This window comes from Cibotium barometz, chromosome 5, assembly GCF_041138505.1.
Source record: "Cibotium barometz isolate CiBa-2024 chromosome 5, ASM4113850v1, whole genome shotgun sequence".
Taxonomy (NCBI): domain Eukaryota; kingdom Viridiplantae; phylum Streptophyta; class Polypodiopsida; order Cyatheales; family Cibotiaceae; genus Cibotium; species Cibotium barometz.
In genome coordinates, this window is record NC_141050.1 from 37,091,399 (window position 1) to 37,163,487 (window position 72,089).

The window sequence follows — 72,089 nt, forward strand, 5'->3', positions numbered from 1 at the left end:
GACACGGGCATACACTTGTAGAAGATGAAGACATGGTACGGGCTTGTCTTGAAGAAGACATAGGCGTTCGCTAAGAAGGGCACGGGTGTGGCGGGGTAGAAGGAATGAGCATGTCAAAGGAAGACACGGGTGTACGCTTGGGATGGTACGAGTGTACTCTTCTTGGGTCAGTTAATTATGCAAGGTAGACATGTCATCTGATAGTAGCCACCCTCTAATATTCCCCCAACAGTACAACAATACCCAATTTGTACCCCTTTTTAATACCCTTTACACCTACTAAATGCAATTTATTCCCCTTAATTACCCTCAGCCCATTTTAATGCAATTGATTCTGGAAGATTTGCTCTAGAGGAAGACACGGGTGTGGCAAAGAAAGTCGGTTGTGGCAGTGAGAAGGGTGTGGCCATACACTTCTCAAAAGGTAGACAGAATGGAAAATTTTCCTCTTCTCCTCCCGTGATTTCTAATGTTTTGGGTCCTTCCCTGATGTTTTTTTGTGTTTTTCTTTTTGTGGGTGGCTAGAGCTAGTCTCCAGCTACCCAATGATGCCTAGAATGCTTAAGAAAACCTAATTACCTAAGACTAATTAGAGGATTAAGATTATTGTGCAAAGTTTGTTGACAAATGTTGAAAAAAACCAAAATTTATGAACTTTAAGAGCAAAGTTTAAGCGCTTACTTGTGTCTCCCGCATCCGATGAAGAATCCCAAGCTCCTCTTGCTCCATTACTCCATTGAACCTATGGAGTAGACAAAATCAAACCACAAACAAACATACCAAGCAAACAACCACCAATGGATTTGCACTCCAACTGGGCTAAGCAATGACTCTAGCAATGGATTGTGGAGGACCCTCAGCTAAATGCCCATCCTCGGCAGTGGCGCCAAAGATGTTAGCCAAAAACATGCTACCTTGCATAAGAGAGGGAGAAAAGAAGAGAAAGATGATATGCAAGGGTCGATTCGGAGACTAGCATTTAGCCAACCCTAATGAGGGTTAACTCCCCGATGATGTGAGGCCGCTATGGGCTCACTTCACCTTCACTTGTGTCACTCCACCTCAACTCAATGCCAATGTGTATGCAAGAGGGATCTTGAGAAGGAGATAAGAAGAGGGAGAAGATAAGACAAGACAAGAATCATCCACTCCATGCACACACTACAATCAAGCAAGCAAGCATTCACCAATACAATCAACAAGTATTCACCAATACAAGATTACCACCATAGCCACAAAAGAGTGAGTGAGAGAGAAGGCAAGACTCAATTGTGATAATGGAATTGTCCCTTTTCATTTTTCGTAAATCACTTATATACATGAGCTCACTTTTTACAATGGTCGGCCGCCCATTTGCGATTGGGGGGCCCAAAACTAACTTCCTAGCTCTATGTACATCTAGGCTCATTCCTATGGCCAGCATTATAGAAGTTGTAAGCTCGGTCATCCCATATATCTTTTTCTTTAAGCGCTTAGCATGGTACATAACAATGGATTACAAGAAGCGTAACCACGCTTGAAAAATGTTAACCAATGCAGTTAACAGGCATTCCTTGAGATGATTGCTCATCAAAAAAAGATCCAAGGAGGTTGTAGGCCCCCAAGTGTATAGATCTTTGTACATGTACCTTCAAGATGCGATTTAAACAACACTTGAACCTACTTGCCTTGAGAAAGAGTTCCCACAGAAACACCACCTAGTTGTGTGACCATCCTTGATTGAGACCAAGGCTAGTCTCACAAAATAATGTCTTAGGAGACATGGACCTCATCCACCCCTCACGCCATCTACAACTACCCTCAATGTGGTCAACAACTCCCAATCTATACCCATCACTTATTTTTAAGTAGAGATTTACATTGAAACTAAACCTACCTTTCTAAGTTTTATGTGACCCCCATACATACAATGTAAGAGAGTATCATCCTTCGGAATTCACCAATGGCCACAATCCATCCCCTTCCGAAGGACGATACTCTCTTACATTGTATGGAATTCACCAATGGCCACAATCCATCCCCTTCCGAAGGAGATACTCTCTTACATTGAAACTAAACCTACCTTTCTAATTTTTATGTGACCCCCATACATACAATGTAAGAGAGTATCGTCCTTCGGAAGGGGATGGATTGTGGCCATTGGTGATGGATTACGGCCAACTGATTGTGTAGTCCACGCCACTCAAACTTTCCCACCATGAACCGGTTATTGTACCCCAAGCCTCGTCTTCTATTTATAAACCATCATCTCAAGTAACCCCTAACACACAACACTCATCTCACCTTGACACGTTGTCGAGAGGCTGGGAAAAGAAGAAATGCCTCTACAGCTACCTACCCAGCAGTCTTGGAAGACACAACAAACACAAGGGGCACCACCAGCACGATGCTGGAAACAGAAATCACTCTCTCACTCTTCACCACCCACCCACGCCAGAGAGAATAGCACAAAACAGGGTACCATAAACCAAGTAAACACCCAACAACACCTACACTTCCACCGTGTGCGTGACGGGGTAATCAAAGGCTGGCACAAAGTGCGCTGTGAGAGTGTAACCTGTGGACTACACCACCAAACACGTCAATCACGCCTTCTCCTGCAAATCAACACACACAGGATACCAACACAACAATATAACCAGACACATCACCAGTGTCTTTCATCTTTGATTCCCAATCAACACTTCATACAGCTTCTTCCCACACAGAAGCTTCACTCACACAACCTTACAAACACGACCCTCACATCATCACAAGGATGTATACTCACCAAGTTGTCCCCATTAATCTTGGCCAATCCCTGTCACCTTTCCTCAGAAACACATCACATTTGCCCATGCAGCAGTCTCCCCGTAATCACCTGCTCTGTATCCTTCTCTTCAGCAGCATTCGGTTGCAAGACGGCCACACCACCTCAAAAGCGGCAGCTCCTCTCTTTGGTGGCTTCCCTGTCCAGCTGAAACCAATCAGTCACCACAGCAGCCCACCAAATCCAAGGCAACTCCTTCCTCTCTGGTCCCTGCATGACTCCCAGCAAGCGGTCTCTTTACATAGGGCCGCCCCTCACTGTCTTCTCTCTCTATGTCCAGGGCTTCTTCCACGCCAACCTGTAATGCCAGCCGCCGTCGGCCCACTGTCAGCTCCAAAGGCGGCTCCGGATCAGCCTTGCACTCTACACACAGAAACTCCTGGCTAGCTCTCCCCTCCAAGTCCTTTTTGGCTCCAGGCAGCCACAACTTGCTCTCCAAAGAGGTCTCTCCCTCTACAGTATCACTGGCCACGCCTTCTAGCTACCCCCTCAGAGCAGACGGCCATCACCTCAAGAGCCGCCAGCTACTGCTGCATCACCAGCTACCACCGTCGTTGAAGCGGCCCTTTCTCTATGTCCAGCACCACACTCTGCTGAAGACGACCCTCCTCTCTGTAGAGCCGCCCACGTCTGTCTCCTCGTTGCTCTGCAGGCCTACTATCACCAACCCCCCCGTCACTACCTTTCCTGCGATTGGTGTGCTAAAAGAGTCCCTCTGTTTGTCCTCACCAGGAGCTGTGCAACCCAGTCGACCGTCAGCAGCCAACAAGTCCTCACGTCTGCTACGGCTCTCCTCTCTGTCAGTAGTTCTGCACCCACACCCTCTGTCTGTCGCGACCAGCCACCAACTTCAGCAACCCTTTGTCACCAACCCCGAAACTGGTCGCCGGGCCTACTTCTTCTCTTTTTCGCTACCCGCCACCACGGGCCATGTCCAGGACAAAACAAGGCGACTCTCCAGCCAATTGGCAGTCCCCAGTCGTCGCTAGCAGCCAATTGGCAGTCCCCAGTCGTCGCTAGCAGCCAACACCTTCGCTCCAGTGGTTACCAACCATGCTCGCAGGCAGCAAAAAGAACCTGTTCTCTGCAGCTCTCTCCTCTCTCACAGCTGTGGCTGCTACACTCCCCGGCGTCTCCTTGCAGAACCTCTGCCAGGCCCGTCCCCAACGTCGAAGCCCTCTAACTCTTTTCACCTCCTCGCCAACCTTCTAGCGTGTTCTTTCACGCTGGCGAGGGAGGTGGCAGCAAGTAAAACCTCCACGTGGACCCTTATAAGGTGGCCACTTAATAGTGTATGTTTCTTTTTATTTTTTTTAAAAGACTCCAAGCCTCAATAATGGCCACCACCAATACTCCTTTTATTTTGCTTCATTTGATTCACGTGCGGCGCCCATACTTCCAAAAATGACAAGAGCTGCCTACGGCCATAATCATCAGCACCATTATTACCAAGACACGGCCATTTCCCAGTCGGTGCTATGCATTTAGCAACCACAATACCATATTGCTGCTATAAAACTTCCAGATCCCAGCATTTGCTCCCAAAAAAAGACACGTGCATATACCAGCTCACTACCAAATCACTCAGCCTGTACATTTGCCAGGGCATTCAGGGCAAAGTTTTATTGCACACCATGCATCCCATATGTACACGGACTCAAAACACCTTTACAGAAAAACGCCTGACAACGTCATGACCTCCCCCCTCAAACCAATATGGTGATCCCAAATCTCGTTGATAGAGACGAAGACCCCCCCTGCCCCAACATCCACCTTGACAACTCTTCAAGGAGGTAGCCAAGAAGGATCAAATACCCAAGAGTACACTGGCTAGCCAAGGAAAGAATGATTCCCAAGCAAAGACATGGCAGCCACCAGCCAAGCAAGATACTCAAGTAAAAGAGTTCTATCCACAATGAGCCCCATTGGATCCCCATTAAGATGTTCGAAGCTCAAAGATTTACTTCTATGAGGGAACCTCTTGTCTGGGTGCCAAAAACCCTACAGTCCGCACCACAACCCCCTAAGCTGAAGAGAGTCAAGCATCGCCCCAAACCCTAATTCTATTAATAGCCACCAAGATCCTTACAAGGCTACTAGAAGCTCAAGGCTTATATGGAGGGAACCCCTACATTTGGGTTCTGAGGTCACCGAAACCTGTATTACAAGCCTCTACAAACATGCCATCAAAGGTCAAACCAAAGGAGTGGTGACACCTGAAGCCATATGTCTCAAAGTTAGCAGGAATGGAGAGCAATGACTTCGACCTTGACTCACGTGGTGACAGTCTCTAAAGGAGTTGGAAGAGTCTTTAGACCAACTAACAAGAGTGTCAACAAGCTCATGTGCAGTGTCATCACCTCTCCATCAAAAAGCAAGAAACAAATAACAAAGCAAGCTGGAAGAAAAAAGCAAGCCGAAATAAGAAAAGCAAAAAGCAAGGAAAATGAGGAGGCACTAGGAGCAGGAAAGCAAGGAGCAAGTGTGAAAAAAAGCAAAAAGAAAGAAAGTAAAAGAAAGAGAAGTGATGTGTGTAATTGGATTTGTGAGTTTGATGTGTGTAATTGGATTCTCATAGTATGTTACATTTACTTGAGATCTAAGAGCACAGTTTGAGATGCATTTGAGCACTTACTTACTAGAGATCTAAGAGCATAGTTTGAGATGCATTTGAGCACTTAATGATATAAACCCTTTCACCAACCCCCTCATGTCAAGTTCCATATAGGCAATGTATCCATAGTGTCAAGTAAAGCATCCCCTTTCTCTATTGCTGATTTCACTTTTGCAACATTCTCAAGGAGCCATCAGCTTCAATGCTTAAATGCAACTTTTCGTTACATGAGTTCGCCCAGCTCTACCTCCAAGCGCTTGTAGATTTCACTTATTAGAGAGAGATGTATTTTTAGTAATACACGTGGCATCATTGAAAGCTCAACATTGGGTTTTTCCTCGCATAGCTGCATGCATAATGAGGGGGCCGCCTCATTTGTTGCTCATATGTGCTTAAGGTAAGATTTTGAGGAAAAGAAAAGAAGAAGTATCTCAAGACGAGATCAACTACATGAATGTCAGGGAAGTACTCTAGCCACCTCATCGTTTGCTCATATGTGCTTAAAGTAGAGATTTTGAAGAAGTATCTCAAGCACAGGAATGTGAATTCATATTTTTAATTATACATGTATCCTAATGCTATGAAGTAGTGTATCTTGGGCGGCTCCCCACGTTGATATTTGGTCGTGGAAGTATGAAGCCACAAGAGTCTCAAATCCTGCCCCAGCAGACAGAACACAAGGATCCGAGGGCCCAGGGGCCACAGACAGTTTTATTTATTTCTTTTCTTTCTTTATCTGAATGGGAAAAAAAAGCACGGTTGTATGTAAGTGGGCGCACCAAAAATTGCATTTTTTTTATAAGGTTAGGAGAAAGGCGTCTCGGACAGGAAGACTGAACAGTAGTAGCCTAGTAGTGTTGGGCGGGGCAGCGCATTGCTCGAGGCAAAAGAAGAATAAGAGAAAAGAAAGAAAGGCCACACTTGCCTGTAAGAGAACCAGAGTGCGCGTCCAGGCTGTGAGAATATCTACATAATATTACCTACATTTGGGCTCGACTTTCTGAGTCGAAGCAATGATTTATGCCAATGAATGGAGCATCTGCTGCTGAAGTGGGCGATGGTGGTGGGCTTCTCTAGTGTTGTGTTGAAGCGGCTCTGGGACCCAGTAGAACGCGGTGGAGCGAATTGGTAAAAATGATGGGTTTCTGGAAAGATTGGGGCAAAATACTATGTGGGCAGTGATTGCATCTGTGTGGGCGCTGAAGCAGGGGCCTTCGTGACAGTGTTTCTTATGTGGGTCATAGTGAATGGGGGTTCTGGTACAGTGTTTGCGATGTGGGGTATAGTATACTTTTATGTGGGCAGTGACTCGGATACATCGGACTTTGAAGCAGAAAGGGGGAAGCATAGCACAAGCCAAGAAGTGGGTTTTCGTTGAGCTACAAGCGTGCAGTTGAGCTTGGCAGTTAGCTTGTGGGCTTGCAAAGTAATGCGGGTTTCTAATCACACTAAAATCCTTGTCTCGCCAAGTGTTGCAACGTGTTTGCAAGCTCTGCAAGCAAGACAAAGTTCTTATTTTTTCAGGGTTTCAGCAAGTGGGGCAATGCAGAAGAGGCTCTGAAGAGCAACTATGTTTTGAGATCCACATGGCAATGGCTTCAACTTTTTCTTCACAGTAGTTGCTGCATTCCCCGCCCCTGCCCCTGACAACTTTCTTCACACAATGAAGAAATTCTATCACCGTTGCCTGCTTCATCAACAGTCACCATGTAAGGCCTCTACTTCTTGAATAGTGTTTGATGCACCTTGTTTATTATGTGAACTAGTCAAGCAATAAGGTTTTCAGGCATTCCTTGGATTGTGTTAATGAGGTCAACGACACCTCAGACTAAATTGGTCTGGTGGAATGCTTCTAGAAGGCGTGCACAATTTATGTATTATTATGGGGCCTAATTTATGATCTTTTGTCTTTCTTTTAAAATTTTTTTTTGGGTGGTGAGCATAGCAGGCTACCTTAATTTGAAAGTATGTATGATGGGGCCTAATTTATGCTTTTTTGTCGTTGTTTTTTTGTGAGCATGGCAGATTATCTATCTACATGCTTGCTCCTCGTGATAGTGTTGTCCCGAGGGACCTTTGCGCATAGAGGGACCACGAAAGGAATAAGTGTTTTGTCTCCTGCAGTCCCACCCTTAGAGAGTTACAGCGATTCACCTGCAAGCTTGCGTCTGATGGCTGCTCCAGGGCCCACTTCGTTCCTGCCAGCCTCGCCAATCTATCCGGTCTTGCCAAGTGGGCCCATCCCGCAGCCGGTGTCCGGTAATTATTGCTTGTATGCTTGTGTGTGGACTATTTCAAAATGCAGCTGTGTTATAGCAAACACAACTCAACGCTTCGATTATTGCACCCTTTCCAGGTCTATGTAATCTCAATATCTCATCTGTTGAAGAGATGCTCAGTCGAACAGCAGGAGATTGCACGGCACCTTTGGCCATGTATGTTGGAAACGCCATATGCTGCCCACAGTTTAAGAGCATGTTACATATATTTGCAGGAGAGCGTAGCCTCATTTCGGGCTCCTTGGTCTCAAATAGCATAGAGGCATTGCAGTGTCTTGCAGAGGTTATGAGTTTTCTTATTGCGAATGGTGCAAATACTACTGTCACTGAGCTCTGTAATGTGCAACCGGGAAATCTGACGGGGGGCTCGTGTCCTGTGACAAGCGTGAAGGATTTCGAGCAGGTGGTGGATACAAGGAAGCTGTTGAATGCATGCTCAGTGGTGGACCCATTAAAAGAGTGCTGCAATGCCGTCTGCCAGCCAGCCATTACGGATGCTGCTGTGCGGCTTGCATCTAATGATTCCAGCTCAGACCAGAGTTCTGGCATGTCGGGCCTGCAGCAAGTGATGAATGATTGCGAAGGTGTCGTATTTGCTTGGCTAGCTAGAGAGCTTGGTCCTGAGGTATCAAATTCTGCATTTCGGATCTTAACCAGCTGCAAAGTCAATCGAGGTTTGTCTCAAGCCATCACTACAATTGGTTTCTCTCAAGTCAGTTCTACACACTATTACATAATCAGTACATCGAAGCTCAGGGTCTTGACAGACACAACCCCAACCTGTAAAAAAGTGAGATCTCACCTGCCTGTCCCTCGTGGGCAGGGGATCTCCCCCATCCAACCCCAGCACATCTCTGTAAAGATCCTTAGAAGCATAGACTATAGCTTAAAAACCTTGGATATTTAGATATCAAAAAAAATTTAGAGGGTCATGCCACTGGAAAACCAACTCAAATTTTGGATAAGGATTGCCAAAGTAGGCTATTTTTGAAGCCGGCTGTCACCTGCATTAATGCGTACTACTTAGATGCATGCATTGTATTGGGATAAAAGGGACAGAAGAGGTTACATGAGAGTGACTGGGAATTCACAGGTTAGATATAGGATGCATTGGCCTATGAGAGTGTGGGGCAAGAAATGGAGAATCAAAGCGCAAGCATGCATCCAGCAAAGCAGGCAGTTTTGGCAGCCCTACTGCTAGTTTGGGGGAGCCAAACTAAAGCAAATTGGGTGCCCAATATTGATGAGGTCTAGGCTGTTGGAAGTCTGTTTGGGTTCATATATGTGTGAACCACTTGTGATGTTCCCCTTCTGGTAGATATGGATCAAGGTAGGCGAGGGTGTTAGAAATCAATGCTCCACCCTGAGTTGCTTGTGCTCAAGATCTTGCAAGCTCGGTGTAAGACTACTAGACGCAAGCGTTTAACAGAGAGAACATGACAGTGGAGGACTGAAATCATGCTAAAGCAAGCACATGTAGTAACCTATTGTTAATCTCTCTCTCACTTAGTGAGCAGATGCTCCAAATGACATTAGATTGTTCAATGCTAAAACTGCAAACCTAAGAAAAGGTGACCAATTACAGAAAAACGCCAAGTAAAAGGCAGATGCTCTCCCCAAACGTTGGCTGACTCTGCTGGTACCTGCCTTCTTAGGGATGCGTGAGAGGTCTTGTTAAATTGCTGGACTACTGCAGGTAGATCGATTGATGACCAAAGTAGGGAGAGGAGGGTCCTATTTATGGGGCCACATCTGCTGGTCAACTGGTTGGCTGTGGCTGTCTGACATACTGCCAACTTGCTCGACCCGCCACCAACTTGCCCAGCCTGCTCAACATGCCTGACTAAGCTGCCATGTTCACATTTGGGTGTCCGTCCATTGGCGGGTTGTCACATGCACCTATGCATTGAGGTGCAGTGACACACGGGATGATCATCAGTGCTATACTTGTAAAAAAGTAGTACCTTTTTAGGAACATTTGTTGTACGCCATGACCCATTGTGAGCCCTAGTCCAGGGTCATGTATGATGTCAGGCATTAGCCACGTAGTTCATTCCATTCTGTAGGTGTCAAGAGTCTGTCACTTAACCCACTTGGAGTACAGTCAAGCATATAAGTCAGCTTAGCATAGCATGCATTTAGAGGCATTTAGGTTTAAACTTTAGCAAAGGGATCAAGGCTCTAGGCCAGCCCTTGGGGGCCAGCCTATGAACCTTTGGCTTGTGGGCACCATAGGCCACACAAAGAAGGCATAGAAGGGCCTTAAGACCACCCAGTCAGCAGCTTTCTAGAAGCATAGGACAGCAGTCGGCCAGGCTCTGCAGCAATCGTAGGAAAACATGCGCACCACATGTGTGAAGCAAGGACTTGATTTTCAGCATTTAATGCTTACTATCAGCAGTTGTGAGCATTATTAGCTGGCTGACAGTAGTAGCATGAACCGACCAGCAGCCTGAATCCATATATAAGCAGCCCCTCATCCCTTGTCTAAAATCATCTCATTCTTCATCATATTTAGTCATAGAATAGTGCCGAAGTATGTGTGCTTGAGACTTCTGTCATTTGTTTGAATAAGGAGCTAAGACTCCTTTTCAACAAGTACATCAAAATGTTAGAAATGCAAGGGTGGCCACAATTGATAAGGAAGTAGTGATAAATCGTCTTTCTTCCTTTTGGAGATTGTTCATAAGTATTCAATAGCCCTTTTGGGAAGGCCTATGGCCAAGCATAAATGTAATCTTTTTCTTCCTTTTGGAGATTGTTAATAACTATTCAATAGCCCTTTTGGGAAGGCCTATGGCCAAGCATAAATGTAATCTTTTTCTATGTACATAATACATTATTTGGAAGACCTGTCTATCTCTCTCTCTTCACTCATGTGTTTTGCGTTAATGTTCCTATAGGGTGCCTAAGGGCTGTGATTAATAAGGCAGGAAGGCTTTCTCTATGTCACAGGTCAGGTGTGCAAGTACCACACATGAAGCAGTGCCAATCTCTACTGTGAGTCACCCTCTAGAATGATGACAAGTGTTCCGGGCATTCATAAGCTTGTAGCAAGACGCAAGTCACCTAGGAAGCATGTAGATGCATGCAGAATAATAGAATTGCATTGAGTGCAGGGCCATGGGTTTACCCATGTTGCCCTACACTTGGGCCATGTGGGGCAGCCCATGGGCCATAGTATTGGCCCACAAGAGCCCCATGCTTTGCTGGCCAGCCTCTAGGAGGCAATGGCCCACTCGATCAGCCCCTAGAAGGCATGGACTGGCTGTCGGCCAGCCCATGAGGCCTTCACAGCAAGGTGGCCAGCCATTAATAAAACAGGCCGACCCCTTTTTCAGCAAACCGACCTGCCCTTTTGGGAAGTATAAAAGCATAGGCTAGTCCAGGATTGGAATCATCTAATATTCTGTTGAAGGTATTCAAGGGTCAGGATAGCCAAGGGAAACCCAAGCAAAAGGTGAACTCGAAGGTCAAGAGTCAGGTACTACTGGTTGCAGATTTTTAGCCGAGGTGTGCCTACAAGAATCAGTCTTTTCTCACCATTCAATAAAGCAAATACACCAATCCTTGGTGGGGGACCCTTTACAGAGTATTTCTGACTCAATCGGGTGTGCCTTGTCTTTGTTGTTGTTCTTCTCTCTCTCTCTCTCTCTCTCTCTCTCCGCTACATTGTGCAATCGTAAGGAACCAAGGTGCTGAATTGTCACGTTCATGATGCCACGTGGACATATCTGAGCAGAAGGTGGAGGACTTGGAGCATAGTTACCACGGAACGTCGTTCCGCCTTCCTGGAACGTCGGAACGCCGTTCCGGGCGAAGGCACGTTCCCGGAACGTCCCGAAACGTTCCGAATTTTTTTTTAAAAATAGTTTTGCTTGCAGAAATGTATGTTCATGTCTTGGGGGAGCAAATATTATGAAGCATATTTTGCTATCCGTATACAAAAAGTTACATTTTTTTGTGTCATATGCTGACATGTCATATGACGTGGCGTTCCGCGACGTTCCCGATCCGCTCCCGTTCCCGTTCCCGTTCCCGTTCATGCTCCCGTTCTAGCATCCGACGTTCCCGGAACGTTCCCGTTCCGCGGTAACTATGACTTGGAGTGGAAATTGGTCCTATATGAGCCCAGTATGGGACGAGTCAGCCAGGGTTTCACTATAAGCGTCCAAGGTTAGGTGTGCATTGTCTTGACATGAAGCAGTGCCAGTCCATACTGTGAGTCTCCCTCTAGAATGATGTTAAATGTTCTGAGTGTTGGGTTTGCAACCGGACACCAGGCATTTGTGTAGAAGTATGTAGGTTGCATGTAGGACGAGGCCAGCCCTTAGGGCTACCCCAGAAAAGGGATGGTATCCCTTCATTGGGCAAGGGGTAGGCCTTGTGCCATCCCGAGGGGCAGAAGAAAGCCCATGGCTTTGCCCAGCAGCCCAATGAAGGGCTGGGCAGGCTGTTAGCTAGTTCTAGGGGCTTGGCCAAGTAGCCTGACAGGCTCTAGGGGCCTTTCCCAGCTAGTCGGCCAGTGCCTAGGGGCTACCCAGCAGCCTATGCATATTGGCATATATGCTATGAGTAGTGCCACATGTGAACATGGACTAATCAACGGCACTTTTCTTCCTTTGGGTTTTTCCCCTTGGATATCTAGTGTGAAAGGATACCACCACTTTTATTGTATTTTGATATTATGGAGTTGACTCTCTAGCTCCACACATTCCAATGCAAACCATTATGTGAGCATCAATCACTATCTTGCTTGTTGTTGGTGATTCTGTGTGTGTGTGTTCTTTGTGGAACCCTAACCCTAATCTGTGAGAGAGGCCCTAGGCTAACAGTGGTATCAAAGCCTTGTTGCTTTCCTTCCACACGCGCAGTTTCTGTCCAGCGGTTGTTTGTTTCGATTGTCGTAGATTCTGCCGCTTAGGCTCAACGGGTGCCGTAGGTTCCGGCGCACATGCTCCATGTGTCTCCCACCCTTGCTCTGGCGCCTCTTGTCTGCTGCCCAGCTTGCCAAGGTGTGCCTCTACAAGGGGTGGCACTAGTGCCCAGGGCACCACCTTTGCCCGACCAAGTAGCAACGCTAGCTTCACATTGTGTGCAGCTCGGTGGAGCTGAGCCACACTTGGGGCTTACCGTGGCAACCGTTGGATTTTCGAGAAAACCTGGCACCATTCCGTTGGCAGTTCTGTGTCTGTCGACGTCGCCGTCGCGAGTTCAAGTAGAATGTCGTCGTCACCGGTTCCAAGCAAAACGTCGCCGTTGCCAGTTCAAGCAAAATGTTGTCGCTGTCCTCGTCGCCGCCCGCTGGTTGCCCGACTTGTTGAGCCTCCCGTGCCTCTCGCCAGTGCAGCTGCGCCACACCCAGGCGGTCAGTCTCCTTCTGTCCCTCCCACCATCTTGCTATCTCCTGTTGACCGTCTTCTTTTGGTGCCTGCCTCCAACTGATCGTCAGAGATCTTACCTCGTGTGGCTGCTCAATCTAGCTCACTTCCAGCCTACACTAAAGAAGGCTATGCAAGAGTGTGGGGAGCTCCTACAAGCAAGAAGGTGAAAGAGACAAAAAAGGTATTTGAGCTTCCGATTATTTGTTACTTGTGCACTGTGTTTTGTTCCAAAATTTGAAAGTACATGTCATGCAAAATTTGGGGGTTTTGTGAGTTCCATGCTTCAATGCAAAATTCAAGTGGTAGGACATGGAGAAATTTGGGGCTTTCCTAAGATCAGTGCTTAATCGCACAATTAAAGCTCATTGGTACACAGATTTTTGGGGCTTTTGTGATTTATGTGGAATTGACACATAAAATAGCCCACTGGTGAACAGAAAGTTGGGGCTTTTTGCATTGCAAGCCTTGTTTGCAAATTCATACAGTGATTGTGCAATGATTTGCATTGCATGTGTCATTAGGACACTACAAACTTTATTTGCACCTGTGTATTTGGGGCAAAACATTTGCGCAAGACCATGTGGTTGCCTAGCATTGCACTCCGGTGCGTTGGGACTTTGCATGTAGGTGCTTTTTACAGTATATTTGGTTGCACGTGTTTGCATATCTCTTGGTAAAGAGATTTCAGCATTATGGCTGGGAATACAACCGATATATTTGGGGTTTTGTCCCAAGAGGACAAATTGGATGGCAATAACTACTCCCTTTCAGTTTCATGGTCCGGAACCTTCTCGTGGCCAAAGAATTATGGGGTTATGTGTCAGGTGAAGATGTACGCCCTATTGACATAGCACCTAAGACACCTGGTCGTGGTGCTCAACAAGCCGCAGTATCTATTCCTCCCTCACAGGGGCAGAAGAGATGGGATACTCATGATGCCCAAGCAATGGCTTTGATTGCTTTGTCAATAAAGCGATCAATCGTACCGCATATCCGGACTTGCATGACCTCACAGCGAGCTTGGGATGTACTTGAAACCACGTATTAGGCAAACAATGCGGCTAGGGTTGCATATCTCAAGAAAGAGCTTGAACATGAATGATGGTGATAGTATGGTTGATCATCTTACAAAGATGTAGGATCTTCGGGAGCAGTTGCTCAATATTGATGAGGTCATTTTTGAAAAGGAGCTCGTTTCCAGGACAATATTATCATTGCCAGAAACTTATTTGAACTTCCGCACATCGCTCACTCTATCTATGCTGGGAAACCCGGAACCAATCTTGTTTGAAGAGTTGGTTGGCTTGTTACTACAGGAGCAGAATCGGAAGAACAAATCTTTCGTCATGCATGGCAGTGATGGGGCTTTTATTGCCCAAGGCAAGGGCAAGGGAAAAGCCAAAAGCAATTTTCAGCCAAAGGCTGATTTGAGACAGCCTTCACAAAAGGCAAAAAATGATGCAGTCAAGCTTAAGAAAAGGGCAAATGTCGCTACTGCAAAAAGCTGGGTCACTATTTGAATGAGTGCAGAAAGCAGCTTGCCAAGGAGAAGAAAAAGGAAAGTGGCATGGCTGTAGATTCTTATTCATCACTTGCACAGCGAAAGATGATGCATCATTAAATCTTGTGCAAGATGAGTGGACTTTTCTTACTTGTAGTTATGATGCGTCATTAGAGCATATGTCTCTCAGTGTCAATGAAAGACACGACACATGGTACTTTGACAGTGGTGCTTCTAAACACATTACCTCACAGAGGAATTTGTTTAAGAAGCTTATGGATGTCCCTGAAGGCAAACGGGTAACATGTGCTAACAATTCTTCTTATCCAATTCAGGGTGTTGGTGAGGTTATTCTCACAACAGCAGATGGTGTAGACTTATGTCTTCCAGATGTATTGTATGTGCCTGGGATTAAGAAGAACTTACTGTCCGTCTCCTCTTTTGCTAAAAGAGGATATGCAGTGAACTTTGAGGACGACAGGTGCACAGTGAAAGACTGTGAAGGTAGCTATGCATTGGTCACTTCCGGCACATTGTACCATGGGTTATATCAGCTTGCAAGAGGCATAATTGTGGCATGCCAAGTTTGGGCATGTAAATTATGGCAGTTTGATGCTATTGCAAAGGCATAAAATGGTACAGGACATGCCTCATGTAGAATTGCCACCAAAACATGTATGTGAAGGGTGCATATTGGGTAAGATGCACAAAAATGCATTCCCAAAAGATGGATCAACAAGGGCTGTCCGGAAATTACAGCTTGTGCACACTGATGTGTGGTCCTATGCAGACACCATCTATTGGAAAGCATCTATAACCTTCATCGATGACTACTCCAGATTTGCTTGGGTGTATCCATTGAAAGCAAAATCTAATGTATTTGCATGTTTTCAGCATTTTGTGGCACAAGCTGAAAATCAAATAGGTTGCAAAGTGCAGACCGAGGGAGGGAATACATGTCCATTGCTTTCAAAGCTTTTATGGTAGAAAAGGGCATAAAGCATCAATACACAATGCCATATTCTCCTCAGCAAAATGATGTTGTTGAGAGAAAGAATAGGTCATTGATGGAAATGGCTAGATGCATGATTAAAGGCAAAGGCTTGTCTCACAAATTCTGGATGGAGGCAATCATGTGTGCTACGCTACGCATGTGTTGAATAGATGTCCTATCAAAGCATTGAAAACCATAATGCCATATCTGGCGTGGCGTGAAAGGAAACCTAAAGTTGATCACTTTAGACTTTTTGGATGTATAGCTTATGCACATGTACCTCAGCAATTGCGAGGTAAGCTTGATGACAAAGCAGCTAAGGGCATATTTGTGGATTACAGTAGTGGCAGTTAAGGCTCTCGTCTCTCTTATCCTTCCATACAAAGGATTTTGGACAGCAGAGATGTGTTTGCTGAAAATTCAGACCACAACCATTGGCTGATTTTTTTGGACAGCCACCTTCAGGCCCACTTAACATGTTTGAAGGACTTCTCCAGATCAAGCAGTGGTACCTGGTGACTCCCTGTCCTGGCATTGAAGTCCTCGAGCAGGAGGACTTCCTTAGTTGTGAGAACTCCATATATCTCCATATAATGGTAAGTATGGTGATTGGCTATGCTTCATGTGTGTGTGAGAGAGAGAGAGAGAGAGAGAGAGAGAGAGAGAGAGAGAGAGAGATTTACTGAGTTTTCTTTCATGTATGAAAGTGCAGTGTGTCCACTTACATTCAACGATACCTCATCAGTGGCAAAAGCTTGCAATGGCTCGTCTCCATCCAAATCAAAATGTTGTAGCTCTCTTTATGCATATATTTCAACCGTACAACAGCAGATGCTTATCACAAATGTTCAAGCTCTTGAGTGTGTGACATTATTTGGCTCAATTTTAAAGAAGAGAGGAGTTGTCGTAAATGTGTACAACATTTGTGAGGTTGACCTCAAAGATTTTAGTCTTCAAGGTAGGAGAGGTTTGAACCATTTTCTTATTCTGGCCGGTGTGATAAAAAATTTTCGGTATGTTTTTTTATTGCCATTTAAACTCTCATAGCCTAATATTGTTTCTATGTTTTGTGGCATGTATGATGAACATGTTCGGCTTTGTTATTTTGAATAGTCAATGGAGAGCAAGGTACGTGTTATTCTTGTGCAAGAGTTTCTTTATTAGACCATGTTAATGCTTCAAGTAAAATCATTTTAGCTTGTGAAGATAGTGTCATGCTGAGAGGATGATGTGTGTGTGTGTGTGAGTAGTACATATTGTTTACAAAAATTTTCGTTTCGTATTTGTTGAGAAGATTGCAAGATCTCATCAAGCTGGGACTGATGTCTATGTGTCGGCGAGGTCCAAGGAGTCTGGGACATTGGGCTCGCAGTAGTGCCGTGGATCTAGAGTCACACCAATGTGGGGTCTGGTGGGTGGTCGGGCACTCGAGAAGGTGTGGCTCGATGAGGTTGTGGGTATGTCATCCATGGTTGGTGTGGCATCTCTCGTGGTCGGAAGAGAGAGAGAGAGAGAGAGAGAGAGAGAGAGAGAGAGAGAGAGAGTGTGTTCTAACTTCTATTTAATGTCTTCAAACATAAAGGTCTATGAGACAAAAAGTTACAAAGTTGTGCGACAAAACCTGGTAACAGATGAAATGAAATGGATAAAAGGAAACTTGTCTACCTCAAGCCCAAGGCCCAAGGAGCTGGGCTGTATACATCCTGCAGGGAGGAGGTTGGAGGATTCTCCGCAACGGATACTCGGGAGTGGATTCTAGACAGTGGTGCTTCCAGGCACATGACTCCTTCCCGTTCAGATTTACAGGATCTCTGCAAGTATTCTGGTCACATTCTTATTGGGGATGCATCCACTATCCCAGTTCATAGTGAGGGCAGGATGGAGATAGTTCCTGATGGCAGAGGGGGGAAGCATTCCTCCCGGCCGTTGTATGTTCCGTCACTTGGTTTTCATTTGTTGTCAGTGCATCAGCAGGTTTGCAAGATTGGCGTACGGGTGGAGTTTGATGAGCATTTTGTTGCTCTCCGGGACAAAGCAACAGGCCAGGTAGTTTGGGAAGGCGGAGTGGAGAATGGAGTTTACAAGCTTTCAGCACTCTCTCTTCCAGGTCCTCAGGTTTGTGATGAGTGGCAGTCTGGTAATGGCCACTTAAATGTGGATACGCTGCAGGTGTAGGCTTTTCGGGACCAGATGGTGGATAGCTTGCCAGTAGATGGCAGTAGTTTGCAGGAACTTTCCAGTACTGATGTTGGTGGTTCTTGTGTTCGTCAGTTAGAGGAAACTGAACAGGTAACTTATGCTCTGATGTCTCGTAGTATTCGGGACAAAGAAACTCCTGTAGATGAGGATGTTCTTTCCACGGGGACCTTTTGGAAAGCGAGGCAGGTGGCAGTTGTTTACTTGCAGAAGGAGGTGGTTTCTCTAGGCTTTGTGGTTCCGGATTCAGAGGGGGTGGTTGACAGGTTTCAGAAGGCCTTGCGTGGTCTTCAGCAGGTTTCCAGGACTTGGTTTTGCACCGTAACAGGTGTTGATCCTTGTGAGCAATGTGATGCCTCTTTGACTCAGAAGCAGAATGGTTCATTGATCTGGTTGATGGACACCAGATTGGACGAGAGCAACCTGATGAGGCAGTTGAGCTCATGGTTGCAGATGACTCTTTGGGAGGCAGGATTGCGTTTCCTGTGGTTTCTGCGGCATGCGAAGGATCATGGACTCTTTTACACAGGAGGGGGATTGATTGATGGAGTCCGACTCCACGGTTGGAGTGACTCAGTTTGGGGAGGAGATTTGGACACGAGGAGATCTACTTCAGGCCCAGGAGCAGTTTTATGGAGCAGTAAGAGGCTATCATGTTTTGCCTTGTCAACGACAGAGGCAAAGTACCGGGCTGTTTGTGATGCTGCTTGTGAGGTGGTGAGGTTGCAGAGGTTGCATTGCAGGATTGGGCTTCCACTGGAAGAACCCATGGTCATCCAGAGGCACTTTGTTCGTGATGAACAGATCGTTGTTGATGACATCTTGCTAGAGTTCTGTTCGAGACGGAGGACAGTACAGTGGACCTCTTCAGGAAGTCGCTATCTCAGGATTTGCTCAGGCGGCACCCCAGCTCCCTGTGGTTGGTTTCACAGCCAGGAGCTGAGAGGGGGTGTTAGAAGTCATCTCCTGTCTATACATATACAACAGGGCCTTTGTTGTGGGTGTGCCCGCCCTTATTAGGTGTTTTCTCATTTTTTCCCACTCTCCGTATTTTTTTCCCCATTTTTTCCTATTTTTCTGTGGCTTGGGAGCAGCCCTGAGGTGGCAGGATGTCCTTGTCTGTGGCCGATTGCAGCTGCTTGCATTAGTCTACTTGCTGGAGGTGGCCGACTGTGTATGACTGGTCGTGGACCTCACAGCTGCTGGCCGACAATGCTCAGCTGGCCGACTGGTGCTGCTGCTGGTCGTGGAGTTCTTCAGGCCCTATCGGCTGCCCTACAGCGGGCCGACTGCTGTTGGGGGGCCATATAAAATGCCCCCCAGCCCCCTTGTCACTATTGTATTATTCCCAGGATTCTTCTTGTGTATATAGAGCAGAGTTACACGCCTCTATCTCTCTCTCTTGTGCTGTTATTTTCTGCATTGCGTTTTGCTCGTGTTCCCAGATCTGGTCATCATCTCCGCTGCGCATTCTGACATATGTTACTGTCTTCTCACACTGGAATTCAGGTGTAACAGTTGTCCATAAGTAATGCCAGCCTTTTTATGTTTCACATCTGACAACGAACTATATGGTATTTGACCTTCTCCCAACTGAAAATCTTCCATCCCAATCTTTCTTCTCCTAGCCTTGACCTTTCCTTGTTTACTAGACTCCCTGATCCATGGGAACTTTTCCTTTCTTTGATCTTTTCTTGGCTCTAACTTCCCTATCTGCCTCCTGAGATCCTGACCTTTGCAACCTTGCCCTTTTGTTAGCCATCACATCAGCCTCATCTATCTCCTCTGGAACATCTTCTAAGATGCTCACATTGCCCAAGGGACCCTGAGTTTGGACTCTGACCCTATACTAGCATTTGATTCCCATTTTCCCTATTTCTGTGGTCAAGAGGTCTATCCCCCTCCTGTCTCTGAATCACAGGGTTTTTTCTGTTAGCAGTCATCTCTTGTCTGTACATTACACACTAGGGCCTCTGTTGTTGGTGTGCCCCCCCATTAGGTGTTTCTCCAATTTTCCCTTGTTTTTCCATGTATTTTTCCCTATTTTTGTGTGGACATGGGGCTGCTGTGCTACTCGACTTGCTCCTTTCTGCCGGTTGATTGGTTATCTGCCTCCCGACCTATTGTACAGTGCTAGCTTACTGAGTTTCTCGGGCTGACTGTGGTATTTTTTGGTCGTGAGCAGATGGGGCTGTTGTCGGCCTGTTTTGGGCTAGCCAACCAGCAGCCTAGGGCCATATATATAGAGGACACTCCATTGTCATTGGGCATTGTACCGGATCTTGTATATATAGCAGAGTTCATACAGCTTCTCTCTCTTCTGCGTTTGCTCTTCTTCACACAGTCCTGCGTTTTCAGGTTGGTGGTTCTCCTGTGTTTGCTCATCTTCATCATGGTGTCTTGCTACGTTGTGCTCTTAGTTGTTTGTCTCATATCCACTGCGTATTCCGACATATTCCATGTGGCTCCCTTCTAGGCTGAAGACATTGAGGTGCTATATGACCTCTTTGTTGGCTAAGAATGCAAATGGCCAACTTCTGCAACTCCGGGTGTCAGCTCCATAATCCTCCCACCATAAAGCTGATCCAACTATAAACCTGTATGTCAAGGCATTTGCATATGAAAATAGGCCCATTTTGTTCTTGTAGATGTCACCAGCCTAGACATTTCCCAGTATGAAAGGGGTCTGGTGGACTCCAGGATGCCTAAATATTTGGAAAGTACAAGCTTTGGGAATGGGGGATTATCCTACAATACAAAGAATCACACTCCTAAAATTTAGGAGAGTTGCTATTTTTGGCAATCTCTGATGGAATTTCTGTTCGCGTCATTACGTCCGGAATTCGACAGAGATCATTGCCAAAGCGCCGATGTGAACTAAGCTATCTTCTGGAATATTTTTAGAGCTGAAGATTGTAAAATTTTTGGCCTTGAGATTTGGGACATGTGTCAGATAAGAGGATAAAAGTGAGACAAGTGTCCTCACACTTGTCAATTCAGCTCTACACATGGCATTGTAGCATTTTCTTGCTTATTTGAACGCGAGAGAGTTATCTCTAGGGCGAGTTTGATCTTCGAGCAGGTTTTTGGAGGCTGAAAACTCTGATTTATCAGCATTTCTCTTCATTTCTAAGCCCACCATAGCCGTATCCAGCTTGGGGAAGATGATTTTCACTACTTTACACCATCTTGCATACCCTCGATGGCTGTTTTTCAGCGAAACAGTCCTAAATCTTGCTGAAATTTCTGGTTGTATGTGATATACATGTTAATAGTAGTTTATGCACTCATGGATTAGCCACATGGGCTGGTTTACAGGTTTTGGCGCTCATGGATGCGACATACATGCTGTTATAGAGGTTTATGAGCTCATGAATGAGCCACGTGGGTTGGTTTACAGGTTTATGAGTTCATGGATGAGCCACATGGACTGGTTTATAGGTTTATGTGCTCGTGGAAGAGCCATATGGGCTGTCATACAAGTTTATGCGTGTATGGAAGAGCCATGTGAGCCGGTATACATGTTTGTGCGCCTATGGAAGGACATGTTGGATAGCCATATTGGATGAAGTACAGGTTTATGATTGTATATGGATAATTTGGCATTTCCCATGGGGAGAGTAAGGCCCTCGAAGCTTGTACATGTTATATTTCTCCTTGGATAATGAAATACTCCAGGGGGAGGCCTGCCCATTCCGGTCTCTATGTGGTGTTAGTTGTGCAACTTTTATTTTCAGCTTTGTGGATTGTTTAATGGTTGTGATTAAATGCCAAAATGTTTAATTGTGCTCATGGTCAAAGCGATGCACACCCACTCTCGCGCTTCTCGAGCGAGTTACAGTAGAAGGCCAACTGAGTTTTGATGGTTCTCCTTTGTGTCTGATCTGGCACCAATCTTTGGGGAGTTTTCTCCCATGCTTTGGCCACCTCTCCATTGGTCTCCTGCCCCTTGCCCTCAAAGTGTGGATCCAATACAAATGCTGCTTCTTGCAAATGTGAGTGGTTAACTGTCTCCTCGTGATTGGCATACCTCCCTCAAAGTCTTCAAACCTGTTAGCATCTGGCTCAATCTTCCTAATGTGCTCCATCCTATCTTGTCCCTCATATACCTTCCCAATGTAAGGGTCATCACGATTCACCATCAACAACTCTCATCATGCGAATGATAGGTGAGACAATAGCAAGCACATGATGAACCTGTTCCCAAAAGCTCTCATCGAGTGCAGTCTGAGAGTAACATGTACTTGCACTAGAGTGGGCATCCAATGAAGCTACGATTGCAGTAAGAGCAGCCTTCTTTGCATTTGAAATGAGAGGGCAAAAGTTGATGCCGTGGCCTTTCTCTCCAATGAGATGGGCACAGACTCTATTCGTTCCTCCATTCTCCTTGCTGCTCTACAATAGCGGCACTTCCACTTCCTTGCACCTCCTTTGCTGGAATATTTGCTGGTGCTATCAACCTCGTCCCACCACTTCGAAGCCCTACTGCCTGGAGAGTTGAGACGGATAGTGACAAGTGCTACTGGCTAGCCTTGCTGCCCTAGGTAGCTTGTGCCGTGAGCACTAAGTCTTGACTCTTGAGCGACAACTGGCTATCAAGAACCAACCGGCGTCAAGCGTGAGCAACTGGGGGCGATGAATCATGAGATGTTGGCACTGGGCAAGCGATGAATCATGAGATGCTTGCTATCCACTATGCAGGCTGCGATGAGATGTTGGAGCTTGTATTGAACCTTGTAATGCAAGAAGGTGCAGGCAAGCAATGAGATGCTTTCAGGCGATGAGATGTTGGCAAACGAAGAGCAGAAAGCAAGAAGCACTGGTGGATGGTGGGGCGAGCACTCAGAACCGTCACATGCATAGAAAATAGGGATAGGTGGCTCTTGACGCAAGTAGTTCGCGTTTCTTTTGAGTTCACTGTTTCAAACATTTTTGTCCACAACTTTCAGAATGGCCCATAAGTGGGTGAGGGAACGTTCCATCTGGCCGTTCCACATGAGGGAACGTTCCAGGGCGTTCCAGAGCATTCCAGGCTCCAGCATCCCCGGATGCAGGGAACACTGTTCCCACATTCTATGTGGGTGCAACGGCGTTTCATGGTAACTATGCATGAGACTCCGAATCGCAACACTATGTCCACACTTGGTTGCACATTGGGTGCCTGGACAATATTACAATGAACTGGCACAAGAGCCCTTACAAACACATGAATCCGGCCACGTACTTGACCTCTGAATTAGCCAATGGGTAGAAGCATGTCTAGGTAACACTCAGGAGAGTGCTCAGATCACACTTGGGAGAGTGTGTACGTGGCAATTTTAATTTGTTGGTATAATATTAGGTTCAACTACCCTAGGCTCACGTCTTGGCTCACATTTCGACTGGTTGGACTCGCGTCACATTTTTATAGGGTCACGTCACGTCCGTGCAGGCTCATGTTGCGTCCTCGTAGACTTACAAATGTTTATGTGAGGGCTTGCTAGTCTATTAATATTTTAAGAGACATGACTAAGATTGAATACAAGAACTAAAGACACAATTAGAGAGTGGAAATCTGAGTGTTGTTTGCATTGAGACGCAAGGCCTTGTTAAATAGGACCTGAAGAGGTACAAATGAAGAGGCACATCCTTGACGAAAGGGTGCGACTCTTGAATGAATAGTTATGTCCTTTGGACGTAGAGATGTGTCTTTTGAGCAATAGATGTGTCTCTTTTAAGAGATGTGTCCTTTGATGATGACCCATGTGAGAGGGTGTGACCCTTCACTGGTGTCCCTTCAATGATTAAGAGTAATTAGGGATATAATGAAGAGAGATTAAGTCACAATCGTGAGACAGTTTCTCTCTTTGTAAACAGTTTGGTGGATATACCATGGACCAAAACTCCTATCAAGGGTGGCCTTGTCATGTTTGCCAACTCGAGGTGTTTTGGTTTTTTCAAGATTTTTGGGACTAGTATAGGGTGTTTTAAGGCTATGTGCAATAAGTCGCTGGAAATCCAGCTTTGTAGGAAGCTTTGGGGTGTTATCCATGTGCGGCTAGTGTGCAATTGAATAAGATCCAAACCACATTCACCTGAAAACCCATTTTGTCTCGTACAAAACATGAAAACGAAATGGACGAAATGTTTTGAAACAAAACAAAAAACTCCCAACCAAAATACCATTTCTCCCAAATTTGAGATTTTTTTCCAAATTTGATTAAAAAAACCCTCTTATTCTTCTCTTCTTCTTCTTCTTCTTCTTCTCCTTCACTTTCTTCTCCTCTCCATCTCAATTGTCTTACAAAACGGGTAAAGACGAAGCGATGAGATAAACGAAATGTTTTTTTGGGACTATGTGTAACAGTCTCCAAATTCGACAACTTGGTCGATTTCACCTAATTTCTTTCAATTATTCCACTAGCTCTTCAATTTCTCACTTTCCCCCAATTTATAAATACTTTCAACCTCAATAGTTGAAACATCTTTTTGTCCAAATTTGACTTTTTGGTCAATTTCACCTAATTTCACACCCAATTGTTGAATATTTCCTCAAATACCTCTTCAATCTCTCATTTTCTTCCAAACTTATAAATCCAATTTCATACTTCAATCTCATTTGTGCCTAATTTCACACCTAATTTTCTACAATATCTAATTCGTCACTTTTCTCCAATTTATAAATTCCAATTTCATACTTTCAACCTCAAATGCATCTAATAGCACACACAATTGTTAAAATTTTCCACTTTTTTCTTAATTTTTGACTTTTTCCCAATTCGATTTGACAATTGTATCTTTGAAACTTCTTCGTTTTCCATAGAGAAATGAATGAAACGTGTTGAAACAACGAAACATTTCTTGTGACTATGATCCAAATGAATGATACAATTGATCTTCTGCCTCGAGAGATCCAAGCAAGGGGAGTCTAGGGAGTACACTAAGGGTGGCAGGTGGTCCATCTGTAGCCCTTTGCATTAAATCAACTGGTCACATGTGAGTACCAAGACTTGTGCTATCCCTCGTGTGCGAGCTACATGGACGACTCCAGTGGGAGTCTCGGAAGTCTATTTTCTCTATCCAGAGTATAAACGTGTGATATGTAAGTGATGTCTAGAAGAGAGCATCAAGAAGTAGAAATGGTGCTCCAACGGTAAGGAGAGAAAGAAAGAAAGATATACCAAGCATCTACTAAAGACCCAATGGGCCTATGAGACCAAAGTGATACAATAATGTCCATGGCATATCTCATCATGGAATGGAAAATAAAATAGAAACAAAAACATAGCTATTTCATTGGGGTGATACAAAACTATCCATGGAAACTCATCATGGAATACCAAGAACATAGAAACATGAGAGGAGCATCATCTCCTAGTAGATGGTATACCACTCTCCCAAATATCTAGCATGGTGCTAATGAGTATGGCTGAGAGGTCTCCCTCAACTACGTCACGTGGAAAGGTAGCTCGATGGCTGTGGAGCATGTCTTGGATCTGGAGTTGATGAGGGGATCGTAGCCGGCGTCTGGGGGCGGGGTGTCACGATTGTGACTAACTCTCTTAATCTCTCCTTCATTACTCCTTAATCCCTTATTAACTGAAAGGACACCTGTGAAGGGTCACACCCTTACACATGGGTCACTATCAAAGGACATGTCTATTCATTAAAAGACACACCCCTAAGTCCAAAGGACATAACCGTTGACTCAAGAGCCACACCCCTTCCCAGGGATGTGTCTCTTCACTTGTACCCTTTCGGCCTCTATTTAAGAAAGGCCCTTGTCTCAATGAAAACAACTCAATCTTTCTTGTAGCATTTGTCTTATGTTTATTAATTAAGTCTTAATCATGTTAATAAAGCTATAAAAGCTTTGGGAGGGAATGTCACGATTGTGACTAACTCTCTTAATCTCTCCTTAATTACTCCTTAATCATTTATTAACTGAAAGGACACCTGTGAGGGGTCACACCCTTACACATAGGTCACTATCAAAGGACATGTCTATTCATTAAAAGACACACCCCTAAGTCCAAAGGACAACCGTTGACTCAAGTGCCACACCCCTTCCCAGGGATGTGTCACCCTTTCAGCCTCTATTTAAGAAAGGTTCTTGTCTCAATGAAAACAACTCAATCTTTCTTGCAGCATTTGTCTTATGTTTATTAATTAAGTCTTAATCATGTTAATAAAGCTATAAAAGCTTTACACGGGGGGCATCGGGCACCTTGGAATGCGGAGGCTTGGTGCGAGGTAACTCCTCTTGGGTGAGATGGGCCTTTAGGAAAAAGAAAGAAAGTTATATTAAACCTCTCCTAAGGACCCAATGGGTGTATGAGACCAAAGTGATACGATGCTATCCGGTATGTCTCATTGTGGAAAAGAAAAACAAAACAAGTACAAATAACATAGCTCTCTAAAAGTAGAGGCTCATACAATGATCATCATGGGAAAGTACATGGGGTATAAGCACTAGTACAAGAGACTCTCATCATGGAGTACATGAGAAAATATGAAGCATGTGGGGCACATCATCCACCAGTAGAGGGTACACCTCTCTCAAGAATGTTGAGCATGGGGTTATTGAGTATGGCCCAAAGGTCTCCTTCTATCACGGGTATCTCGGAAGGTAGTGTGATGGGGAGAGGGAGAGAAAGAAAGAAAGTTATATTGAACATCTTCTAAAGACCCAAATAGGTCTATGAGACCAAAGGGATACAATGCTATCCATGGTATGCCTCATCATGGAAAAGGAACACGTACAACTAACATAGCACTCCATCATGTGGGAGTACATGGGATATATAAGCATTAGTACAAGAGAATCTCATCATGGAGTGCTTGAGAATATGAAGCACCAGGGGCACATCCTCCTCCAGTAAAGGGTACGTCTCTCTCAAGTAAGTCAAGCATGGGGTTACTGACTAAGGTCGAGAGTGTATGTGTGTGTAGCCTTATTCATATATATGTGTGTCTGAACACCAGCTTAGGTGTGAACACACTCTTATAACTGGATAAGATGAGTGTATGACATGTGTCATATGCTTATATTGGTTTGTGATTTATGTGAGTCAAAAGATAAGGTTTGCAACCTATAAAAGCATGCACTTGGTGTACTTTATTACACATATTAATCCAAAGTACTTTGAGTCGTGCAATACTGTAGTCTATTTTTTAATCATTGTTTTCTCTCTCTCTCTCTCTCTCTCTCACACACACACACACACACACACACACACACACACACACACACACACACAAACGGCAGTACTACATGGATACTTTCATGATGCTTATCTTGACATATTCATGTCACATGCCATGCGGATTGCAGTGGGTGTAAGCCCAAGGGAGCGTGCAGTGACAGATTCAACCACGTGTCCAAGAGATATAAATAGAGAGAGAGAGAGAGAGAGAGAGAAATGGGTTTAGGGGTTTCACACAGCACACACTGAGCGGGGGACGTGCGCCACTCCCTTTTTAGGAATTTATTTCAGCGGGTGTCATCGCACCGCCTAAGGATAGAGATAGGGAAAGCCATGTAGATATCTCGTGAGGAGAGGTTATGCACTATGTGCCAGTGGGAGGTCAAGTCAGAGGAGCACTTCATATGCAAGTGCACCATATATGAGATTCGAGGGAGGTTCCTGAAAGAGTGCATAGAAAAGCTAGGAAAAATCCCAGAAAAATACTAGAAAAAGGGGTGGCCAGCCTACAAGCAAGGGCCATGCAAAAGGGACTAAATGGGCACCATAAAAGAGCAGAATCTGGGGATGAATGTGCTAACACCCCCTCTCAGCACACCAGATGCTGAACAAACTCTGAGAATCCGAAGATGAGGAGCCAAGGAAGCCTGAGACCATAAAAGAGCAGAATCTAGGGTTGAATGTGCTAACAGTTCCACTGTCTCTTCACAGAGGGGTTTGGACCCTTATCCAAGGATCATGGATTACCCAGATAAGTGGTGCATGGGCATCTTCCTACTAGAGCTTCATCGCCACAGGGACTCGGTGATTAGGGAGTCGAGACCCCATGGGAGACATCCACCCCGGCCCCACGGGCCACGTGACCATCACTTAAATCTTTCGGCCACGAGATGATGCGGTGTGACTCTAGACCAAGCCATAGCACTATAGCGAGCCTAATGTCCCAGACTCCCTGGACTCACAAGTAACACAAACATCAGCCCCAGCTTGAGGAGATCTTGGAGAGGCACAGAGCCACCTTCCCACGCTTGGTGGATCTGCAGAGCCTTCTACAGGCTAACCCCATGCTCGATATCCTTGATGCCCCCCCCCCCCTCTACTGGGGGGTTAGCTCCATAGGTTGTATGATGATGGCCCCACTTTGTATCATATGGCTCGGATTTGATATTCCCAGCTCATAGGTCTAGTCTTTGTTTTCTTTTGTACCATGATGAGATTACATGAACATTATTGTATCACTTTTGGTCTCATAGACCCACTGGGTCTTTTGAAGATGTTTAATATAACTTTCTTTCTTTCTTTTTCTCTTACTTTCCACGATGGAACTGTATGAGCCTCCATAGCGCTGTGTAGCAACCTTTTCCCATTGCTGGCTCTAACTCCCTAGGTGCTGCCTTGGTAAGACCTCTTGGTGGCGGCAGAGCTCCAGCAGGTTCATGTCCATGCATCTTTGACCCTCATAATGCATAATTCGTGAGAGAGGGCCAAATCCATCTCGAAATCTCTCACGAATCTCATAGTATGGTGGGCATAAGAGAGAGAGCAAGAAAGAAAGAAAGAGAAACTTTTATTAATGTCTTCAAAAGACCGCTAGGGTCTATGAGACAAAAAAGGTGTTACAAAGTATCCAAGTGTTACACTGATCCTGGTAAAACATAAAAATAAAACATTGGAAAAAGACTACTAGCTACAAATACAAGTAGCATCCTCATCAGGAATACAATAGCAGGATGACCCAAGGTCCAAGTAACATCAAGCTAGGGTGTCTGGTGGAGAGATCTCATCATCATCCTCAGGAACTGTGTAAAGGGCATTAATGTCCACATGTCCTGTGTGGGCATCTCTGTATCGCCAGAGCATCTCCTGGACTTGGAGCTGACGGGCGGAGCGCCTATGCGGCCCAGTAGGTCTTGGGCGCCTAGCTCGCTGCATCTGAACCGCCTGGTCTACGGTAACCCTAGGAAAACAGAGAGGCTCGTGTGCAGTGTCTGACTTGTCTGAGAGGTGGGGGGTCCTGGTGACCCCTATGGGACCAAATAGATAACATAGAGACCATGCTGGTCTTGAGCTCATATGTGGTCGAGCAAAAGAATAACATTCAATAAGACATCTTATTAATCAGCTAGTATATCTGTATTGCCAAGCTCAAGTACACCTATACTAAAAGTCCTTTGGGTTGGGTAAGAGCTCTACTGTCAGGATAGAGTGCCCACGTGCCTTCTTTTTGAGAAAGAAAGAAAGAAAGTTGTATGAACGTCTTCAAAAGACCCCCTCTGCATATACGTGCATCTTGTGGGGGCCCTCAGCTCTGCCAGACTCAATCCTAAGACAATGAGAAGATACTCTCAATTGGCCAAGCATGGCATGTGACCTGTGCCTAGTAAATACTGTGGGCTCTCAATGAATCCCTCTTCTGAAAGTCTCAGAGAGTGCTCTCTGTAAAACTGAGGTTTGGTGGTGAGTGAGGGGGAGAGGGAGAGGGAGAGGAGGAGACGGAGACCAAAGGGTCTAAGAGACTAAAAGTGCTACAATGCATCCATGAAGTGATACTGTATCATAAGATAAGGCAAAACAATCTAGCTAGAAAAGAACAATGTAACACGCGGAAGCTTCGGGGTAGTCTTCTTTCAGCCCTAAACACTCTTGAAAACCTTCTGATGCAAAAACGCACCATCTGATGCAAAAACGCAGGTAGAGAGAGAGTAGAGAGAGAGAGAGAGAAGTGCTGGAAATTCAGTATAAACTATGGTACAAAAAGGTACATATCTTTCAGCCCCTTGGCTGCCTTCTTGAAAAGGTGGTTAACCCTAAAATCTGCCCCCTTTGGGACCTCTAATGATCCAATCCCCTAGTGGGAGAGAATGAATAAGACATTGAGCACTTGGTGCCTTTTATAGTGTTCTTGGACAATGTGGGAGCTGGCCGACTGCTGGTCGGCCAGTTCTAAAAGCATTTAATGCTTTTTCCTTTTAACGCAGCCGCCTGGTCTGCTTGTTCATGATACGCAGCCTGCTGCCCTTGTCCCCTGGTTCAGCCGACACCTCCTACAGCCAGCCGACTCACTTCTGCAGCCAGCCTTCTGATCCATGCTTTGCTCCAAGTCCTGCTCCATGTCCATCTTCTACCGGTTCATGGTCTTTATCTGTTTGCCCCTTCTGGATCTAGCCCTGAGAATGTCCATGGCATCTGTGATGCACATGACATCCCCCTCTGCTAAACTTGATGACGGGAATCCAACCTGCTCTTGGATGACTGTCATCATCCCAATCTTGTCCCGAAGTCCCTCTGACATCTTCCATCCCTGGCAATCCTTTTTCTCTGAAAATCCGGTCTGTTCTCCAAACCACTCTGTCTCTGATGAAGATCTATGCATCTGTCTTCCTCTAGTCCACAATCCATTACGGCCCTGACTCTGAACACCGTCTTGGTCTTCGTTCCTGGAACTGAGTCTGGCACTCTCACATCACCCTTGGAGGATCAACCTCCCTTGGGACCGTTACCTGAGAACCTATCTGGCTCACGGAACTGCCATCCCCATCTGGCACTGTGGAACACCACCAACAAACCTCCTGGGAGTTCTTCCCGATCTGTGTTCTTGCCGTGGGCTTCGAATCCGTGTACTTTCCTGTACCTTGGACCTGTACACCATCATCTGGGACTGAATCAGTGTTTAGCTTTGCTGAGCCTGATGCTCTGATACCAATGTAACACGCGGAAGCTTCGGGGTAGTCTTCTTTCAGCCCTAAACACTCTTGAAAACCTCTGATGCAAAAACGCACCATTTGATGCAAAAACGCAGGTAGAGAGAGAGTAGAGAGAGAGAGAGAGAGAAGTGCTGGAAATTCAGTATAAACTATGGTACAAAAAGGTACATATCTTTCAGCCCCTTGGCTGCCTTCTTGAAAAGGTGGTTAACCCTAAAATCTGCCCCCTTTGGGACCTCTAATGATCCAATCCCCTAGTGGGAGAGAATGAATAAGACATTGAGCACTTGGTGCCTTTTATAGTGTTCTTGGACAATGTGGGAGCTGGCCGACTGCTGGTCCGCCAGTTCTAAAAGCATTTAATGCTTTTTCCTTTTAACGCAGCCGCCTGGTCTGCTTGTTCATGATACGCAGCCTGCTGCCCTTGTCCCCTGGTTCAGCCGACACCTCCTACAGCCAGCCGACTCACTTCTGCAGCCAGCCTTCTGATCCATGCTTTGCTCCAAGTCCTGCTGCATGTCCATCTTCTACTGGTTCATGGTCTTTATCTGTTTGCCCCTTCTGGATCTAGCCCTGAGAATGTCCATGGCATCTGTGATGCACATGACAAACAAAACCTCGATTAATACGAGAATGTTACAATGTAGCCATGTAGTGAGAAGAAAAACTGCTCAGAAATGATGCAGGATCTCAGGCACAATCCCTTTATCTGCTGCCCGAGAAAGATAGTGTGTCTCCTCTGCATGTGTGACCTCACACAGACTCTCTACATCCACTGCTTGTGGTGAAGCACTCGTGTCTCATGTCTCTGGAGGATCTTTTAGATCTCTAGCTGTGGTGAGGAGGATTGTGTTGGTCCAGTAGGCCTTGGACATGTGGCATGCTGCAACTAGAGAGCTTTCTCAGAGTGACCCTTGGGAGATGTGGTGGTTGAGGTATCTTTGGCACTGTTAATGTGCACTTCTTGGTTTGACTGGTGAGGCCATCTGAATCTGAGGATCCTGTGGTCGAATTTCTCCATCCTGATTCATCTAGCAAGGCCATCTGAAGTCGGGGATCCTCATCGTTGAATTTTGCCATCCGGGATGAGCTGAAATAAACTAGTGATGTGTGTTTTGGGCCTGGGTCCGGACCTCCCATATAGGTGTCTCTATGTTGGGCAGCACCATCACGTACAATCCCATGTTGGGATCAAGGTCTTGTCTATGTATGTGTGTGTGAACACTCCCTGTGAGTGTTAGTGTGTGTGAACAACCTCTCAAGGCTAGATATTATGTGTGTATGTAGTAAGAAGTGATGTTAGCACATGGTACAGCCAGCAGTGTTGGATTAGGTGAGGCAACACAGCCAGCAGTGCTGGACTAGGTGGCAGGCGCAGCAACAGAGAAGACAACTATGGGTGGCTACAGCTGAGTAGGCAGAAGCGTGCAGACAGAGGTGGGCGAAGAAAGACGGCAGCTGGCAAAAACCCCAAAACTAGCTCTGATACCAAATGTTGCATTTTATAGTTAGGGTTTACAACACAGATGAGCTATGGTGGGTAAAAAACCTCCCTGGTGTGTGTAGAGAGAGAGAGAGAGAGAGAGAGAGAGAGAGAGAGAACAAAGCTCTAGAGAGAAAGTGATTTGCATGACTCTATGGATATTGTGTATCGTTAGAGCCTTATCTTACGACTCAACACACACACTAAAACAGTGACAAATGGCACAGCCGCCTATACTAGCTGCCTGCGCTGACCATCAGCACCACTCTCAGCACCACCACCATCGCCCAGGTGCTGCCTTCCTGGTGAGGACTATTCCACACATCAGCACCGCTGTCTCTCTCTGTGTCACCCTGAACACTTTGTCATCAACAGCCAACTCGACTGTAGGGCTTTTTCAGAATTTGGGCACAAATTGGCCATAAATTGAATGGGTAAGGTTTTCACACTCCGCAAATGAAAATCAAGTTTCATTTCATGAGTGAAAACTCATGGGGTTCAGTGAAAAACACTAATGGTAAAACTCATGGGGTTCAGTGAAAAACACTAATGGTAAGACCTCTTCTTCTGCCACTAACGAAGGAGAAGTAAGAACAAGCCAGGATCTTTCTAGAGAAGAAAGAGCATATGCCATTATTGCTCTTGGCGACTACAGGGGGGATTTGAAGGAGATTTACAGATTTTGTAGTGGACATGTATGTAGGAGTTATGAGTTTATTAGTGCTAGGCACTTAAGTTTTTTTTTTTTTTCCCCCCTTCCGAGAAAAGATCCTTTCATTAGTTATATAAAAACGCCCGTAGGGCTACAAAAGATCTCTCCTGCTCATAAGAGAAACAGAGCAGTGAATACAGCAAGGCAGCCCGGGAGACTCTCCCTAGGTGTTGCAAAATACAAGCATCAGTACAAAGGACTGAGGGGCTAAATCATACAATAGGGGGGGGGGGGGGAAGCCAAACAGGTGGCCTGTAATGCCAACGGGGGGATCCCGTGTGTAAGGTATAGAAGGGGCCGCTGCGTTAGGTGGTGTGAAAGGCGTGGCGCCGCAAGATCGCCTCATCCGAGTCGCCTCGGATGCGGTCATACTGTCCTCGCAGGGTGTGGATCAACTCCTGCCAAATCCCCCGTACAGTCTCTGCTGGTGGCTCCAGTCTCCCCTCAAAGGCCGTGAAACACCGGGCCCTCCAGGTGAACCAGATGGTGAGGCTGCTGAGGAGCTCCCATCGTAAATCCCTCTCCTGTGTCCAGCTGGCGGACGAGAAATCCGGTGCCGGAACCAGGCGAGGCTGGCCCCTAATGAATCTGATGGCCTGACTGTCTTGCTCCATCTCATAGCCCATAGCAGGCCCTGACGAAGTCGACCAAGCAGCGGCACCCCACGTAAACATACCCTCTGGAGAGAGGGGGGCCAGAATACGCAGCATCCGCAGCCAAATCTGCTGCGCCTGAGGGCAATCCCAAAGGCAATGTCTCTGTGTCTCCATAGGGTGGCCGCATCGGACGCAGGCCGTCGGAAGACCGCTGTAAACAAGCCAGGTGCCAACTGCTGAGCCCCTGTGGGCGACTAGCCCCACTGGAAAGTCGAGATCCTGCGGGCCTGTCGACTAGCCCAGAGCCGAGCCCAAAAATCCTCCAAGAACTCCTGTGAGAGTCCTTGTAGCCGCCAATGTCCTGCAGTAGCTGGAGAGACCATCCTCCTCGCCGTCAAAATATGCCGCCCCAGCCGAACAGTATACTGGAAAAAGGTGATCTCTGTGGCCTCAAGGGATGCATAAGGATCATGCCACTCGTACTCCCGAGGGTCCCACTGTAGCCGGGCCAAGGGGCGCGTTGCATATGCCCATATGCGCCAATCCGGGAGCACATCTGCAGGGTCGGGGTCAATATGCCACTTCCGAGAAGCGGCGGCCACTACCCGTATCCTCTGAAAGGTGCACTCTGCAACCAAAAGTGACTCCACCTCCACTCTCTGAAGTCTGCCCTCATCCTGAATCTCATAGTAGAGGCAGCTGCCATCCTCAGTGCAAGCTCTGACAGCAATCAGGATCTCAAACTGTGTAAAGGCTCCCATCCACCGTGGGGCCACTGGCTCGAGAGGCGTGAACCACTCCTCTGTGAGTGCCTCCTGAATATCATCCCTACCCTCCTCTGAAGTGACTCAGCCTCTCCACCTGGATCTCCTCTGGGAGACTGCATAAGGCTTGCCAGTCTCCAAAACTACGTGCTGGGCCCGCCGCTAAAGGTCCCTAGGCTAGGTGAGGCCGAGAACCCAGCATATGACCCTGCTCTGTGCGAACCGCTGGGCTCCAGATGAGCGGCTGTCTGGCCCGCTCCTCAACACAAGAAGGAGGTCGCTGAGAGAGCCCCGGTCTCAGTAGCTCCCAAGCTCTCAGGATGCTCAAAGCAAATCTGTCCTCCCATCCTCTACTGAGGCCTGTCCTCCTCATCTCTATGAAGATCCAGCGAATCTCTGGTGCCCAAGTGCCCCCTGCTGGGGGAGCCCGAGCCTGCAGCCGCTGCAAGAGAAGCTCTTTCCAAGGCTCAGTGCCTGGAAGCAGCCCCCGAACAATAAGCTTTCCCAATAAGGCTCTACTCTGATCGACTGGATCTATAATGCCCAAGCCTCCCTGAGCCAGCGGAAGAGTAATAACTGCCCATGCAACCTTTGCCCGGGCTGGCTGACCGTCCCGCCCAGACCAAAGAAAGTTCCCGATCAGCCTCTGTACCTGGCTGATGCAAGAGCTCGAGAAGATCCAGCAAGACGTAATGTACCACATGGTCACTAACAGCACCTGATTTGCCACCACCACCCTCCCAGCCAAGGATAGTCGAGCTGTACCCCAATACAAAAGCTTCTTCCGAATGCTTAGAAGAAGCGGGGCAATCTGCTGCTCAGGTGACAAATCTAGCCCAATCTGGCATCCCAAATACCGCACTGCTGTGCCAGGAGGAATCCATCTAAAACCGGGGTCCGGGCTCCATGTCGGAGTGGGAGCACTACTGATCCAAAAGGCCACTGTCTTGCGCCAATTGATCAATGCTCCCGAAGCTGCACTAAAAACCTGGAGCGACTGCTCTGCCCGAAGAAGATTGGCCTCTTGGCCATGCAAAAATAAGCTCGTGTCGTCTGCAAACTCAGCATCGAGCAGGTCCTCCCCCCGGACTGGGAGCTGGAGTCCTCTCAAACCAACCTCCTCTGCCGTCAAATACATGCTCATAGCCTCCGCAAAGAAGAGAAAAAGAAAAGGGGTGAGGGGACACCCCTGACGGACTGATCTGGTTAGCTCAAAACTCGGCCCCCGTCCTCCTGCAATCAACACCTGGCTACGAGCTGTGGAATACAGAGCCGCCACCCCTCTGATCCATCCTGGCTCAAAGCCTAGGCGAAGCATAGTGCCCTCTAAGAAACCCCAATCAACTCTATCGTATGCCTTCTCAAAATTGAGAAGCATCACGACCAAGTCCTCGCCAAGAAATCTAGCTCGGGCCGTCGCCTCCGAGAAAGTAAAGATGTTGTCAAGGATACTGCGCTCCTTGACGAATCCTGTCTGGGTAGCATGAATCAACTCCCCCAGGAAGGGCTGGATCCTCAAACTCAAGGCCTTTGCTAAGACCTTGTAGACAGTATTGAGGATCGTAATAGGCCTCCAATGCCGAATATCATCTGATACTCCCTCCCCCTTGGGGATAAGAAAGATCAAGCCCTCTGAAAAGCTCTGTGGCATCACCCCAGTGTCCAAAACATACTGAAAGCCCGTGTGGAGGCCTGGTCCCAAAAGGTCCCAACAGCGCATAAAAAAGGTCGGTGTCAGTCCGTCCTCCCCTGGGCAACTATGTCGCGGCAGGACCCTCAAGGCCTCGGCAAGCTCAATCTCTGAGAGAGGCGCACCAAGAACTGTACGCATACGATCTGTGACCCTCCTCTGCACATGGGCCCACACAGTCTGTCTGCAAGCATCTCGATCCTTAGTGGCTGGCTCCGCTGAAAGCAGGTCTCTATAGAATGCAGTGGCAATGGCTCTGATCTCCCCGGGCTCAGTAGCTACCGATCCATCCGGTCTACCAAGCTGACGGACTCCTGCTCGAGCATGGCGGGGTCCAGTGATCTCAAAAAACTCCCCAGTCACTCTATCACCAAGCTGCGTCCATTGAGAGGCCTGACGACGATAGTAAAACTCATGTCTCTGCTCCTCTGCCTCTCTAACCTCCTGGCGTGCCTGGCTCAGCTGTGACGCCACCCACTCACATGCAGACTGCTGCTCGTGAAGGCGCTGTAGCGAAGCAAGGTTGCGTCTCAGCCGATGCTCCCGCTCGCGAATCTCTCCCAGCCGTGTCAAAGCTGCAGCGTGCAAAAAAGAGCTAAGCTCGATGAGTTCCTGGGCACATTGGCCTGCTACATCCTGGTCAGAGCACTGACTATCATGCCAGATCCTCTCAATGTCCTCAGCGAGACTGGGATCTGTAAGTACCCTCTCTGGGATCCTCAACTGCAAGTTGGGTTCCCGTGTCCTCTCCTCCAATGTCAAGATAACTGGCGCATGATCTGAAAATGAGGTGCCAGCGAGAATGCCGACGGAGCCCCCTCGCTCCCCTAACCAGTCGCCCACATAAAAGCGATCAATCCGTGATAGATTAGTCCCTCCCTGCCGGCGATCCGACCGAGAGAAACTAAGACTGTCCTGAGAGCGGGAGAAGGCCCCATGCTGCCATGCATCAGTGATCCTCAGTGACATGCAAAACCGGTCCCAGGCTGCAAGCTCCGTGCCGTGCACTGTAACATGACTGCCTCCCACCCTATCGGCCGGGTCCTCAAGCATGTTGAAGTCCCTCCCGACACACCAATGTGCGGCCTTTGGCAATGCATCCGTAACCTAGGTCCAGAACTCTGCTCTGGCACTAGCATGATTGGGCGCATAGACGTTGAGCACGCCCAATAGCTCATCATGCATCCTCAGAATGACATACTGTGCTCTACCAGGCACAATGATCCCTCGATCCACAATGGCCTGCCGCCATACATCTGCAATGACCATGCATGTGTGGGAGAGAGAATTAGGGTTAGGTCATGTGGGAGACATACACAGAGAGAAGAACAGTGGAGAGAGAGAGAGAGAGAGAGAGTTGTGGGGATAAGTCAACTCATCAATAGCACGAGTGTGTGACTCCCCTATCACACATATATATTGCACTAGTACACATAGTGCACTTAGTACATTAAAAGTACTAAGTGTACTATGTACTATAACTTATGGGCTTGTACACACTATAAGGGTGGGCATAACGCCTTTACCCCAACAACCTCCCACTTAAAGGCAAAGTGCCCTTAAGTAAAGGAAAAGAAAAATCAGCATGTACATGATAATATACAAGGCCATATCAAGGCTGAAACTGGCCTCATCCAATGCCCATCAAGTGTCTGCACTGAGCAAATCGCTCCGGAGGCAAACTCTTTGTCAACAGATCAGCCGGGTTGTCATCCGTGTGAATCTTAACAAGCTGAATTTGCTTGTTCTCTATCACCTCTCTGATGAAGTGATACTTCACATCCACATGCTTCGTCTTTGCATGAAAGACAGGGTTCTTTGCCAACTGAATGGCACTCTGACTGTCACAATGCAACAATGGAATATCCCCTGTATAACCCAAATCAACCACTAACCGAGATAGCCATAATGCCTCCTTGCAAGCCTCTGTGGCTGCAATATACTCGGCCTCTGTAGTAGATAAGGCTGTGCACTTCTGCATCCTGGATATCCATGACACAGCACCTCCTGTGAATGTAAACACATAACCGGTAGTAGACTTCCGGTTATCTGGATGACCGGCATAATCCGAATCCGTGTAACCATGCACTAATGCATCCTGTTTGCCAAAGCAAATGCACATATCCTGTGTGCCCTTCAGGTATCTCATGACACCTTTCACTGCTTCCCAATGCTTCTTGCCAAGGTTGGCCATGTATCTAGAAACCACTCCCACTGCAAATGCAATGTCCGGCCTAGTAGCAACCATGGCATACATGAGACTGCCACAAGCTGAAGCATACGGAATCTTGGCCATATCAGCCCTGTCTCTATCTGACTGTGGGCTGTCCATAGCACTGAGTTTCACATATGGAGGCAAAGGAGTACTAGTCTTCTTCCCCCCGTCCATATTGAACCTCTGCAAAACTTTGCCAATGTATTCCTTCTGAGACAAATACAACACATGCTGATTTCTGTCCCGAAGTATCCGCATACCCAAAATGTGATTTGCATCACCCAAATCCTTCATATCAAAGGTTTCATGCAGCCTCTGCTTCAAGGTATCCATCTCCTTACGAGATTTCCCGGCAATCAACATACAAGATGAGGATCAATAGACTGCCATCCAAAGCTTTCTTGGTGTACAAGCAGTGATCTATGTCACTTCTCCTGAATTTCTGAGATTTCATGAATGTATCAAATTTATGATACCATTCTCTTGGTGCTTGTTTGAGCCCATAAAGACTCTTTTTCAGCTTGCATACAAGCTTCTCCTTTCCAGTCACTGCATAACCCTCTGGCTGCTGCATATATATCTCCTCATGGAGATCACCGTGAAGAAAAGCAGTCTTCACATCCATCTGAATCAAGTCCAGATCATCATGTGCAACCAAAGCCAACACAGCTCTAAGTGTGGTCATTTTGACCACTGGAGAGAAGATCTCCTCAAAGTCCACACCATATTCCTGCTTAAAGCCCTTAGCCACTAACCTGGCTTTGTACCTTGGCTTTGCATCAGGTGCAACTTTGAGCCTGTAAACCCACTTGCATGGCAAAACCTTCTTGCCTGTAGGCAAATGCACCAACTTCCAAGTTCCATTTTTATGCAGAGAATCCATCTCTGACTTCATGGCACGCTCCCAAAGAGCTTTGTCTGCCCTCTGTAAAGCCTCCTTATAACATGAGGGCTCCCCACAGTCAGTGAGCATCAAGTAGTCAACCCCTGGAACAAACCTGTCAGGGGCTCTGGAGGGTCTAGTGGACCTCCGTACCCAATGACCATCATTTGCAGGTTGCTGTCCAGCCTGCATATCACCTATTGGTGGCTCTTGTTCCATGCCATAAGGCTGAAAAATCATGCCCGGTATCTCCTCTAACTGTGGTATATCCATAGGGATATCTTCTGCCATATCTGGCTGTCCATTTGGACCATTTTCAGCACCATTTAAGGGCTGGTTTTCCTGCTGTAATTGCTGATTTACAGCCCTTTGTTGTTGTCCATGATGTCCATCATCATCAAAGATGACTCTGCCAGGCTTCTGTTGCCTTGCAGGCTCCTTATACATGCATGTTTCATCAAAAATGACATCATTGCTGCGTATGATCTTTCTATTCATGGGATCCCAAAGTCTATACCCCATTTCACCTCTGTCACCATATCCTAGGAATATGCATTTGTGAGACTTAGGATCAAGTTTGGTGCGCATTTCCCTGCGTATGTGCACGTACGCAACGCAACCAAACACTCTCAAGTGCTTGTATGATGGAGGCTTCCCTGTCCATACTTCTTCTGGCACTTTCCCACCAAGTCTCGTGTTAGGTGACCTGTTTATAAGGTGAACGGCTGTCATAACAGCTTCAGCCCAAAAACCATGAGGTAATGCAGCATGTGACAACATAGAATGGACCTTCTCCTGAATGGTCCTGTTCATCCTCTCTGCTGTCCCGTTTTGTGGAGGATCATAAGGAGTAGAGAGCTCCCTCTTGATGCCTTTAGCATCACAAAAGTCCTGAAACTGTTTGGACATATACTCTCCACCATTGTCGGAACGCAAAGCCTTCAGTGTTTTGCCAGTTTGATTCTCAACATGAGCAACAAACTTCTGAAACACTGAGAATGTATCACTCTTCAAACGAAGAGGATAAACCCACACCTTGCGTGTGGCATCATCTATAAAAGACACAAAATATTTTGCCCCTCCCAAAGAAAGCTGAGGCATCTCACATACATCTGTATGCACAAGCTCTAACTGAGCATCTTTCTGTCCAAGAGCTTTCTTGTGGGGGCACTGTAGTTGCCTACCATATATACAATGCTCACAAAACTGAAAACTTGAAAACTTTAGAGAAGGCAAGTAACCCAAACGAGACAATTGCTCCATTCCCTTGACACTCATGTGTCCCAACCGGCTATGCCACATAGAGATTTCCGGCAGCTCGGTTGCATTTACATTAGCATGGTGACAAACACCTGCATGCATGAAATAAAGAGTGTCCACCTTAGAGCCTCTGGCAACAACCAGTGAGCCCTTACTAATTTTCCACTTTCCACGACCAAATGTGGTAACATAATCAGCATCATCAAGCTGTCCAGTAGAAAGCAGGTTCTTTTTGATCTCAGGCACATGCCTGACATCATGGAGCATAAGCTGTGAGCCATCTGAAAATACAAGCCTCACATCACCTCTGCCAAGAATCTTGCATGCATGGTTATCACCCAAATAAACCACTCCTTCATTGCCAGCAGTATACCTGACAAACAAGTCTCTGCAACCTGTGACATGAAAGGAGGCACCTGAATCAATGATCCATGAGTGCATACCATGACCACCTGTAAGAAGTGAATGGGCATCAAGTGAAGACGTAAATAGGACCTCATCCTCACTGCCACCTGCATGTGACACATTGATTTCTTCAATCTTGACTCCACTTTTGCCCTTTGGCTTTACATCTTTGGCTTCATCCTTGTCTTTGTCTTTGCCTTTTCCCTTTTCTTTTTGATCATTTTTCCATTTGTAGCATTGCTTTTTAATGTGTCCCTTCTTGCCACAATAATGGCATTCCAAATCCTTTTTGGAGCGAGACTTGCTCCTTCCCCGTTCTTGGCTTTTTCCCCTTTGTTGGGATCTCCCACGTGCATTCATTGCATTGGACTTTCCAACAGAGTTGTTTTTCCTGTTCATCTCTTCTTGAAGAAGAGCACCCTCAACATCTGCATATGACAGCATAGCATGCGAATTGCTAGTGGCTGTCCTGAATGTGTCCCAACTCTCTGGCAAAGTGCATAACAGAAAAGTGGCTTTGAACTCATCGTCCATTGCCAACTTTTGATTAATGACCTGGCTGACAATACCATTAAACTCATTTAGATGGGCTGTCATAGATGCCCCTTCCTTCATCTGAAGACCTATGAGTTTCTTCAACCAATACACTTTGCTTGAGGCACTTTGTTGGGCATACAAGTCCTGCAATCTCTGCCACATTCCCCAAGCTGTCTTCTCTTCACGAATGCTGAAAAGTAATGAGTCTGACACAGACAACATGATAGTAGATCTTGCCAGCTCATCCATATCTTCCCACTCTTCAGCAGTAAGAGAAGCGGGCATCACACCCCTTTCTTTGATAGGCTTGTGCTGCTTTTTCTGGAGCAACACATTGTAGCACTGGGTTTGCCAAATATCATAATTATGCGAGCCTTCAAGCTTCTTGATGTGAAGCAATGAAGATCTCTCACCTGTGGTTGCCATAGCAAAATGCAACCTGTCAATGCCTGACTCCCTGCAAAATGTGCAAACAATGCACCAAAAGCACACAAAGTGCTCACAGTTATTCTCCCAAGCTTTATCTCCCACTGCGGAAGCACAAATGCAACTTTTCTCCCACTGTATGTGATGAAAACACCAAAATCTGGTTGCTGCAGATTTTGGACAGCACCTTAAATGTGCTCTGTTGCCCTTCCAAAGTACTGTACAGCAGTACCAAGTGCTCACCAATGATGTACCAAACCTGTACCGGCAAGTACAGCAGCTGAAATTGAACCTTTTGGTCACTCAAAACAGTGTACAGCCATGCCAAAACTTGCACAAAGCTGTGCCAAATCTGTACCAGCAGGTACAGTAGCAATAAATGCTCTCCTGGCTGTCCAAATGAGTAAAAATCAGACTTTTACAGTCCTGTACACTGCATAAAACAGTCCCGAACAAAAATTGGGCAAAAGCCCCTTGACTGCAAGCTGATTTTTGAGGATTCAAGGCATAAATGTCTTGCCTGCTGCTTTGCCAAGCTCAACAAGCATACGAACTTGAAAAGCCCCTTGATTTAAGATCAATTTCTGATCATACATGGTACATTGACGCACATGAAGGCATCCAGAGTGTTCACGATGCTTCCCCTTGGCCACATATACATCAAATACATGAAAGCCCCTTGATTTACAGGCACATTGAGTGCTTGTAAGGCATCAACACATTATCCACAGCATCAAACGCGATTGCCTGCATGCAAATCAACCAAATCGGCACAAAAGCCCCTTGATTTGCACTGCAATTTGCTGCGATTTGCTGCAATTTTGCCCAAATGTGCGATTTCTCACATCATACAGCATGTATGAGTGCTTAATTGCACAATTACATCAAAAGCCCCAAATTTTGACATTCAATTTCCTGCAAATTGATCCTGATTGTGACCAATTTCCTGCAAATTGATCCTGATCGTGACCAATGTCACCCAATTTTGCCAATTTTGCTCAAAAATTGAGCAATTCGACACCTGTATCTACTCAATTGTTGGTTGTACCTGCTCAATTGCAAATCCCAAAAAAAAATTGAAGCAAAATACCTTGTAATTTTCTAAATTTCTCTGATCTGCAGGCTGAATTTTAGTTGTTGCAGGAGAAAAGGGGGGGGCACTTCTTGTTGATGTTGATGCTGTTGCTCCTGCTTGTTGCTTCTTCTACAGCATTCCATTGAAGCACGAGGCTAACGAGTCCATAGGTTAAGATCACCCACTGCAGTCCAACACCTACAGTTACCACGGAGAAGAAGATGGAGTAGGAGAGGGCGAGGACCAACGTGAGCGAGAGAAGGTAGGTGAGGCGGCCACGCAGCTTGCTCCGCTTCTTCACGATCACGTGGTGCGTGTTGACAAGGCGGAAGCACCTCTCCTCCCCGTGCTCGCACAGGTACAAGTAACGCGAGTTGCTAGATGCTTGCTCACGATCCAGTTGCCGCCGCCTTCGCCTGCGTATCTTACGCCTTGTGGCCAGGTGCCTTTTGCAAGCCTACGACTGGCTGTTGGCTATGGCGCTCCTATCGCGTATCAGCCCGAGCTTCTTACTCGTCCCAGATATGCCACCACGACCTCTGCACCTGATAGCGCTACACGCTTCTTTGTGTATTCGCCTGTTTCGCCTAGCACCAAGCTGGCGTAGTATTCGATGGACGCCCGCTTATGCTGCTTTGGCTAATGCTACACGTAGCTCTGTCTCTCTCTGCAACTTACGCAGGCTGCAGCTGAATCGGGTCGACAGAGCTACACTTTCCTACGTGCAACACAGACAGTTGTAGGCGCCTAGCTCCACCATCATGTTGGAAGTATACTGCACATGCAGAGAGCTGCAGACTGGCTCTGATACCAGTTGTGTGGGAGAGAGAATTAGGGTTAGGTCATGTGGGAGACATACACAGAGAGAAGAACAGTGGAGAGAGAGAGAGAGAGAGTTGTGGGGATAAGTCAACTCATCAATAGCATGAGTGTGTGACTCCCCTATCACACATATATATTGCACTAGTACACATAGTGCACTTAGTACATTAAAAGTACTAAGTGTACTATGTACTATAACTTATGGGCTTGTACACACTATAAGGGTGGGCATAACGCCTTTACCCCAACAATGCATACTCCTCCCTGTCCACCCAAAGGACCAAACCTTGCAGACCAAAAGGTGTCCCATCTACGAGGCATCACCGAACCATATCTCCGGATCCTGCTCTCACCCAAGTGGTGCTCCTGCATCATCAAAATATCAATGCTGCCACCAACCAGGCATCTCTGAAGCTCCTGCCTCAAGCAACCACGATAGCGTATAAAATGTGCTCCGCCAAGGCCCTGTACATTCCATGAGATGATCCTCATGGATGACCTGCTGAGGTGGATGCTGTCTTAGCTGTACGGTGGGCCTTCGCAAGCGGCTTGGATGGAGAGTAGTCCCCATCCGAGCGGCTGCGAATCTGCCCACCCGGTGTACTGTAAGAATCACGGATCAGGTGCTAGTGGCTGTGGCCCATGGCGATTGCCTCCCGCTCTGACAGAGCAACCTCGTGTATACATACATATCCAGGGTCGCGTGCTAAGTCTGCCACTATGCGAACGACCAAATGTCGAATCCCCAAGGCATCCACACTCCCGGGATCCAAGAAAAAATGAGCCAACTCCCATAGTCGGCCTATCACATCTGTCACCTCCAGATCGCTCACATGATGAGAAAACTCAACTGCCGGAGTCTTCAAAGTGCTAAGAGCGAGCTCTAGAGTCCACTCCCGGTCGCAAGGGCCACATAGAGGGAACGAGAAGGCCACCGCTGAATCAAGTGCCTCCTCTTGGCGGGCCGGAGGTATCACTACATGAACTCGGATGGGTGCTGGCTCATGGGGGCCCTCTGCTCCAAAAAGCCGTGTGAAGGCGTAATCAAAAGCCTCCGAGCGCTGTCTAATGCCGAGGCGACTCAGCCGACTGCAGATAGATGATATCCGTGAAGCCCGAATTGGCATGGTAGGTCTCCTCTGTGGTGCTCGAGCGAGGTCGGTGCTCAGCGCCCTCCGGACTGCAGGTGAACGCCAGGGGACTGCCAGGGCCTCTTGGGAAGGTGAGGCGGGCGGGGGGGGGGGGGGGGAGGAGGGGGGGGCGAGGGGGGTGGAGAGGGAGCTGCTGCCGAAACCGGAGCGGGGACGGGAGGAGGCGAAGGTGGAAGCGGGGCGGTGGGAGGGGACGGGGGTGGGGGGGTGAAGGAGGGGGTGCTGGCATCTCCTGGTCCTCAGTCGTCACCGCAGGGGTCTCCTCCTGGAGGGGAGCAAAGTTGTTCCTCACGGGAACCCAGTGAGGCTGAGACTGTGGCTGCTGCTGCAGCGGTCTCTGAGCGTGCTGCTGCGGCTGTCTCCCTCGGCGGCGCCCCTGTCCAGGTTGCCACTCCGAGGTCTCTGTGGCCTGAACAGGTGTCCCGGAGGTAGCCTACCGAGCCGCATCTGTGGGCGGGCCATCAGGGACCTGCTGCTGTGGTGAGGGTCGGGGTCTCCTGCGAGGGCAGGCCTTGGCCAGATGACCGACCTGCCTGCAAATGAAGCACTGGTTCGGGAGCCCCGAGAACTCCACTCTCTGATCAATCCATCCCCCCCCCTATCCTAGGTAGCTGAATGACCTGAGGAAGGGAGGAGATGTCAGACACCAAAACTCTGACCGATGGTAGCCCAGCTGCTCTGGCCACCACTGAAGCTGCTGTGGGGCCAGTCTCTAGTACCGAGCCCACCAATGCTCCTATCCTAGAGAGGAGCGGAAGATACTCCCGGCGGAGTCCAGGGAAGCAAACTGTAACATGAAAAAGGCGCTCTCCCTGCTCAGCCGCTGCTGGGTCAAAGCCACGCTGCCAAGGTCTGAAGAAAGCCCGAGCACCCCTGATGTCAAGGGGACTCATGGTAAGGACCTTGGCCAGGCTCTGGCGGTCTCGAACTCGATCTGGTAGTGTCCACGGCCCAGTAGCTGTACGTCCAGGATCTTGCCCACATCTGCAAGAAGGCGGGCCTGGAGAAGATCCCGGATCTCCCCTCTGCTGGGGCGAGTGCCGACTATACGGCAGATGGTGGAATGAGCCTGGAGGCGTTCCACCTCTGCGGTGAGGCTCGCTTCCTCTTCTGGCGAAAGAGAGAGCCTGATGGGGGTGTCCTCGGGGGCGGGCGAGGGGGCTGCGGATGAGTCCCTCTGAGGCGGGGCGGGAGGAGCCTCCATCAGAGTCTGAAGCTATGGCGAAGGCGAGGCGAAAGCGGAGATCCTGCAAGAACCGAGCTGCACACAGAGAGGCGGAAGACGAAAGCCGGAGAAAAAGGGAAAAAAAAAAACCCTTGGGGGCGGAAGTCAGCAAGAAAAGGGGGGGGGGGGGGGGGGGGGGGGGGGGGGGGTGAAGCTGCGAAGGAGAAACCCCGCGGGGGGGGGGGGGGGGGGGGGTGGAGAAAGAGCTGGCGTGGGGGGGGGGGGGGGCGGGGCGCTGCAGAGTAGAGGTGGGCGCGAAAGAAGGGGGGGGGGGGCGCGAAGGCGAGGAGGGGCGGCGGGCAATGCAGCGAGGGAGGGGGGCGCAGCAGCGAAGGCAGGCGGGGGGGGGGGGGGGGGGGGGGGGGGGGGGGGGGGGGGGGGGCAAAAGGAAGGGCGGTGGGCAGTGCAGCGATGGAGGGGGCGCAGAAGTGAAGGCAGGTGGGGGGGACAAGGGGAGGCGCGAGGAAAGAGGGGGGGCGCGAGGAGAGAGCAAGCAGGTAGGCGGGGGGCGCAGGTATGCAGGCAGCGCGAGCAGGGAGGGGGGGCGGGAGCTTCAGCGAGCACGATTTTTTGTACACCACCATTCCTAGGCACTTAGTTGATTTACCTTAGTGTCACTTATATGCTTCATGGTGACACATGACACTTTGTACTCGGACCCCTTGGTCCTTAGATGTAGGGGGGGACAGTTTTGACATTAGTTGCAAAGGGATTCCCTCACACACTTACGTGTGAGTCTTCTTCCACCGCCAACTTGTGTGTGTATGCTGTCGACTGTGGTGTTCTTTCTGAGAGTACAAGCTTTCCATTACTTACCCTGCACCATCACAGCTTCCTACAAAGATGTTGTTTTACCAGGACCATTTTATGAGGCTTACAGAGGATGGCTTAATTCAGAAGCCTGGCTATCTTTATAGACACTTGTCAAATGCTATGAGGATTGCGATCGGCCAGATCAGAGTCTCATCACATCCTGTGAGGGTGGACACTGGGTGAGTACTGCCACAGAGAACAGGGTCTGCCGATTCCATTTGCTAGAGGTCGAGACAGAGGAGGACTATCTTTTCAGTTGCCCAATGTACTATGAGATACAAGGGACGTTTCATTGCCTCTTCAAGGAGAGATTTGGGCCACTGTCTTGGGTCGTTGATTTCTGAGACCGACGGTCCGTGGGGGGGCTGTACCTGATTGAAACACGCCGCCGTAGAGATGAGCTATGAGGGAGGCAGACCCCAGGTAACTCACATTCCACCATCATGAGTTTCTTTCACCTCACCAGGATGGAGACGCTCATTGACGACCACGAGATAGCCTTAACCTGGATACCCCTACTCCACGGACTAGTCAGTGCATCACTGACAACGCATGTGCCACAGGTGCCACCCTGCCTCCTGATCATCTTCCTAGACAGAGCAATCCTGGTGCAGCGAGCCAGACGCCTGAGACTGACTGGTCCGAGGAGATGCTCCACCCAACAGGTTCAGATAGGAGAGATCCTCCAGAGATAGAAGAGTTCCCCTCCACAGGCAGTGGATGTGGAGACCCCTCTATATATTCATAGATATTGAGGACCCACTTTGATCCCGACATTGTATCCTTGTAGCATTGTACCAGTGGCACTTACAGGGTGCTGTTTCTTCTCTCTACTCTAGTGGGGTTTTTATAATCATGTTTTTGTAACTTCATGGACACATTGTAACACTTTTGGTCTCATAGACACTTTGGTCTTTTGTAGATGTTAATGGAACTCTCTTTCTCTCTCTCTCTCTCGGGAGAGTTTATGCTCTATTTTGCATTTCTACCGACTTAACGTTAAGTTTTTACTGACAATGCATGATGATGTGAATGTCTTTCTTCAGGCTGTTTACTTCGGTCGATACCTAGTGATATTATCCGTGACAATGTTTCGGGTATCAGCTTCACCTGTGATTTGAATGACAACATTCCAGCGCCTTGGCCTGCCTCTTCTTCTCTGTCATCTTTCCCGTTATGTGCCAGTAGTAAGTGATCTCTTTTGCTCCAAATCTAAGAAGATACCAGAATTCCAAAAGAGAAGAACTCAAGAAGTAGGTTCTTTTACGTTGATGTCGTGCATATACTTAGATTAATTTAGTCAATGCAGGAGAGTCTCTACCTGCTTTGCCTGTACTTGATACGTCGGGAAACCCCAGTAAGTGTTTTCTCTACCTGAAAACTTTGCATTTGCATTCATGTGTAGTGTACAGAGCTCAAGCCACATGCTTGAGCAAGGCAACTGCTGAAATTTCAACTTTTAAGGTGGTGTGTGGGCTGCATAATGCAGGGAGACGAATGTTGGATCTTTGCACCATCTTTTTGATGGTCTTTAACATTTGGGTGATTTTGCGAAGCATGTAATTGGAAGTCACAATAGTTGATCTGTGACTTTTCAAGGAACTAACCTTCTGTAGCTCTGGTGCCCTGGTGGAAAGGAAGTAAAGAAAGGGGGTTGACCATGTGTGAATGAAATTATTTACCACTAACATGGCTGTATTGGTGTCTGCTGGCAACAACAGAAAAGCCAGGCTTTCAAGTGCTGATACTTGCCTAATCTTACTCGATGTATGGGATGCCCAAGCCCATGTGTACATGGCACATATCTTGTCTCAAGAAAAGATAATTAACATTTATATTTTTTTGGCAGCCAGCTTGTATATGATTACGCTTCTTTTGTGCATAGAAATTCACATCATGGATGCTTCCTTAATCAAGCTTTCTTATGTATCATTCTACAAGCTCAACTTAATTACAAGGTTTATGGATATAGTTAGTTAAATGACCAAGAGGACTTATATAACAGCTTGTTAAAGATTCACCAAAAGTTTGGGATTTTTAACATGGCATTCTTCACATTCTCTTTTTGTAAATGTCATCATTTTTCATCTATCAAAGGCCTTCAGTTTTGTATTAGTCTTACAAACAAGTCATTCACAAATGCTTGTTGTTTTGTATGAATAGTGACTGAAGTTCTCTGACTTGACAATGTACCCACCTTCACGAGCTGAATTAATCCACATTACATGAGTTGAATTAATGTACACTCATGAATTGAGTTAATTGACAAGGCTTATCAATATGTAAGTTTTCATGGACTATCCTGGAAGGTGATATGATGCTAGTCTCTCGTGCACATGTGCATAATTGAAAGCTGTGCTAGTCAAGGCTGCAAATTTGGAATGCTGCATTGGTTCTCTCATAATGAAGGAGTTGTTCTAATTCTGATTGCATCTACCTGTTACCAACTTTGAAAGCTGGATGCTAATGTAAAGAGCATGCTTCCAAGACCATAGGACTAAGAGCGCTTCACAAATGTTGAGGCACTTTCTTGAAGTGTTTTTTTCTATGTCAAGTTAAATCATGATGGCCAATCTTACATTGAGTTTCAGGTTTATAGCATACCTTGTGCTTGTTGTCATTTGAAAATATGTTTTTTCATGCTTTTAACACCAACAAAAAAGCTCAAGAAGTGCAGGAATGCTAGGAGTTGGGGCATGCTAAGAACTTGTATAATTATGGATAATTACATGTGGCATTCAAGGCATTTGGAAATTTCCATGATGATGGTAAGCACTTTGTTCAAGATTATTTTGTGAAATAAATAACAAGGAGTGCCAACAAGAAGGATGTGTCCCATGGTGGGTGGTTTAATGACTCAAAAGTCATTTTGTGCAAGAAAATGTGTCCATACATGAGAATGTGGTCTTGTCTATGGTATAGATATTTGGATTAGGTAGTGTGTTTGAATAGTGGGAAAAGGACCCAATATTGTGCATAACTAAACAAAAATGAAAGTGCAAACGATGTAGCTATTGACCAATTTTAAGACAAAATAATATTGAGAATCGAAAATGATCCGACAATTTAGTTATTAAATACTAGCACTTTGAACTTAATGTGCAATTTATGGGGTTGGAGAATTTTTGGTATAGCCAAGAGCACCATTGATCAAGTGATTTAACGAGAGGACAGAGGTACAATCGAACACACATGAAAAAATTATGTTATTTCAAGCATGCCTTTATGGGGGAAGTCTTTTTGTGAGCTTTCTATCGCTAGCAACGTGCACTGCTTTATTAAGGGTTGATCCTAGGAGGGTAGCGAAGGGGAAAAGGTTGGTTGGTGCATAAGCATACCTTGTTTTTAATACAATCCCAATACACAAATTAAAATGAAATACATATGCTTGCAAGCTAGGTGTGGTTTTCTTCCTTTTTGGAAATTGGATCAAAACAAGTGCACATTGGTTTCGTCTTGATGTGCACATCATAATTTCCTCCTCCCTCCATTCCCAAATGGAACACACAATGCCAGACAAGTTCAACTGTCGTCTCCCCAATCAAAATTGCATGCATTGCCTCAAGGACTTGTTATTCTTTTAGATGCCTCCTTCGATATCCCATGTTTCCATTTAGATGATCTTGTCACACTATGATGAGGTAGATGTTCTTTGGTGAACATTGAGCTCCTTCATTTGGATGTCTCCTTCTTCGATATTTTATTTCTCCACTTAGATGATCTTGTCACACTAGGATGATGTGGATCTTCTTCTAAGCATTGAGCTCCTTCATTACCCATCGATGACATGTTCCTTTGTTTTGCAAACATCCTCATTTATTGTCCTATAGGTGCCATGTGTTGGATCCACTATTTACTTGCTGAAACTTGCATTCATTAGGCTGCTTATCTCCAAAGACGTCATATTTGTTCCTACATATACCTTTCACACCTTTGGAATTTCAGGCTTGTACATGATACTAGGATCAATGTGCCATGTGTGGGTGACATCATTAGGGCAGGACCACTTCATTTGAGGCTTTGGAGCTCCCATCCCTTGATGCCTCCTCTTGGAGTAGAAACAGGGAGCCAACACCTCCCTTAAGCAGTTTGAATATATATTGGTAGTATTTGATCTTTCCATCTATCCACCCTAGACACTTCACTTTAGAGTTTATTGGAGTTCTTCATATTTTATCTTTCCATCTATCGACCACCTCTCTTAAGTAGTTCTCAATATATATGGGCTGTATTTTATCTTTCCATCTATCCACCCTAGACACTTCACTTTCGAGTTTATTGGAGTTCTTTGGATTTCCCACAAAGCATGATTTACAACCACCTCAGCACAACAAAGGGGTGCTAGGGATATTCCCTCTCCCCATTGCTCTTTGTTGACCCCCCCCCAACGAGCACCAACTCCTTGAGAAGTCGCAATGTCATTACCACAACTTTGTTCTCAAACCTGATCTTTTGGAGTCCTCCTCTCAGCTTATGATCTATAGTCTCCATCATGTACCCTAGTTTGTGCGAGTTGTTGGTCACATTGTTGCTCAAGCCTTACTGCTCTTCCTCTAAGTTTCCTTGTCTCCATGAAGAGTGCCTAGTTCTTTAAACATTGATGTTCTTGCCAATGCTTCATACACCATCCATGTAACCTACTACAGTGGTGTGGATGTACTTTGAGTGGCCGCCCTCTTATGGACCAAAGTTTGCAAGTTTGGACCATCCCCAACGTGCCTTCCAATCATGTAAGCATGCTGCTTTTGCACAACAACAATGTAGTTTCCATGTGTGTATCATACAATGGAATCCAAAAAGTGATAATGGTGACGATGTTGTTGAAGCACTTGATGATAAGCTTGAAGATGTGATGTCGATGACGATGATGGCCCTCTTTGCACACCAAACACTGCAAGCAATACAAAAAATGCAAAATTGGATAGTTTGAATTGACAATCCCTTGGAATGTCTCTGAAAACCTTACATCATGCGAACGAGCCCCGAAACACGCATGAAACGAGCAAAAACTATGATGACATAGTAACATCACACTATACGTTATACGGTCTCTACCTAAGGGGATGGCTCAATGTGAGATAATCAAAAGAGCAGCTTGAGGAGAAGATGCCAAGGGGGGCCAAGAGAACCCACTTTCATACTAATTATTGGAGTGGAGACAAAGGTAGCAACACACACACACACACTCATAGATGCAGCTATAGAGAAGGAGAGAAGCACAACACACACACACACACACACACACACACACACACACACACACACACACACACACATGCAACAATAGAGATGGAGAGAAGCACAACACTTAAGTGGATTGATATCAATGCGTGAAGGATAAGTGAAGTGACAAGATAAGGTCACTTACACACACTAATCAGACTGTGTACATACACTCGAGGGGAAAAACCTCCTAAAAAGGGAAAAAGGGCCGCGGATCATTATCAGCCCTATGTCCACATATCACTATGTTGTGCTTGCCTTATGTATATGTTTTAAGTTGCGGTGTATGTACATGTTTATACATGATTTAGGAGCGAGCCATTTCATGTTGAAGATATGCCACTAAAGGGGAAGAAGAGAGCAACTAGAAGAGGTAAATTTTGCTCTTTGGGTATTGATATCTCTCACATGTTTATGATAATCCTGAACAATATAGTCATCCCTCTTGCTTGTGAAATTTACAGCAGCCAAGTATTATGGGTTGCAATCGGGGCCATCGTGAAGAGCTATTAGCAAGGATTGCAACACCTCCTGCACTCCACAAAATGATACTAATAATCAACCGATGGAGACACCCAGAGACCGAGGCTACTTTCACTTGAGAAGAGGGATCATATAATGATATGCTTAATCCTAAAGTAGACATCAAGAACTGAAGGATGAGACCCGAGGGCAATAAGGGTGTTAACCACTCCATAGGTTAACATCGTTTTCATGCCAGACCTACCATAAGGTGCTTTGCCATCTTACCCATGCACGCGAACTGGCACTTAACTTTTGTAAGATGACACTGGAACATATAAAGTAGCCTTACTATCAGCTTAATGTAAAATAAGAAAAGTCTACGGGCTTAGTATACATAATTTTTTAAGACTAATAATGGAGGTCAAACTATTTTTAAGTTTGGATGGCCTAGTGTGAAAACTAGTCAGTTTAGTGTGAAAACTAGTCGGTTTTATATAAGTCATGTTTGACAATAAGCAACACACAATCATTCTCTTCTAATAGTTTAGTTGTGAGCTCTCCTTCTTCCCTCTTCTTGCTTACTTGTATGCTTTTTGAATCTTGCTTCCTATATAGGTTTGATTGTAGGTTTTCTTCTTGTAATAGCCTTTGTGAATGAGAACCATCACGAAGGACTATCTCTTCTTGCCTCTATCCAGGCATTGTGAGAGCTCTCCCTTCACCCATTTGGAAAGGAGCATTTTGGTGTGACAATGGAGTGAGGACGTGTCAGATGAGCTAGCACACCCACCATAGGGGAAGTTACATTTCTAGCTCTAAGGAAAAACCCAATGACACATGCTTTGGCAAGGTTAAGGTAAGCTCTTGACTTGGCATACGACTGTCAGGACTAGTTGGCTCCGTTTTTCTGTCCATTCCAAGCTATTGGGATCACCCAATATTGCTATGTGTTAATTAGAAGGTCACACTTCGAAAAACATATGATTTTGGAGCATTGGATGTGTTTGTTTATTATGTTTGATTTTGATTTGAAGTTTATTTTGCATTAGGGAAATCTATGTTCACCTACTGGTATATATGTGTGCACTCCATCTAGGCCGTGTGACCTTGGCTAAGCATCTGTGAAGTGAAAAACCTTGATTTTTTTGGTGATTTTCATGAAATCGAAGCCAAAGAGGTTTAGCTTTCATTGCGTTAATCCAAGGATTAGCTTAGCAATTATGATTAAGAGTGGAATCCACTTTGAAAACATGAGTATTGAGATCTATTAAGAGTGGAATCCATGAGCATTGAGCTCCATTAGGTCCAATTAGAGTGAAATTATCAATTTTTGTTCATGCATTTTATATATTTTTATAATTTGTTTATGCATTGTGGAATCGGTAGAGTAGAAGCATGTAAAATTATCTAGAAATAATTAAAAAAAGCTTAATTAGTTCTATTATACCAATTTCTAGGACTAGGACCTTTATTCTCATCTTATTAAGTCCAAAAAATCATAAAACGAGCAAAAGTAGGCCAAACCAGCGCTCGGGTAGGGGACATGAGCCTATAGTCTCTTATATAAGAAGATGTGAATTTGGACACATGAGCCTGTATATATGAGTTATGAGTCTGGAGACACCTGAGCCATGAGTTTGGACATGTGATCCATGAGCCTGAGACGTGAGCCCTGAGTTTAGACACGTGAAAGTGTAAACGTGAGCCTGGAGGTAGCTATATCTAATATAGTACGGACCAAATATTATAGCCAACATAAAGACCCATACAGACACACGTACCCCTATTTTTGGAAGATCTTGTCATACAATCTGTACGAGCTATAAATTTGTAGCAAAGTGTTCTTAGAATGCACATGCACATGGGATGGGCCTAGACACATGGGCTTAGGGTCATTTACATGTGGGATTGGGGCACATGGGCCTTGGGACTATAAAAGGCATGTTCCATATGACTATCTCTATGACTTTTGTAGCTTATGAAACCTTTGAAGTATTCATTACACTTTACTATCCATTGTTCTTAGTGCTAATCTCTCAAGCTTTCCTTAATCCAGACTAATAAGGCTAATCCAAGGCTAACCTAGATGTTACTTTCTTTCATTGGTATCAGAGTAAATTCTTATCCTTTGTAATTATTGACCCAATAAGTGCACACCAACCTTGTCATAGGCTCAGTTCCTAGATTTTCATATCCTAATCAGGCTAATTTCTTACCAGGAAAGTACATGAGGTGAGTTCATACAAAAAAACACGTAAGCTTGCATATGTAAACCTAGACACATGAACTTGCATCTCGGGGGGGGGGGGGGGGGGGGGGGGAGGGGGGAGGGGTGCACTGCTAAGAAACCCTATGTATCACGTGCGTTCAAGGGGTATTAAAAAAACCCCTTACCTATGAATTTTTCATGAATAAAATGACCCCTTTTTCTTTATGGACTTACGTTTTTTTTTTCAAAATCAATTAAAAAACCCCCTTCTGTAAATGTATTTTTGTAAATTTAACTTAAAACTTTGAATTAAAAAGCCCCTTCATTTGAACTCACGTGGAATACTTACATATTTTTAGGTGAACCCCCTGAGACTTGCATATGCAAGCTAAGAGACGTGAGCCCAGACGTATGAACCTACATACATGGACCTTGACACATGAGCCTAGAGATGTGAACCTGTATACGTCAGCCCAAATATGTGAACTTGTGTACACGAGCCAAGACACGTGAACCTGAAGACGTGAGCTTAGAGTTGTGAGTCTAGAGACATGAACCTGGACACATGAGCCTAGCAAAAAAAAACTAGAAAAAAAGAAAGAAAAAAACTTGACTAAAACCATTCTTAAAGCTGATCCAAAAGCATCTAGGACCTTTGATATTTGGACTAGTTAGAAATGACAATACAGTCAATTACAATGCGTTAAACCACACATCCTCAAACCCACTAAGCCTTCGATCCCAACCATTTACCTGCACTCGGTAGAATGCTCCGCCCCAATTAATAAGGCTAGACTTCTTCAGATCAATCTCCAAGTAAGGAGCTTTCGAAAGAAATGAGCCAATGGAACATACATGAGTGGAGAAACAATGGAATATCTAGAAATAGGAGCCACCACGGTCCTCTTAACTTTGGATTCACCAACTAGATATGTAAATAACATCTTAAATTGTATGAAGAAGGCATTCAACTACCCTTTTTAGGCATAGCTCTAGTGCATGAGCGACGAAAGCAGAGTGAAAGAGTGGTGTGGGAGAAGGACTAGGAACCTCAAGGTTCGCTTCTATAGAAAGCAGTCAAACCAAATCTATTTGGTGTTGGTCCTGAGCGGGGTTTATCCTAAGTAGACCATGACCATCAACAGCCCAACAATTACAACAAATGAGACATGTCTTTTTTGCTGTACTACTAGGAACAAATGTTCCACAATACACACAACAAGTACGCACAATGCAAGCAAGAGTCTTGCTCTCTATAGGAGTCCATTATAGGAGTGCCTTTATCATGGAATCCAATAACAATTCTTCTCCGTTAGGATTTTTTTTGGACGAGGAACATGGAACACAAGGATGGGTAAGGAACCAATGCTAGGGACTACCTCATCACACAACGGCATTTATAGAACGTGTCCTCAGTCCACAGAGCAAAACTACAACCTCAAGGCTAAGCTAGCAAAGGTGCCACTCAAAACTGTGTAGCCCAAGCCCATAGGGCAAGAGATCCCATACCCTGAAACAGAGCATCTCATGCAACCACCTCCTTACCTTCCACTACCATGTGATGCTATGAGGATAGCATTTGAAATGGGATGGGGGGTTGTGACCACTATGTTGGAAATCACATGGTACCTAGGGAGATGGAAAGAGGGTGAGAAAGAGAAGCTTGAGCACACAAGGGAAAGCAAGATTGCACAACTTAAATGATATTCACTCACACAATGAATCCATCCAAATACATGCTTTTATAGGCACTAGGGCTCTATCTTTTGACTCTAACTAAGAGGTTGTTCACACCTAGAGTGTTTACACCAAGTTGGTTATAAACCTAATGACCGGATGCCCGTATCTCTAATGTCACATGATATTTTGGTGTATTTCTAACACCCTCCCTCAACAAAATATCCATGACTACTATGATGCAATGCTAGCTCTAGCTACTATTTACAATGCTAGTTATGATGACCATGTTGGTGCCCGTAGGTCTTACTCCAATTAGGTTTACAATGCCAGTTATGATGACAGATGCTAGACTTCTAGTTATGATTACATTTCACTTAGAATAGATGGATGACCACACAAGTGGGCGCCTAGGCCTTCGCTGGTTTAGGAAGCCACTTATGCCTTTTATAACATCAAGGCTACAAACCCAAAAAAGTCCAAAAGATTCAGATTTTGGGGGACAACCCGGGCAGAGAACCCTTCACTCAACATAGAATAGAAAATAGATTAAAAACTTGGGAAGAATTCCCCCTCGATGTTGGTGAAAACCCTTTTGCGTCGTCGTTTCCATGCTAATGAGACCTGAGATCCGACCATGGCTTCCAAGGTAGATGTGTTCAATGAAGTGCATGGTGATCAATGGTGATTCACAAGATGCTTAGATGAGTGATGCCCTTGAAGTTCCTAAAGAAAGTGGTGACCATGTTGTTGAAGAAGTCACACATGCTTTTGCCTATGATGTTTGCTACTTCCCATGTTGCTATTGATAACGTTGTTATTTTTTTTTGGCATATGATTTATATACAGTTGCCGCAACGGTGGTGGCCGCTGGCAGGTGGCGCAACTCATTGACCTTTTGCAGTCTTGTGAATGCAAGGGTTAACGTAACAGAATTAGCGCAACTACATGAAGATGCTGCATGACGACAAGGAGAACAAAAATGTAGAAGAAGCTGGCCGCCTTATGTTGCTCTCTCTCTCTCTCTCTCTCTCTCTCTCTCTCTCTCCCTCTTTGCAAATCATGGTTGATGATGATAATGGACAATTGATGAAAGTGATTAGCTCTCATACCGTGACATGAAAAATTGATATCTTTCATTTTCAAATTTGTGCATATTTTGATGGTTTCTCAATGGTAATAAGGTGGAAGCTTGTCCAAGAAGATTGCGGCACCCACAATGAAATAACGGTGTGGTGATATGGCGGCTTGGCGGCTACCCTGATAACAGCATTCTATCTTCAAATATAATGGTTTTACTTGATTTAGGGTGCACACATTGTAAATGCCACAAGTATGCTTGATAAATACTTTGGTATCGTAGATAGGCTAGTGATGTGGAAAATAAAAGTGGGCCTTCATGCTCACATGGATTTTAATTGTATTATTAATATAGTATTCACCATAAGGCTACAAGTTGGGAAGTGTAAAAGGCATGTGGAGGAGTGTGTGTAGGTGAATAATTAGGAAAGATTCTTCTAGAATGCCTACATGGAAGAGGAGAATTCTGCCATGTGTAAGTGGCATCTCCACCTACATGCCACTTAGACTTGGCTATTATCTCATCACACTTTCAAAGTCAAAAAGTCTTCAATTTTATAATCAATAGAAGACTTAGCCTAAGAGGACAATTGATGGTGACATCTACCCTTATGTCACTGAAGGGTTGAAGATTTTTATGTTGTAATTTGTAACAATGGAAGAGAGGGTGATTATCCACCTATAAAAGGAGCCCTCCTCTCCCTTTCAAATCAATTAATGAAGCCTCCTCAATTGAGTATTTTGTGTCATTGCCATTCTCTTATCTTCAAACCCTTATTCAAACACTTTCTTTACATGTGAATGTCTTTTTTAGCATTAGCTCCTCATGCTTAACCCAATTTTGGACCTCTTTGATGATTCATGATAAGTGGGATAAGGAGTTATTATCTTGGTGGGCCTGTGACTTCTCAAGGTAGCCCTTGCCTTATTGCCGCCCTCCTTTGGAGGTACCAATGGTTTTAGCGGTAATGAGCATGTGGAAAGACTTTGGGGACCATAGGTAAATCTTTATGATTGTTCGCTGAGTAATGTTAACCCTTACCTTCTAGCTTGAATCATGAAGGAGATGAGAGGCAAGAGGCTATGTGAAAAGTGAGGTTTCATGCAAGGAGAGGGAAGTGCAGTTTTTGTGGTCTAATACCCAAATTTTAACCGGTAATTACTCATCACTCGGGTATTGGTTTCTAAAATTGATTATATGGCTAGGAAGCTCTTTATATGCTCTTTCCACTCATGTAACTAATTTCTTAATCCTTTACTTCATTGATGATCAGAATTTCTCCCAAAGTTGCTAACTCTTAGGCAAATTTTGGCAGCTTTAGAGTCTTGTAGTAAAATGCCCGCTCGCCCGTTTTTGAAAGTTTTTATATAGGCGCGAAGCTCTCTTCAAGCTCTACGTAGCTACGTAATTCTCTTTTACACAATCTATATGGATTTAAAACTGCAATTCTCTGTGTATATCTATTTTTATAGACTTTTCGCCATTCTTTCTTCTTAATAAAATGATTAATTCCTTCTAATCTCTTATCAAAAGGCAAATCCCATGTGTCTTATCCTCTTGTAAGTGATTGCTATATTCTTTTGCTTTAATATGTTCCTTCCAAATCGCCCAATTCGAACGGATGAACCTTACCAACATTCCCCGTATGTCTCCGTTCACATAATCCTGAGTCGGAAGATTTTCTTTCAACAAAGAATTGCCCTCTTGTTTGGAGCTGCAAGATTGGGAGAAATTCTTGCTTCTCCTGAGCCTTTCATCTTTCATTCCATGAATTATGATCTCATCTTTGATGTGTTTATCTTTATCTTAACCTAGGGAGAGAAAGGGAGGTGAGGAGGCTGTGAGGTTTCATACAAGTGTGTTTTGATTCTAAGAAGTGACCGAAGTCAAAACCCCAACTTTGTGTCATATCTTTTGGTGGAGTTGACGGTCAGGTTTTACTTAGAATTATTCTATTTTAACCTCAAGGTCCCTCATGATTAAAGGAAAGTTATTTTGAAATAAGTAAATTTCCCTTATTGCTGGTACCTTGGTTTCACACCTTTTAAGTTAGTTTATGGAATGGAGGCTATTTTGCCAATAGAATTGGAAATCACAAGCCTTCGCACATCTTTTACACACTTAAATAATGAAGAAGAAACACATGCCCAACGCCTAGTACAACTGGAGACCTTGGATGAGAGGCGACTTTAGGCACTTCAAAATTTGGAGGCTGCACAACAACGACGCAAGGCAAGGCATGACACTCTCACGAAGAAGAAGAAGAAGCCAGAACTCAAGCAAGGAAGCTCAGTCTCATGAGGTATGATGGCCGTGTGGAGAAACGGCTAGATAAGAAGCTTCTTCGACGCTGGGAAGGCCTCTTCAGGATAAAGCAAAAGTTCAATAATAACACCTATCTTCTAGAGGATGCAAGTGGCCAGGAGGTTCCCGGACGTGCCAATGAGTACTGGCTAAAGATATTTTACCCTCGAGCACCATGGCCAGCAGATCCCCAAGACAAGCATGGAGGATCTGCTGGGGGGGAAAGATGTGACATGAAAAATTGATATATTTTATTTTCAATTTTGTGCATATTTTGATGGTTTCTCAATGGTAATAATGTGGAAGCTTGTCCAAGAAGATTTTGGCGCCCACAATGGAATAACGGCGTGGTGATACGGCGGCCTGGCGGCTACCCTGATAACAACATTCTATCTTCAAATATAATGGTTTTACTTGATTGAGGGTGCACACATTGTAAATGCCACAAGTATGCTTAATAAATACTTTGGTATGGTAGATAGGCTAGTGATGTGGAAAATAAAAGTGGGCCTTCATGCTCATGGATTTTAATTGTATTATTAATATAGTATTCACTATAAGGCTACAAGTTGGGGAGTGTGGAAGGCATGTGGAGGAGTGTGTGTAGGTGCATAATTGGGAAAAATTCTTCTAGAATGCCTACATGGAAGAGGAGAATTCCGCCATGTGTAAGTGGCATCTCCACCTACATGCCACTTAGACTTGGCTATTATCTCATCACACTTTCAAAGTCAAAAAGTCTTCAATTTTATAATCAATAGAAGACAGCCTAAGATGACAATTGATGGTGATATCTACCCTTATGTCACTGAAGTGTTGAAGATTTTTATGTTGTAATTTGTAACAATGGAAGAGAGGGTGATTCTCCACCTATAAAAGGAGCCCTTCTCTCCCTTTCAAATCAATGAATGAAGCCTCCTCAATTGAGCATTTTGTGTCATTGCCATTCTCTTATCTTCAAACCCTTATTCTCTCTTTACATGTGAATGTCTCATTTAGCATTAGCTCCTCATGCTTAACCCAATTTTGGACCTCTTTGATGATTCATGATAAGTGGGATAAGGAGTTATTATCTTGGTGGCGGGCCTGTGACTTCTCAAGGTAGCCCTTGCCTTATTGCCGCACCAATGGATTTAGCGGTATAATGAGCATGTGGAAAGACTTTGGGGACCATAGGTAAATCTTTATGATTGTGTGCTGAGCTATGTTAACCCTTACCCTCTAGCTTGAATCATGAAGGAGATGAGAGGCAAGAGGCTATGTGAAAATTGAGGTTTCATGCAAAGAGAGGGAAGTGCAGTTTTTGTGGTCTAATACCCAAATTTTAACTCATCACTCGGGTATTGGTTTCTAAAATTGATCATATGGTTAGGAAGCTATTTATATGCTCTTTCCACTCATGTAACTAATTTCTTAATCCTTTACTTCATTGATGATCAGAATTTCTCCCAAAGTTGCTAACTCTTAGGCAAATTTTGGCAGCTTTATAGTCTTGTAGTAAAATGCTCATAATTTTTCGCTCGGTTGCCCGTTTTTGAAAGTTTTTATATAGGCACGAAGCTCTCTTCAAGCTCTAGGTACCTTTGTAATTCTCTTTTGCACAGTCTATATGGATTTAAAACTGCAATTCTCTGTGTATCTATGTTTTTATAGACTTTTGGCCATTCTTTCTTCTTAATAATGATTAATTCCTCCTAATCTCTTATTAAAAGGCAAATCCCATGTGTCTTATCCTCTTGTAAGTGATTGCTATATTCTTTTGCTTTAATATGTTCCGTCCAAATCGCCCAATTCGAACGGATGAACCTTACCAACATTCCCCGTATGTCTCCGTTCACATAATCCCGAGTCGGAAGATTTTCTTCCAACAAAGAATTGTCCTCTTGTTTGGAGCTGCAAGATTGACAGAAATTCTTGCTTCTCCTGAGCCTTTCATCTTTCCTTCCATGAATTATGATCTCACCTTTGATGTGTTTATCTTTATCTTAACCTAGGGAGAGAAAGGGAGTGAGGATGCTGTGAGGTTTCATACAAGTGTGTTTTGATTCTAAGAAGTGTCGAAGTCAAAACGCCAACTTTGTGTCACAATACCATTTTGAAATTTACATTTACCGCCCTCATACCATGTTCAAATTTACATGGTACCTAGGAACATGGAAAGAGAGTGAGAAAGAGAAGCTTGAGTACACAAGGGAAAGCAAGATTGCACAAGTTAAATGATGCACTCACACAATGGATCTATCCAAATACATGCTTTTATAGGTACTAGCGCCCTATCTTTTGACTCTAACTAAGAGGTTGTTCACACCAAGCTGGCTATGAGCCTAATGACCGGATGCCCGTAGTATCGCCAATGTCACATGATATTTTGGTGTAAACAACTATAGCACTTTGAAGCTTAGAGTTGGGCAAAAACAAGCCAATATAGATCTCAAGGATGATGACCAAATTTGATGGAATGGGAGATCCCATTCAGTACCTAGAGAAGTTTGATCAAATTTGTGAGGCCATGGGTTGAATTAATCTTCCCACTGGTTTTGTTCATCAAACCCACTTGAAAAGTACAACTACGAGGTCTTGAGACACACTGTGATTGTGGGTTTCTCGTCTAGTGGAGCTGTATCACGCAGATCTATAACCTCTAAAAGGAGGAGGGAGAAACAACGTGAGACTATATTGCTAGAACCAAGTATCTCCACATGAGATGCAACACCCGCCTACAAAAGACTAGATGACTTATCACTCCATTGGCGGTCGATTTATAGGTCTTAAGAGCAAGAAGCTTCACGACTATCTCTACTAGGCCTTACATTTTTGATGAATGTTGCCTTTCAAAAGACCTAGTATATAATCTCCAAGAAAAAGATATAAAAGTCATCCACCTGAACCAAGAGATAGGGGGTGCATCATCCAAGCCTCAATGGCAAAAGATGCCCAACCAACAACAGTATCTAGAGTCCTAGTTAAGAACATAAGCATGGATGAGTTGGTAGAGAATTGATAAACCGTTTAGGCCAACAACAAGGGCAGGGCTAGCCCTAAGGAAAAAAAGAGGCCAACCCTAATCAGCACCTCAATTAGGGCACTCACACCTATTCCCCCGAAGAGATATGGTTTGGTATGCAATTTGCCCACCGAAATCATACAAGCATAGAGTGTCCAATGTTGAGGCCTAGAAAACAATAGCACTATGCTATGGGAGCCATGACATAGCTCATTATTGGTACTGGGAAACCTGACACCATAGCAACCACTAGCCCTACTGCCCATACCAAATGCTTCTCAACCGTGATGTATAATATAACACCCAGAGATATGTACAAACCACCATGAATGCCATACCCAGCTCCAATATTACCACCCCAACCGGTTCCTCCTAGAATCACACCAGTACAACACTAGTTGATGATATTTCTTGTGGAGTTCAAGAGTCTTGAACAAGAGATCTATGAGCCATATGAGCAATATGATTCATGTGGATATCTAGAGCAACCCCTAGTCATTGATTATACCCATTGACTATACCTCTCTATTTGAAGCCATGGCGCAGCAACAAGAGTGAGAGACCTCAAAAATATGGTATGTAGGCCACCTTTGCTATGCTTCCTTTGTAAGGCTCACACCGCATTACCGAGTGGTGTCCTTCCATTGCACCTAGTGTCCTCATAGAGCCACCTATTTCACCTAGTGACCTAACTCCATCCTCAAATCCTGTGCTAAACTCCAATGCCATTCCATCGGAGACATATATTACAAGTGTGGATTCAAACATGCTTTCAAGGATTATGCTAATAGAGTGAGAGTCACCCTAGTTAGCCAGGGCATTAGCCACTTCGACGAGCCTTAATTTGTTAAGTGTATAAAGAGAACTTGTTTATACAACCCCCCCTTAATTCTATCTCAAGGCTCAAGACTAAGTCAAGGGTAGTAGGAGACATCTTTGCTGCGGTTTCTACAATAGTAGAAGAACCTGCACTTTGATGTTGCAACACGCTTGGAACACCAAGGACTACTGTACTTATTGTACCATGAGACACTCCTACAAAGCATACATTTTGTAAGTACATTCACTACACATATACACTAGATTGTCATTACTATTTAGTAAAATCATACCTCAAAAATTCATCTTCATCAGCCTCTTGATCTTCCCATAAGCTCTTTGTCCTTTACTTGAAGATGTGATTGGTCACGTAGAATTTGAGTCTTCATAATATAAATAACGATTCAAAAAGATTTAATATTAGTAATTCACTAAAAAATCTAATTACTAGCATGAGTAGATATATAGAATAAACCATCTTTGATTACTTTAATTTACAAGCCCGAGTGTACATCTCCTTCTCACTTCTAGGAAATTTTCCATTTGAAAAGTTAAGGAATAGTAGACATCTCTTGTACACCCCTGCATCCAAAAGTTTTCAAAGTTGTTGCTGTGTAAACATTGTGTTCTCATACCTTAGATCTTGCCACTCATTTACGATGGCCGGCACAACTGCAATATAATTCTTGGCATGGCACTTACGAATCCATCTATATACAATTATTTCCTTTGAGGTTACGAATACAAGAACACAAGAAAGTAGTGAGTGGTCTTTCTAGATTGTTACACAGCTGAATGCATCATGCTTAGTAGCTTTGATGACAGTAGGGTTTGAAGCTACCATGCCTTGTTTTTTCAGAGACCCCACCATTTCCTCAAATAGCTTCCCAAAATACAGTCTCTTGAGATCAGCAAGGTCCTCCTTAATTGTATTTGGTACTTAGCTATAATTTCTATAAGGACTACACCTAGTACTTTCTTGCACACAAACATGGTAAGTGTTTGTGAGAAAGTTAATTGATTGAACATCTTAGCAAAAAGATGAATTAGACATACCCAACTCAGACCCACAAATCGAGATGGCTTTGCAAACTTCAAAGATCCTTGTATATCACAAAGCATCTTTGATTTCATGACCATAACCATCCAAGTATCAGGAGTTAGCCATTCAATAGAAGAGAGGAGAGGAGATGTGATGATCTCTAGCTTACCAAACCCACCGTCATACATTGGCACCACATAGGAGTGCCGGTAAAAGAAGATCTTTTCCTTAAGAAGATTTGCATTGGTTTTACAAGAAAACAATGCCTCACCAATGTCTGCATGGAGTGCTTAAAATGTTCCGGTAAGGCTTCATAATGGTTGCTCCTTTGCCAAGTTAGAAGGAAAAATATCTGCAACCCAAAAATAAGATCATTAAACATAAAAGATGTAGCTATCGTAATAACACATGCCTTCTTCCTTCCCTATGATACTTACAGTTGCATGGGAATCGAGTTTGTTTACGAAGATGTATGTCTCGTGTCGTGTACACATGTTGTACAATGGTCACCAGGTCTCCATTGCTCGATTTTTTGAATCCTTCTAAATGACCCTTCCAATGAAGCTCCATTACATCTCGTCGTCGAACTCGGTGCGGACCAATAGTAGTAGGCTGCAGGAAAACCCAAGCACCCTTGCGAAATGCCTCTCTCACCCAAGCACCATCATCGTTCCTTTTATTGTACAGTGAGATCTCCTCAATTTCATCTTTTAGTCTTCTTCGTGGTGCAGCCATATCAATTGTGAAGCTATAGTAGTAAGATTAGGGTTGGACGAATAAGATAGAGAAAGAAAACGCCAAGATGCTATGCAGATTAGGGTTTTGGACTTGATGGATATTAAAGAGATGGAAGAGGAAGGGAGGAAGTGTTTAATTTGGACTTTCAAGAGAGAAAACGGATCTTGAAAATGAAAATTTTGACTAGAATGAAATTTGAGATGGGTTTTTAGGGGGAAAAATGACTTTTGGAGAAATCTCAAAAATTTTAAAATTTTAAAGATTTTTTGAGCCACGAAAATGGTGGGACCATACCTATCCTAAATCCCTTAGTTTTTTAAAGGGACAAGTGTAATTATTAGTACTGACCTAGTCTCCCTCCCTATATTCAAAGGAGACCAAATGTGCACAATCCTCTATTCCTATTGGTCCGTTGTGTTGATTACTTAGCAAAAGGCCTAAAATATGTTTAAATGCCCCCTAATTCAAGCAGTGCTCGAAAAAAATGTTTTTTCCAACTCTTCAATTAAAGGCAATACTAAAACCTAACCGGGATCTAGACCTAAAAATCTGTAAAAACCATACTAATTCCGGGATTTATGATTAAAACATGTAAATTTCATCCCTTAAAATTAAAGACAATACCAAATTTCAACCGAGAAAATTACACTACAATCGGAGAGTTATGTGAGCACTGGTTTCTAAGATTTGAGAATATATGTAAGGCCATTTTCCACGCGCTGTAGAACTGGCAACAATGGGTTGTGATTGAAGGTGGTAACTGAGCTGCGCTGTATATACCCCTAATGATGAGTTTAGCAAGCTGCACTTCTATTTTCAGAACCAGTGGAGCTACTACATAAGCTTGCCTTTTCAGTGGGTGATGAAGAGGCTGCCTTGATTGCATAGCCATTGGAGTCACACTGAGGAACTGTTCTATTTCTTTGCCTGAAGTTCCATATTAGAGCAACCCCTCCAATAAGCACCATAGCCACCGCAACAAGCACTATGCCTGTTGTTAACAATACAAACACTGGCCCTCTCTCTACTTTGCTTTCTCTTCCATATGCGATGCTGAGGTTGGGCATCGTCTTTGGTGATGTGGTGCATGTAGAATCATCTGTGGCGCTGGGGGTGACACACAGCTTCTCATTGCCTGTGAATGAAGAGGAATTGAACCTCTTGCAGCTTCCATTTTGCGGCGAAAATGGGCCTTCAAGCTCATTCACAGAGACATTCAGCATAATAAGATGCTCGAGTTTGCAGATACTCTCTGGGATCTCTCCAGTCAATCTGTTTGTGGAGAGATCTAGATGGGTCAAGCTGGACAGTCTTGCAATCTGCGTGGGAATGGCACCTATCAGGTTGTTGTTGCTCAAAAGCAGCCTCGTCAATGCTCTGCACCTGCCAATACTTGCTGGAATATCACCCTCCAAAGCATTGAAGGAAAGATCTAAGGTGTTTGTATGTACGGAATCATCAAGCTGTGGTGTACCAAGAGCATGGAATAGTGATGAGACTTGAAGTGGGATGACTCCAGTCAGCTCATTATGGCCCAAATTTAAGTAGTTTAAGCTGATAAGCTTCCCAACATCTTCATTAATGTCTCCTGTTAGCTGATTATAAGCAAGGTTAAGAGTGGTTAAGCTTGAGCAATTGTAGATTTGAAGTGGGATTACGCCAGTAAAACTGTTGCTAGACAAAGAAAGCATCTGGAGACCTTTGAGCTTGCCTAGCTGATGGGGGATGTTTCCATGCAATGTGTTGCCATGTAGGGTCAATTGCTGGAGAGTGGAGAGGTTCCCGACAGAGGGAGAGAGCGTGCCAACCAAGCCATTAGCAGCAAGCTCAATCGCCAGCAGCGTTTGAGAGCTCCATAGCTGATCTGGTATTGTCCCAGAGAGCGTATTATATTCCAAATCAAGCACAGCCAAAGGGAGCTTGGACAAGTAAGGGGGGATGGATCCAATTATGCTGTTCGATGAGAGATCAAGTGTGGACAAATTTGAACACTCCACAAAGGCCTGGGAGAGGTCACCCGAGAGGAGGTTTCCAGAGAGCTCAAGGTAGGCAAGTTGTTTGTTGGCATTGCAGATGTCGGGCGGGATAGGGCCGGACAGGTTGTTTTGGCTGAGGGAAAGAGAGTCGAGAAAGGCGAGGCCTCCCAGATGGGTGGGCAAGGGGCCATGCAGGAGGTTAGAGCCAAGCAGGAAGACACGTAGATGCTTCCAACAAGTGGTGATCCAGAAGGGAAAAGGACCCGTGATTTTGTTGCCCTCTGCTGCGAAGGAAACTATGGACTGGAGGCTGGCTAGCTCGGGTGGAAGCTCTCCTTGTAGATCATTCCAGCTTGCTTCGAAGAGCCTAAGCTGTGTGCAATTGCTGAGAGAAGCTGGTATGGGGCCTTGCAGGTCATTGTTTGAAACTAGGAGAGAGTTGAGCAGCTGCAGCTTGCCTATCGAGCTGGGTATACCCTCAGTCAAACGATTCCCTGATACATCAAGTAACCTCAGCTGGCCGCATTTACCTAGCTCCTCTGGAATAGTACCTGCAGCACAAGCACGCTTGGCTTATCAGAACAATTCAAAGGTTTAACCCTTAGGTGTAAATAATGTTCTCATGGGCTAAGAGAATTATGGTCAAGATTTAAAAAGTAATCAAAGCGAAGCAATAACATTTGACATTGTTAAAACTAGCTATTTTAAAGGTTTAGAATACAGCTTGTTAATACCTGTTAAAGAGGCTTGCCGGAGTGATAGAGTGTGCAAGCTGGAGAGGTTACCCAATGAGCTTGGTATAACTCCTGTGAACTGGTTTTGGCCAAGCTGTAGCACGTTGAGAGAGGAGAGGAGGCCTAGCTGGACAGGGATTCCGCCAGAGAAGGTGTTGTTGTCCAGGCTAAGCTCCTGCAGGTGCCGGAGACTTCCAAGCTCAGCCGGCAAGCTGCCGGAAAGCAAGTTGGAACTGAGCCGGATAACTACGAGCCCCTGAAGCTCTGCTACTTTCACAGAGTCGTGGAAAGCTTGCCCAGTGAAGGAATTGCAGCTCAAGTCGAGGTATTGTAAGCTCGTCAGATTGCTTAGCTCCAATGGTATCTCTCCTGTTAGAGAGTTTCCGGCGAGGTCCACATGTTGCAGAGAGCTTTGCAGCTGGCCCAACTCTGCAGGTAAGCCTCCTGTAAGAGAATTTGAGCTCAAATCTAGATAGACTAGCTTTTTAAGAGATCCAAATTGAGTTGGAATACCCCCACTTAAGCGATTTCTGCTTAAATCTAGGGCCTCCAAGGCCTTTAGGTTTGACAATTGAGGCGATATTTCCCCTTCTAAATTTATTCCGGCTAAGGTAAGGTTGGATATGGCACCCAATTGAGTGCAGAAAACACCCGCCCAGTTGCTGCATACTGACCATCTTGCCTCATAATGCCAGCTTGAGAGACTCACATTACTGTTTCTGAGGGAGCTCTTGAAAGCTAGAAGAGCTTGCACCTCGGAATCACTAGTTACGATGCATGAAGCAATTTTCAACAATAAGAAATAACGTAGAGCAAAGAACACAAGAAAAGATTTTCTTTTACCACCCATGATAAAAGATTTTTTTCAACATTTATTTACATAATAAAAGCCAGAAGATAAGAGGAGAAGCGAGAGAAACAGGGGCTCTCACATTTGAGGAGAGGTAGAATACGGTAGGCTAAATTAAAGAGAAGCTCCCCTATAGTTATCCCCCTAAGGTGTAAGCCACTCGAGGGACAAAATTATATTAGTTCAAAGTTCAGTGCTGTGCAGCACAGAAGTTGCTTGCAACCTTTGCATTGTGGGGTACTGCTAATACAGTTAGACTGGCCATCAGCAGCAACCGCTGCTCCGCTACGAAATCTCTCTCTCTATACACACACACATACACACAGCAAAAACCATGAAGCAAAGCAAAACATATTATGACAAAAGCTGAATACGTCTGGCGAGCTGCAAGAAACGAGGTACTACGAAATAGACGTGGGGTTTAGGAGCTGGGTGTGTCCGGTCTCCGGTTTATTATTGGGACTTGACGACTGCCTGCTAGAAGATGCACTTGGACTATATATATCATGGTGAGTGCCTGTGTAGGACAAAGACAAGGAGGAATGGTCACATGCATGCGTGTTGGATTGCTGTGGAACCAGTAGACAGGACTGTGCAAGCTTATGCGTGATACTAAAGACAACTACAGTAGAAAGGCTTGGATTCTGAAATCTTATTTTTTCACAACAAAGAAAGAGGTATTATAAGATTTTAGAGAGAGAATTTGAGAAGAGTATATAAAATCTAGAGGGAGGCATGCACATGGCAGAGTCGCAGACGTTGCCCTCCATTGCTTTTGAGTATGTAAATATTATACATATGCATGGCGTTGCAGCTTCATGCACAATCGTGTGCCTGTGTGCAAGAAGAACAGATGGATCCTCCACAACGTGCAGTCAACGGGTACAACGCTTTAAGTTGGCTAAACAGGCCGCGATCCAAGGAGCGTCTTTCTGTGCAGGGCCGCGATCTATATATAAGATTCTATATCGAAGGCATGATTGATAGATGGTACCAAAATAAATAATAAATAATTTTGGGAAACGTCAAAGATCTTATCCTTTTTTTGGGGATCAATAATAAGTATAAGTATATTTATTAAGTATAAGTATATTTCTTAACTGGTAGCCCTATGGGCGTTTTTTATATAACTAATGAAAGGATCTTTTCTCGGGAAAAAAAAGTATATTTCTTAACTGAAAGCTAAATACACCACTGAACCATTTACATCCTAACTATCTCAAACCAGTCCCCTATTTCACTTCATTTAATAAGTTACATAATAAAGGCGATGCATCTCTCCTCTTCCAAAATATAGCTAAACTGATGCATCTCTCCTCTTCCAAAATATAGCTAGACTGCTCCCAAGATATTTGATAACCCAGCATAATGCAAGCCTTCATTGTAGCCTAAATGGTACACCCTCTCGGGGTTTGCTTTTCCAAAATGTCCCTTTGTTTAAAACCAAATTTTAACTGTAGGTCTGGTCCCCACAGGATTCTCTATGAAAGCAACAAAGGTGTAATCCACTTGTTTTTCTTCAAGGTACCATCTTTTGGTTTTGGGCCCAAACCTGGCCAGCCTGGTCTTCCAACCTTCAATAAAACTTACTTGCAAAATATGCGCCACACGGGTTAGGTTACCCTAGTATACTTGAAGATTCCCCAAGTACAAGCATGAATCAAGACATGCCTATGCTTAGGAGACTATCAAAGAGGGAAATTTTTTTTTGGTAGAAAATAATACCTTAAAACTCTATCTATGGTTGTAGTCTGTAGAATCATTGATATATTTAGAACCCACCACAAATGGCCGCTTTTACTCGCGGTGTGTGATCAGAGATGCCCGTAAGTAGGTCGTGAGACTCACTCGGTGCCAAGTGTGTGAGAAAGCTAAGGCTTAAGCAAAGTGGGGGTCCTCTGCAAGCGTAACAAGGTGAATGTAACTGTAGAACTAATCAGTGCTCGCGAAAAACATTTTTCCAACTAGTGGAAAAAAGGAAAAGGTTGGAAAAACCTCGGTTTTATGGCAAAAAATTCAAGATTTTTTCAGTTTTATAAATAAAATTCATTAAATTTAGCTTATGAAAAAACACTAAAAGCTAGTTTTTTGTGAACATTGGAACTAATAGTATTTAATTATCCACTAATTTAATTATTTGTCTGTTTGTTTTTGCGCAGCACTACTGAATTGTATTATTGGTTCCCAACATGCAGTTAATACATAGCATTCGCACCTAAGAAAAGGTGCGTGCTAGTTGCCCATACTGCTCCAATAAAGGCGTTACAAAATAATAAATAAATATCCTAAGCTTATTAATGTTCTAAGGTTGATGTGTTATATTCTAATACACCCCTTTAATGCTAGTACCTTAGAACACTTAAATTCTATCCTTTAGTCCTAAACTAGAACATGAAAGTAAATGTTTTGGTTGATTGGTCGCCTTAGTGAGGAAATCTGTCCACATTTGCTGAGCTGAAGTATATCACAACTCTAGCTTCTTTTCTTCATATAAATCCTTGATAAAATGATACTTAAAATCCACATTTGCTGAGTTAAAGTATAGCACAAATCTAGCTTCTTTTTTTTCAATTGAATCCCTGATAAAATGATACTTAAAATTTGCGTGCTTGGGTGTCTCATTCACTTTAGGATTAATTGCTAATTTTATGCAAGATTGATTATCACAATATACCTTAATAATTGTTTGTGAAAGGATTCTTAGCTCTTGGAGTAGCGTTCAAATCCACAAGTCTTCTTTTATTGCCAATGCTATATACTCTGCTTCAGCTAAAGATAAATCAACACTAGTTTGTTTCTTTAATTGCCAAGATATGGCTCCTCCTGCAAACATAAAGACATACCCAATAATAGATTTCTGTGAATCAATATCTCCCTCCCAATGCAATTCCAAGTTTGACTAGCCTTCAAAGGATAACATGGGCATAAGTCATCTCGTTAACATGAGGCTGAGGATGAAGGGATTGACTACTACATGAATAATATCAAGTATTTTAAGATCCCGTGAGACAGTGGTATCAGTGGTAGTGGTATTAGAGCTTGTAATACTTTGATTGGAAGAATAGAGTAGTGGTATCAGAGCTTGGAATACTTTGATTGGAAGAATAGAGGAAACACTCTAAAATACTTGGGTTAGAGTAGTGAAAAGCTCAAGGACCTTTGGACAAAAATTGGAAGGTTCATGGGAAATTTGTGGATCCTTGGATGAAGGTCTTGATCAAGGGATGGGAGTAAATCATCACCT

General features: G+C 45.0%; 2 protein-coding genes across 3 annotated transcripts; one reads left to right on the plus strand and one right to left on the minus strand.

Moving 5' to 3' along the window:
- Positions 1–6,095: 6,095 nt before the first annotated feature.
- Positions 6,096–48,704, plus strand: LOC147638448 (putative GPI-anchored protein At1g61900). Of its 2 annotated transcripts, none has more exons than XM_086798373.1 (8): positions 6,096–7,132; positions 7,449–7,682; positions 7,780–8,376; positions 16,294–16,539; positions 16,695–16,709; positions 47,770–47,910; positions 48,024–48,080; positions 48,213–48,704. In XM_086798373.1, exons 1-8 carry the CDS (start codon positions 7,087–7,089, stop codon positions 48,284–48,286), a joined length of 1,410 nt encoding a protein of 469 aa, XP_086654499.1. In that variant the 5' UTR covers positions 6,096–7,086; the 3' UTR covers positions 48,287–48,704. The 2 variants fall into 2 exon arrangements, with proteins under 2 accessions (XP_086654499.1, XP_086654500.1); XM_086798374.1 differs by having other exon boundaries at positions 48,033–48,080.
- Positions 48,705–65,957: 17,253 nt separating this feature from the next.
- Positions 65,958–68,867, minus strand: LOC147638449 (uncharacterized). The gene is made up of 2 exons (XM_086795701.1): positions 67,996–68,867; positions 65,958–67,812 (listed from the first exon to the last, which is right to left on the minus strand). Exons 1-2 carry the CDS (start codon positions 68,843–68,845, stop codon positions 66,080–66,082), a joined length of 2,583 nt encoding a protein of 860 aa, XP_086651827.1. The 5' UTR covers positions 68,846–68,867; the 3' UTR covers positions 65,958–66,079.
- Between the last annotated feature and the right edge of the window lie 3,222 nt (positions 68,868–72,089).

Excerpts from the sequence above, each read along its gene's own strand:
- LOC147638448 (XM_086798373.1), top strand. The coding sequence starts at position 7,087 with ATGAAGAAATTCTATCACCGTTGCCTGCTTCATCAACAGTCACCAT. Across the intron at positions 47,911-48,023 it reads TTTCCCGTTATGTGCCAGTA|TCAATGCAGGAGAGTCTCTA; the intron begins GTAAGTGATCTC and ends AGATTAATTTAG. Across the intron at positions 48,081-48,212 it reads TGATACGTCGGGAAACCCCA|GGAGACGAATGTTGGATCTT; the intron begins GTAAGTGTTTTC and ends TGCATAATGCAG.
- LOC147638449 (XM_086795701.1), bottom strand. The coding sequence starts at position 68,845 with ATGGGTGGTAAAAGAAAATCTTTTCTTGTGTTCTTTGCTCTACGTTAT. Across the intron at positions 67,813-67,995 it reads CCGGCAAGCCTCTTTAACAG|GTACTATTCCAGAGGAGCTA; the intron begins GTATTAACAAGC and ends CTTGTGCTGCAG.